Source organism: Nicotiana sylvestris, chromosome 6, assembly GCF_000393655.2.
Source record: "Nicotiana sylvestris chromosome 6, ASM39365v2, whole genome shotgun sequence".
NCBI classification, from domain to species: domain Eukaryota; kingdom Viridiplantae; phylum Streptophyta; class Magnoliopsida; order Solanales; family Solanaceae; genus Nicotiana; species Nicotiana sylvestris.
In genome coordinates, this window is record NC_091062.1 from 129,949,630 (window position 1) to 130,021,718 (window position 72,089).

The 72,089-nt window shown below is 40.1% G+C and overlaps 2 protein-coding genes across 2 annotated transcripts; both read left to right on the forward strand.

The window, feature by feature from the left end:
- The first annotated feature begins 17,336 nt into the window (after positions 1-17,336).
- LOC138871279 (uncharacterized) lies at positions 17,337-17,966 on the forward strand. The gene has a single exon (XM_070149154.1). It carries the CDS (start codon positions 17,337-17,339, stop codon positions 17,964-17,966), a length of 630 nt encoding a protein of 209 aa, XP_070005255.1.
- A 10,957-nt stretch (positions 17,967-28,923) lies between these two features.
- Positions 28,924-30,132, forward strand: LOC138871280 (uncharacterized). Its single transcript, XM_070149155.1, has 2 exons — positions 28,924-29,667; positions 30,073-30,132. Exons 1-2 carry the CDS (start codon positions 28,924-28,926, stop codon positions 30,130-30,132), a joined length of 804 nt encoding a protein of 267 aa, XP_070005256.1.
- The last annotated feature ends 41,957 nt before the right edge of the window (positions 30,133-72,089 follow it).

Here is a 72,089-nt window from a genome sequence, read left to right on the forward strand (position 1 = left end):
TATTTCGGGGAAGGTCTGGTAGGAATAGCCTCAGAATGGTACATGGACCAGGACATATCCCGATGGCATATATGGGATGATCTCGGCAGAGATTTTGTGAGACAATTCCAGTATAACATCGACATTGCACCAGACCGAAATTCTCTGTCAAACTTGAAGAAGAAACCTTCAGAAAGCTTCAGAGAATATGCTATTAAGTGGCGCGAGCAGGCGTCGAGGGTGAAGCCTCCCATGGACGAGATAGAAATGGTCACTACTTTTCTCCAGGATCAAGAGTCCGACTATTTCCAAAACATGATGTCAGCCATGGGAAAGCCTTTCGCAGAAGCGATTAAGATTGGGGAGATGGTGGAGAATGGTCTGAAAATGGGTAGAATTTTGAGTCAGGCAGCAATAAGGGCAACCTCCCAAGCCGTCCAAAGAGGGTCCGGAGGAATGGCAAGAGGAAAGAAAAAGGAAGAAATGGCCATGGCAGCATCAGAAGCAAGGGAATATCGTAATCCCAGGCCCCGTTTTCCAGAAAGGACCCCACAACACTACTACCCCCACCTAAATGTGGCATATGCTCCACAACCCTACATGGTCATGAACACCCAGCCTTATGTCCATCCACCGCAGCAAGCCAATCGAGGCCAAGCTCCACCTCCCAGAAATCAGCCTCCCTACCGCAACCAATATAACCCACAGCCTCCTCAAAATAACTTCCGCCATTAGGAACCACCTAGAAGGCGAACTTTCACACCCATCGGTGAACCATACTCTACTTTGTTCCCGAAGATAGTCCAGTTGGGTTTCCTACAGCCGGTCCCTCAGACAAGGAACAATCCGGCATCACCTTCTTACAAAGCCGGTGTTAGGTGCGCCTATCATTCAGGAGCAGAAGGGCACGATACCAACGACTGCTGGGCTTTGAGAAGGGTGGTCGAGAATTTAATAGAGCAGGGGAAAATAGTGCTAAGGGACGAGGAGGTCCCAAACGTGACTAATAATCCATTGCCAGCTCACAATAACGGGCCGCTGATTGGAATGATTTGCGAAGACAAAGAATTTGACCCTGCTTTGAAACCTATAATCGCCATCGTCGACGCAGGGAAAAAGCCTGAAACAGCCCAGAAGCTAGAAAAAGGGGAAAAGAAGGTCAGTACTGTGAAGTGCGAGCCTGAAAAGAAGGTGGAGAAAAAGATGGTGCCTGTGAAGAATGGAGTTCTTCACGTCCCGCGAGGTCAAGCAGAGAAGCCGCAGAGTTTCGAAGGCAAAAGGGCAAGGCCAATGAACGTACCAAAAGGGGCCTATGTGGTCCGGGGGACGATTCAACCACCTCGGCTGAATGAGCCAGTGGTTATCGGACGTGTGCCACAGAAGCCGATGACCAACCCGTCCACATTGCCATGGAATTATCAGAGAACGTTGGTCACGTACAAAGGTAGAGAAGTCACGGGAGAACTTCCGGAAAATACTTTCATTGGAAGATATTCAAACACTCAAGAGCTAAACAACGCCACACGGAGACGCTTCCCACCGAAGAAGCTATAAGCGTTGAAGAGGCGGAAGTTTTCTTCCAACAAATGAAAATGCCAAACTACGAAGTGGTAGATCAACTACGCAAGTGCCCTGAGCAAGTATCCATGCTATCTCTGCTGATGAGGTCAACCGAGCATCAAAAGATCTTACTCAAGACCCTGAACGAAGCATACGTACCAGTTGAAACTTCAGCTGAGCAACTGGAACGGATGACGGAGAGGTTCTTCGCCGTTAACCAGGTCTCTTTCAGCAAGAACGACTTACCCCCAGAGGGAGCGGCGCACAAAAAAGCCTTGCATCTAACAGTTAAATGCGAAGACTACTACGTCAAACGGGTAATGTTGGATGGAGGTTCAGGTGTTGACATTTGTCCGCTCTCCACGCTACAGAGAATGGAAATTGGGACCGGAAGAATCCGCCCCAATAATGTCTGCGTAAGGGCTTTTGACGGCGTCAAGAGAGACACCCTTGGGGAAATAGATTTGATGTTGACCATAGGGCCAGTGGAGTTTGAAATAACTTTCCAAGTGCTTGACATGGATACGTCCTACAATTTTCTCCTCGGCAGACCTTGGATTCATGCGGCAGGGGCTGTACCTTCCACTCTTCATCAAATGGTGAAGTTTGTGTATGAAAACCGGGAAATTGTGGTCCACGGAGAAGACGAACAGTCTATTTATCGGGACCCATCCATCCCATATCTTGAACCAAGGGAAGGGAGCGAGCACACGGTCTATCAGGCTTTCGAAGTTGTGTTAGCAGAGCAGTATGAAGAGGGAAGACCTTGCCCCCAACCTTTCTTGTCTAACGCCTCGATCACGGTAGCTAAAGAGATGATCCGGCACGGATTCAGGCCAGGGAAAGGGCTCGGACGAACATTGCAAGGAATAACGGAACCCATCACCTTGCCTTCCGCCAAGAAACCTTTTGGGATAGGTTTTCAACCCACTCCAGAAGATGAGAAATGGGCAAAGAAGAGGAAGAATGGGGGGTGGAAACTGCCTCGGCCACTGCCGGATTTATATGAAACTTTCGTCGGACCAAAATACACTGAAGAAGAAGACGATGAGGTTTTCACGACTGAGGAAATCGAGGAGATATGTGGGGCAATGAGAGAAATGCTTTACGAGGCTCACATGGTTCAACCAGGAGAAGGCACCAGCACCGCCGAAATGCTATATATGGGGCCAAACGCCAAACTCCGAAACTGGGAGGCCACGCCATTCCCGACTAGGCAGAAGTCCGGGTAGACCTGTCCTGCCACCTTTCCTGCATCACGAGTTATCTCCAGGATATAACTTGGATGTTTTCTTCCCTTCAATTGTTGTTTTGAATTCCTGAGTTGTAAACATTGTTGTCTTCTAAATTCCAAGAAAAATAAAAAAAATCATCATCATTGTTTTCTCATTTTTTCCTTTGTTCTGATTTTTGTTATTTTTCCTTTATCTTTTCTTTCAGTTATAATAATGCGGCTTTAAATATGACATGCTTGCGGACTTCACGCCCAGATCACAACGAGCTATTTAATTGTGAAATAATGAACCCAGAACCAGAATATGATGAAGAAGAGGCTTTTAGGGAAATAAACCGAGAATTGGAACACTTTGAGAATAAACCTAAGCCAAATCTGAATGACACCGAACCGGTTAATTTAGGAACTCCTGAAGAAATCCGAGAGACCAAAATAAGCATTCACACGGACGAGAAAACGCGAGACGCGATAATTCAACTCCTTTTTGAATTTAAAGATGTGTTTGCTTGGTCGTACGATGACATGCCAGGACTAGGTGTTGATCTAGTGGTTCATAAATTGCCAATTCACCCTGATTGTCCTCCAGTTCAACAAAAGCAAAGAAAGTTCAAAATTGAGGTCAGTGACAAAATTAAAGAGGAGATCACCAAGCAGCTGAAAACAGGAGTGATTCAGGTAGTCCAGTATACAACATAGTTGGCGAACGTAGTTCCAGTACCGAAAAAAGATGGGAAGACTCGGGTATGTGTGGATTATCGAGATCTGAATAGGGCGAGTCCCAAAGACAATTTCCCATTGCCCAACATCCACATCCTTGTTGATAACTGCGCCAAACATGAGATACAATCTTTCGTAGATTGCTACGCTGGGTATCATCAGGTATTGATGGATGAAGAAGACGCCGAGAATACGGCCTTCACTACACCTTGGGGCACTTACTGTTATCGGGTTATGCCATTTGGTCTGAAGAATGCCGGGGAAACTTACATGAGGGCCATGACTGCCATTTTTCATGACATGATGCATCAAGAAATAGAGGTGTATGTGGACGACGTAATAGTCAAGTCCAGGATGCAGGATAATCACATCCAAGATTTGAGAAAGTTCTTCTAGAGACTGAGGAAGTACGACTTGAAGCTGAACCCAGCCAAATGTGTTTTCCGAGTCCCATCGGGCAAGCTTTTGGGCTTCATAGTGAGAAGGAGAGGTATCGAATTAGATCCAACAAAGATTAAATCTATCAGAGATCTACCTCCCCCGAGAACGAAGAAAGACGTGATGAGTTTGTTGGGCAGGCTAAACTATATCAGTCGATTCATTGCCCAGCTAACTAGCACGTGTGAGCCCATATTTAAGCTATCGAGGAAGGATGCGGCGATCAAGTGGACAGATGAGTGTCAAGAAGCTTTCGACAAAATCAAAGAATATCTTTCAAATCCCCCAGTTTTGGGCCCGCCAGAGATACCCATGTTCTTGTATCTGACAGTTTTGGAAAATTCTTTCCTCGGGCAACATGACATAACCGGAAAGAAGGAGCAGGCGATCTACTACTTCAGCAAGAAATTCACCGGCTACGAGGCCAAGTATACTCTGCTAGAAAGAACGTGTTGCGCTCTGACGTGGGTTGCTCAAAAGCTGAGACATTATCTCCAAGCCCACACTACTTTCCTCATAAGCAGGCTGGATCCTTTGAAGTATATATTTCAGAAACCAATGCCTACTGGAAGACTGGCCAAGTGGCAAATCTTGCTTACTGAATTCGACATAGTCTATGTCACCCGCACGGCAATGAAAGCCCAAGCATTAGCCGATCATTTGGCTGAAAACCCGGTCGATGATGAATACCAACCATTGAGCACTTATTTTCCGGACGAAGAAATAAACACCGTAGAAGTGGTCTCGAAAAACGCCCCTGTTTGGAAGATGTTTATTGATGGGGCTGTAAACGCCAAAGGTGTAGGAATCGGGGCAATTTTGATTTCGCCCTCCAGTCAGCATTATCCTGCCACAGCTAGACTGCGTTTCTTTTGCACGAACAATACAGCTGAGTATGAAGCCTGCATCATGGGCATGCATATGGCGATCGATCAGGATGTCGAAGACTTACTGATTATGTGAGATTCTGACCTGATTATCTGGCAAGCCCAAGGTGAATGGGAAACTTGGGATGTCAAGATTATCCCTTACCGGCAGCACGTGGAGGATCTCGGCAAGCGTTTTAAATCAATAGAGTTCAGGTATATCCCGCGGTGTCACAATGAACTAGCGGATGCACTTGCTACCTTGGCTTCAATGCTACCTTACCCAGGCAACGCCCACGTCGATCCCTTGGAAATCCAAATCAGGGAAAGACACGGCTACTGCAACGCAATCGAGACAGGATCGAGTACACAACCATGGTACCATGATATCAAGAGGTTCTTGAAGACACAAGAATATCCCGAACATGCTACTGGAGATCAAAAGAGAACCATTAGGCGGCATGCAAGTGGTTTCTTTTTGAGCGGCGAATTGTTGTATAAAAGGACCCCGGACCTCAATCTACTAAGATGTGTTGACACCGAGGAGGCAAGAAGGATCATGCACGAAGTACACGCAGGAGTGTGCAAACCTCACATGAACGGGTATGTTTTAGCAAAGAAAATCCTTTGAGCAGGTTATTATTGGATGACCATGGAAAAGGACTGCTTTAGCTTCGTTCGGAAGTGTCATCAGTGTCAGGTGCACGGTGATTTGATTCATGCACCTCCCACAGAATTGCATCCCATGTCTGCACCTTGGCCGTTTGTTGCTTGGGGCATGGACGTCATTGGTCCGATCGAGCCGAAGGCCTCAAATGGACATAGATTTATACTGGTTGCCATCGACTACTTCACAAAATGGGTAGAGGTTGTCACTCTCAAGTCGGTCACTAAAAAAGCTGTAGTGGATTTTGTACATTCAAATCTTATCTGCCGTTTCGGCATTCCTGCAACTATCATCATAGATAACGCAGCGAACTTGAATAGTCACTTGATGGGAGATGTATGCGAGCGGTTCAAAATAACGCATAGGAATTCCACTCCTTACCGGCCCAAGGCCAATGGCGCTGTAGAAGCAGCAAACAAGAACATCAAGAAGATTTTGAGGAAGACAATCCAGAGTTCCCGACAGTGGCATGAGCAGTTACCGTTTGCATTGTTGGGATATCGCACTACGGTACGCACGTCAGTAGGGGCAACCTCTTATCTTTTGGTTTATGGGACCGAGGCTGTGATACCAGCAGAGGTAGAAATTCCTTTGCTTCGAACCATTGTCGAAGCAGAAATCGAAGACAGCGAGTGGGTTAGACTCGATTAGAGCAGTTGACTTTGATTGACGAGAAACGAATGGATGCGGTTTGTCACAGGCAGTTGTACCAACGAAGAATGGCTCGTGCTTACAATAAGAAATTCCGACCCAGGAATTTCGAAGTGGGTCAACTGGTACTGAGGCGCATTCTGCCACATCACCAGGAAGCGAAAGGGAAATTTGCTCCAAACTGGAAAGGCCCATACATCATCAGGAAGATATTGCCGAGAGGAGCATTGTACCTAGGTGATATTGAAGGAAATGATCCCGAAACAGCGGTGAATGCGGATGCAGTCAAAAGATACTATGTCTGAATTATACTCCAGTGGTCCTGACACATTTGAAATGATGAAGGTTTTATTCCCACTACCCCAAACACTATCAAATCTCTCTACAAGCCTTTGAGTCGGTTACATTTTTTTGGTTACCAATCAAAAAAAAAGAAAAAAAAAGAGAAACAAAACAAACAAAACAAAACATTGATCGAGGCCTGAACTACGTCTGACTTGATTCCGAAAGGATACGTAGGCAGCCTCTCTCTGAGGTTCAGTCACACCAACAATAAAATCCCATTTACCCTGAAATTGAAGCCGGGGCACACCAAATGGTTTAGAATTTGTAGTATCATCTACCATTCTTTACCAAGCATGAGCCTTTCGGATCAATTACCAAAGGTAGGGGGAGCCAAGAGATATCACGATTGGAGGCCGGTACATTCTAAATTGAGAGAAGTAAAATGAGAGAGTCTTGTCGGTGAAAACCTTCGGGCACCGCAAGGCGACGGGAGTAGAGAAACCAAATGAGAGAGCTTATTTAGTAAAAACTCGCAAAGAGTGCTATCAAACGACGACAGGAAGAGAAATGAGAGAGGTCGACTAGCGAAAACCCGCAAAGGGCGCTGTCGGCTGAAAGGATGGATCCACCCCAGGAAGTCTCGGCAAAGTTCCACCGGTTTTGGAAACATAGGTCCATTGTGGTTCATGAGAAAATGCAAGTTCATTGAAGGTCAGGCGTCCAGTCCAAAAAGCATGTCATGTCCATTTAAAGTCAGCATGTTCCCTTCAGATAAGTCTCTCTTGTCCCGAAAGGGACACTTCCCTTCTAAAATTTGTTTGCTACTTTCTTTGTTTTACTTTTCTTCGAATCCCCTTCATTTTTAACCCTAAGTTCCAGATATACCGGAAAGGATAGGTGGCAGGATTGGCTTCACGGATTTCCGTTTCGCAAGGCAAAATGCCTCGCTTCGTTGGTACATTCGTCCAAACCTGATGGATCATGATGTTGACTGCATTCTAAGTAAAGTCACGAAACAAAAAACAAAAAAAACAAAAAAAAGTACCCACAGGTTTTCCCTTTGTACAAATCCCCACAAAGCCTCCTTTTGTAAAAATTCCCCAAAGAGTCTGCCCCGGCAAAATCCCCACAGGGTTTCCCTTTGTACAAATCCCTACAGGGCTTCGCTTTGTAAAATTCCCCAGTGAGTCTGCCCCAACAAATCCCCAGCAAGTCCGCTTTGTGAAATTCCCCAGTGAGCCTGCCCTAACAAATCCCCGGCCAGTCCGATTTGTAAAAAATCCCCATAGAGCCACCTTCAGACAAATCCCCATAGAGTTTCCCCTTGTGCAAATTCCCACAGAGTCTCCCCAATAAAATCCCCATTGAAAATCCCCAAGCAAAACGGGATGGAAAAACCAAAGCCTCACAAGGCAAATCATCACGGAATCTGGAAATGCAAGTCTGAGCAGTCTAAAAGGGTTTCGCCATTTGAATCCAATCAATGGCAGAATTTCTCAACAGAAATAAGGACGCAACAAAGCAACTGGAACAATCAAGGTCACCGAACCAGCCGCCATTTCCGAGCTAACAATTGTTCTTTGTTTGAAAGGTTGAAACAGGTATGATCCAAGACAACCGTGCAAGAAGCAGGTGTCACCCAAAGAAGAAAGTACATGAGTGCAAGAAACAGTTCGGCAATAAGGAATCCACTCGAAAGGGAAGTTTCCACGAAATTCTCTTTTACATTTTACTAAAACAAGAAAATTCAAAAAAAGGGGGCCAGTTAGTATCCCTGAACTTTTTCCATTTAGTCAGCATTAGGGCTCCAACCCTGAACTGAACTTTTTCCATTTAGTCAGCATTAGGGCTCCAACTCTGAACTGAACTTTGTCCGTTAGTCAGCATCAGGGCTCCAACCCTGAACTGAACTTTTTTCATTTGGCCAGCATTAGGGCTCCAACCCTGAACTGAGCATTGTTTGTTAGTCAGCATTAGGGCTCCAACCCTGAACTGAACTTTGTTCATTTAGTCAGCATTAGGGCTCCAACCCTGAACTGAACTTTTCCCATTTAGCCAGCATTAGGGCTCCAACCTTGAACTGAGCATTGTCCGATAGTCAGCATTAGGGCTCTAACCCTGAACTGAACTTTTTTCACTTAGCCAGCATTAGGGACCCAACCCTGAATTGAGCATTGTCTGATAGTCAGCATTAGGGCTCCAACCCTGAACTAAACTTTTCCCATTTAGCCAGCGTTAAGGCTCAAACCCTGAACTGAGCATTGTCTGATAGTCAGCATTAGGGCCCCAACCCTGAACTGAGCATTGTCTGATAGTCAGCATTAGGGTTCTAACCCTGAACTGAACTTTTCCCATTTAGCCAGCGTTAGGGCTCAAACCCTGAACTGAGCATTGTCCGATAGTCAGCAGTAGGGCTCCAACCCTGAACTGAACTTTTTTTCATTTAGCCAGCATTAGGGCCCCAACCCTGAACTGAGCATTGTCTGATAGTCAGCATTAGGGCTCCAACCCTGAACTGAACTTTTTTCATTTAGCCAGCATTAGGGCCCCAACCCTGAACTGAGCATTGTCTGATAGTCAGCATTAGGGCTTCGACCCTGAACTGAACTTTTTCCATTTAGCCGGCATTAGGGCTCCAACCCTGAACTGAGCATTGTCTGATAGTCAGCATTAGGGCTCCAACCCTGAACTGAGCATTGTCTGATAGTCAGCATTAGGGCTCCAACCCTGAACTGAACTTTTTCCATTTAGCCAGCATTAGGGCTCCAACCCTGAACTGAGAATTATCTGATAGTCAGCATTAGGGCCCCAACCCTGAACTGAATTTTTTCCATTTAGCCAGCATTAGGGCTCCAACCCTGAACTGAGCATTGTCTGTTAGTTAGCATTAGGGCTCCAACCCTGAACTGAACTTTTTCCATTTAGCCAGCATTAGGGCTCCAACCCTGAACTGAGCATTTTTACCTTTGTGGCAATATTAGGGATCCAACCCCAAGGTTGGCATTTTGTAGACTAAAATTTTCCGACTCCTTCATCAATTCTATAAACTTCCCGGCAATTAACTCACGAAATTTTCCTAGTGAAAACTGGGGCAGAAAATTTAGTTCGTCTGTTTTTCCCTGCAGGTATGACCTCGAGACGCACGGATCGAGACGACCCATGAGATGAGTCTCAACCCAGAATAAAGAAAAGAAGAAAAGACAAAAAGAAGATGTTACGAGATATTTGGAAAAACGAAGGGCGGATCGCTCCAAGATTTGATCAAGGTCCCGAGTTCTACCAATCCCGTCTCACTCAGTATCGCAGAAATAAACAGGCGCCTACGGCTTGCAAGCATCAAGATTCGGATCGAAGTCTACAAGTAGAATCAGCTAAGACCCAAGATCAAGTTGCAAAAGAATCATAGATAGGAATCTTGTAACTAGCGGTTGACAGGCATACGTAGTTAGTTCAGTTTCAATTTTCCTTTGGTTGTAATAAGGGAGTCGGTAAGCAGCAGCGGCAACAGCAACAGCAGTAACAGCAAGCATTGCAATCCCATGGTAGTCCCGGCTACCAAAGTTTTCCCAAACTACATTGACTTGATTCCTGTTTAGCCCAGGATATGTAGGAAATCTTCGAAGCAAAGATTCGGTCAAATCTTTCAAAATGTGCTTCACACGGAGTATTCCAATAGGCAAAAATCGCTCATATCCGCTCACTTTATCTTTGCACGAAAACTCTTCGTGTTTCCGAACAAAGAGGGGCAGCTGTGAGCACGTGATTTTTGTTTTACGCGACAATCACTCCAAAAGAAACAAAAATAATAGCAATTGGTCTTGCTTTACAATTTTTGGATTTTACGTGGCATTTTTGTTAGTTATTTGTGATCTTGTCCATTTTTATTTTTTATCAAAAAAAAAATACAAAATACAAAAAATGTGTCGTGTGTAGTTTGAACCATAATCCGGTTATTAAAAGGAAAATCACAAAATATGCATCGTTTGTCCTATTTGTTGCCTTAGTGTGATTTTACCTATTTTAAATATTTTAATATGTGTGTAATAATTGTATTAAGTATTAATTAATGGGTTTTAATTTTGTTTAATTAGGTTTTGTGTTTTAAAATGAGAAATAAAAGAAAAGAGTGCAAAATTGGTCTGAAATTAGGATTGGGCTTGCTTCCCATTTAAAAATCTGAGGCCCAATAAAAAAGCAGCCCAAGACAACAGGTCCAACAGACCCATCCCCAGGCGTCCAAAACGACGTAGTTTGACACCAAAACTACGTCGTTCCAAGGCCAATCCATCTCGGCCATCAAACAAAATTGATCTAACGGTCCAGATCTTTCACCCATAACCCCATTACCCGACCCGTTCAACCCCAGACTTACCCGACCCCAATACTAAACCAAACGACACCATTTGGATTAACCTTTGGATCCAGGCCATTGATCTCGAGTGATCTAACGGCCAAGACCCAACCATCCATCCCGTATAAAAGCCTTCATATCGTACCCTGCCCCCCCTATCCAAGCACCCCTCCCTTGAGTCATCTCCTTCACCAAACTCCAAACCCCACGAAACCCAAACGCCGCCCCCTTTCCCTTCACATTAAACCCGGCGGCAAGCACGCCGGTGACCACCACCTTAACACCCTAGATGCACCTCACCACCTTGAATCCAAATCCACCAACCACTTAGTTCGAATCAGTCCCTAGGTTCTCGAATCTTCATTTGAAGATTCGAGCAGAACTTCGATCTACACCGATCTACCCCATATTCACACTAGACAATCCACTGACCTCCCTTATGACCAAACCAAGCTTGGTTTGGTCCGAATCTACCCACAAATCCCAAAACCCCAAATCTGAAAATTGAACCCTAGAACACAAGAACTTATGGAGTCTGTTTGGATTTAAACGAAAGTTTGGGGTCTAGTAGATCCCAATCAAAGTGTTCTCGTTCGAGAACACCTTGATCTTGTCCGACCTCAAATTGGAAAATCAAGCTCGGGCCTAGTTCATCCATGTTAAAACATTTTCTGATTTGTTCACTACTTCCCTTTTGTTATCTATTTAGTTTAGATTAATTTATCAGCATGTTTATTTAGTTTGTTTGTCTATTTTTGATTTTTTTTGTTGTCAGTCTGTTTCCCCATCTCTATCAAGACCCTTTATTTGGTCGTTTGTTTATTCTGCTATGTTGAATTCATATAGTAGTATACATATTTTAATGTGATTAACGTCGTCAAATCAATAATGTCTGTTTCCCTGTATCGTGCAAAATGGTCAAGAACAGTCTATGCCCTATTTGTGTTTGTTTGATCGATTGTTTGTTCCATGTTGTGATTAGTTTAGTCGATTCGATACGTGTCATCGATTAGTTTCAGCTGTTGAATGGTGACAACTTGATTCATTTTTGTTTTGTTTCCTGCCGAGACTTTGTTTGAATCCAACCAGGAATTGGTTATAGTTTGGTAGTTGTTTAATTTGAATCAGAAACATTTATGAGTTAGGTTATAGTTTCAGTTCAGTATTGAGTTTTGAATTGATAGCATGTGTATTCTTGGGCAGCATGTGCACTATAGTTCTTTAATAATTAGAGCAAATGGGACAGCATGTGTTGTCAGGCCATGTTCAGGCTGCCCATACCTTTGTTTTAGTTTAATAAGATGATCAAAAGGGCTGTCAGGGGAATATCATGGGAGGGGATTTACTTTTTAAGGGTTTGAGTGGAAAAACAGCAAAAAAAAGGGGATCTGAATGGTTTTACAGACTGTAAATGGCCTGATACTAGGCTATAAATAGGGGGGAGCTTCCATTAGTTAGGGGGCAGAAATAGAGAAGCATATATACAGGAGTCTGACAGAGAGAACACAGACAGAGATAAAATTAGAAACTATCTTTCCATTGTTGTCTTGATTTCACTTGTTTCAACCTGCTTATTCAACACTGATTTTTCCAAATCCCAAACTGAGTTTACTGGTTGTTTATTTCATTGGTTTGTTCCTGGATTTGGCTTGTCTGGAGTTCTGATTCTACTCCACTGCTTGCTGCTGTCATTTTGCTATTTTTTCCATCGGCTATAGTTGCATCTTGCACTGGAACTTGTTCTGCTGTTACTTGTTTGTTACTGCTGCTGTTCGTTTGCCACTGTTACTCAACTTACCTCTCTTCTTCTTCAATTGTAAGCACTTCCAGGTACATACTTCTGAAACCATGTGTTGTTGAAAGCTTGAAGTTTGAAGTAGAAATAAAGAAATGAACATCGTTTGCTTCACAGTACTTGTGTTCAAAGTATAGCAATAGGTTGAATGATAGTTAGCTTGTATTTGTTTAAGCTCATTCCAACTGCATTTGTTCTGTATGAATTAATACATATCCTAATTGAGATGGACTATTAGATAGTATGATTAGATCAGACGTACCTCCATGTGTATAACATTTAGCCTGGATTTAGTGATGACAGTATAACATAGAATCATGGCAAGTATCTGTATGTATTCCTGTCTGGACCTTTGAATTGTCAAACCTGTTATATCCGGTCCAATTTGATTTCAAGATAAATGTATCCCAAACAAATTCTCATACGGTGTTACGTTAACGGGTTAGCCATGTATGCCGACTCTCTTGTTAGATTCCTTGCTTCGACATAGGCTTGATAATAACTGATATTGGCATCGGCCCACCATTTAGAAAAAGTGGCTATTAATAGGTTCAGCAAGTTCTTACCTATTTTTAAGCACGAAATAACGCAACAATTTTGAGAAACACTATTTTAATAGGCACGAGCTGGGTAAGATGGTCCGGCGCTTAGATCAAATAAACTCCCAAATGAGCACTAATAATTAAGGTTAATCTCAGCACTAATAGTCGCGGACGATTATTCGTTTGTTCACATAATTATGAGGAGTTAATTTAGCTATAGGATAATCAATCATGTTCGGATATATTATTTCATCGTTCTCGATTTTGTTTATAATTTCTAGTAATGTTCCTTTCAGTAAATGTGCGTCTCAATCTAGCATTTAATATGGTATGCCTCTTTCAAGCTTGTAACGAGTTAGGATTTTCTCTCATTTATTTCAGAAAACAAAAAATAGAAATGTAGTCATGCTAAGGTTATCCTTTTAAAAATAATGAGACGAGCCTCGCCAAATGAAAGACACAAACTGCGGGGCCCTAATAAGTGTATATATATTGAATATTTAGAATTTGGGATGGACTGTTTAGTTAATCGCACTGCCTTCCCTAAATATAATAACGCGTTAGACTCTTTAGGTGTGACTTAATTAAATTACATTCTTAAATTCGGGTGCGCATTTATTTGACCCAAATCCAAATCTCAACGGAGTCGAAATGTGTTAACAACTACGGGTGCATTGATTGTGACGTGGTTTGAGATGTATTTTCACGACGTTGCAATTCTATAAAAACAAATGATAATGATAAAAGCGGTTTAAACTTAATAAAAGCACATAAGTCACAACATGTATTTAAATCAGATATGTAGCCATTATAACAATTTAAGCGACCGTGCTAGAACCACGGGATTCGAGGGTGCCTAACACCTTCCCTCGGGTCAACAGAATTCCTTACTTAGAATTTCTGGTTCGCAGACTTTATTTGGAAAAGTCGAATATTTTCCTCGATTCGGGATTCAAGATAAACCGGTGACTTGGGACACCAAAAGCCAAACCTTTCCCAAGTGGCGACTCTGAATTAAATAAATAATCTCATTTCGAATATTGTCACTTAAATTGGAAAAACTCCCTCGCGCATTAACCCTTCGGGGCCGGGCGCGCAAAAAGGAGGTGTGACAATCATAATTCTTTCCACAAACTTTATACAACAGTTGAAAATCTTCACCAAGGCATGAATAATACAACGAAATCATGAAAATCACAATTTAAGACTCACGGTCATGCTTGACACCAACGTATAGATACTCGTCACCATGTCTATATGTCGTACTCAATAAGAAGCAAATAGAAAAAAGGACACAACTCCTAATCCCTCAAGCTAAGGTTAGACCAAACACTTACCTCAATGCCTCGAACACAACTCAAGTTTCAATTATAGCTTTACCCCTTGATTCCACCGCCAATTCACTCGTATCTAGCCACAAGTTACTTAATTACATCAATAAACGCTAAATGAATCAATTTGAATGCATGAAAATAAGTGTTTCAAAGTTTTACCCAAAAAAGTCAAAATCGCCCATGGGCCCACGTGGTCAAAACCCGATCCTCATTCCCCCACGAACTCAAATATATAATTTATTTTTTAAATCGGACCTCAAATCGAGGTCCAAATCTCCAATTTGGAAAACCTAGGTCCTACCCAAAACACCCAATTTTCCCCATGAAAATCATTGATTTGAAGTTGAAATCATGTTAAAAGATGCTAATGATTGAAGAAAACTAGTTAAAAATGACTTACAATTGATTTGGAGAAGAACGGTTGTTGGAAAAATCGCCTCTTATGTTTTTGGGGTTTTGAAAAATGAAAAATGAATGAAAATCCCATCTATTTATACCCCTCTCAGACCCTCGTGCGGACCGCACAAAATGGACTGCGGCCGTACAGGCCTTCCTGAGGTTACTGCGGTCCAGTGCCCTGTGCGGACCGCACAAAGTCGACTGCGGCTGCACCGCAGCACCCTGTACGGACCGGACAAAGTCGACTGCAGCCGCACAGCCTCCACCGCGCACCACACAAGGTCGACCGCGGACTGCACTGGTGGGTTCGGAGACCTGCAACTTCTAGTTTTAAGCCTAAAACATCCCGAAACCTACCCGAAACTCACCCAAGCCCTCGGAACTCCCAACAAAGCATAGGTACTAACTCAACAACATCATACGAACTTATCCGTGCGATCAAATTGCCAAAATAACCTCAAAAATAATAAATCAAACCTCAAAATCAAGAATTTTTCTCAAACTTCTTCCAGTATCAAATTTAGCAATTCAAGTCCGAATCACGTCAAACGACGTCCGTTTTTAACCAACTTTTACAGGAAGGACTTAAACCATATATAAGACCTGTACCGGGCACCGGAACTAAAATACGGACCCGATACCATCGCTTTCTAATCATATTTAATTTCAAATTTCCTTAAACATTTTCAGAAAACAATTTTACTTAAAAATTCATTTCTCGGGATTGGGAGCTCGGAATTCGATTCTGGGCATACGCCCAAGTGTCATATTTTTCTACGGACCCTCCGGGGCTGTCAAATTACGGGTCCGGGTAAGTTTACCCAAAATGTTGACCAAAGTCAAATTTACTCATTTTAACATCAAATTTTATCATTTTTCACAGAATTTCAGATTTAAGCTTTCCGGCTACGCACCCGTACTGCGCACTCATATCGAGGTAACTCTAAATGAGGTTTTCAAGGCCTTGAAGACATAGAATTTAATTAAAATCAAGTGATGACCCTTTGGGTCGTCACAATATAGTAGCTATGTAAGTCTTTTGCTTTATTATCAATACTAGTCTTAGGGTACGCGCTTCGCGCGTGTACCTATATCGATGAATTTATAAATTTGAAAAATTACATCAATATTATTAGTACCTTTAAATTATATAGTAAATTTGTTTTAAAAAAAAGTTAAAATTCTTGAAAATGATGAATGTTGATTAGCTAGTTCAATAAAAGAAGAAATCATGTAGCACAAAAGTTCTTTAATGCCTTATTATGATTTGTGAAATTTTTGTTAGAAAATCTTGTGAAACTTGTTATTTAGTTTCTTTTGTCAAACCCTACTTCAACAGAGAACAAAATCTTATAATTTTAAATATTTTTACTTAATCATTTTGACTTGCGCTTAATATAACATACTTTATCTTAGGTAAAAATAATTTTACAAAAATTTAATGGATAATTCTAAAATCCAAAAAGCTACTACTACTACTACTAATTAGTTTGGTGAATATGAAAGTTGATACGGGTATTCATGTCTCTAAATATCAAAAGCACTTATCTTTTAGAGAAACAATCTCTAAAAGCTACTGCTTTTGCTTAAAAGTCAAAAATATTTTATCCTACTGCTTAAAAATACATATTTGTGACCGGACTTGGCAAAATACCTTCATTTTTTATTAAAATAATAACTTTTCGTAAAAATTAAATAAGCATTTTTTTATCTTTCAAAAGCTTGGCCAAACATGTTATTAGTAACATCTTTATATTGTGTTGGAATCTGAATACCTCTACCCATCTACCTTCCATTGTAAACTTTTTCTCAAAGGCGATCGACATTTCGCTAAGAGTCATCGTGCTTTTAATATAATATATATTACGTTTAACTCAGGGATTTCAAATAACCCTCACTTCGTAATGCCATTATTTGATTTCCTAAAATTTACCTACATTCTTGATTTCTTTGTAATAATTTTTTGACCTATTTATTGTTAATATACAAATTATAACTAGACATATTTAACCATACTAATTAATATACTCATTTGTTTTTTAGAATAGTTAATTCTTCATTGTAGCATTTGTAAAAAATCTACTGTCCTAAGAGACGTAATTTTTATTAAATTTTAAAGTATACAGTCCTATCAAAGCGTTAAAATTTTCCTCTTAAATTATATTAGTTAGTTTTATCAATATGTAAGTAAGAAAATAGTTGAAAACGCGAATTTCATTACACCTTCCAACCCAAACCACCTGATATTGATCATGACATTTCCATACAACCTACCCTACAAAATAAACAATCCTTAAAGGACATGTTAATAGCATCTAGTCCAATGATGTTTGACTCTACTCTAAATCAAAAAAAAATTGGAGTTAATAGAGAATTCCCATATAGAGGGGGTAGGGCAGAACATTCAGAATCCTCCATTGCATGAGGCATCAAAGTTATTTCTTTATCAGATGAAGACATACAAAGAATTTACGAGCCCTGAAAGAATGCTATCATAGTGAAGTTAGTGGAAAAACGCATGTTACACCACTACTTTAAAAAGGAAATCCAGGATTTATGGAAGCCAACGGAGGATTTCCAAATGATTGATCTAGGAGAAGATTACTACATAATAAAGTTCAAAAATAAAGACAACATGGAGAAGGCTATTCAACAAGGACCTTGGTTCATTAATGGTAATTTCCTCTCCATCACTGAATGGAAACCAAATTTTGTAGCTTCAAAAGAGAGACTAACAACAACGGCAGTATGGGTTAGACTCCCACAACTGCCTACGGAATTTAATGATGGCAAAATACTTGAAAAAATTGGCAATGCAATTGGTCGCTTATTAAAGATTGATGTTTGTATTTCAACCACATTAAGGGGCCGATATGCAAGACTTTGTGTTGAACTCCCTCTAGAAATTCCAGTCCAGCCATTTCTATACATTGGACAACATAAACAACACATTCACTATGAAGGAGATAACTTCCTATGCACAAACTGTGGCAGGCTAGGCCACATAACAAAACAATGTTCTTTTATTAAATTGGATGCTAAGGTTAGTAAGGAAACAATCAAGGAGCAAGCAACAATCTCAATGCTGGAAAATCAGCAAGAGGAGTGGAAGACGGTTTCCTTTAACAAAGAAGGAAACAAGTCTTGAGAAGTAATCAACAAGATACCATCAAGCCGGTCAAAAACAACAATGGTCCAAATATCCCCGTTAAGATGTTCAATGCAAGCACTGGTAAGTACCTAGGTACTAAGTATTTACAATACAAATCAAAGGATCCGAAGGAATCCATTACTCCAATGGACATAAAGGAAGTAAAAAATCCTACTACAATAGCTAAGGCAAAGAATCTGGCCACCGTAGCTAAACCAAAAACCTCCTTACTAATAAAAAATAATTTTACTCTCTTAGATAATGAGCACATGATTTTAGATGAAACCACCCAAGGGAATAAATTATTTTTTAATAATCCTAATAATAGCCATGCAAATGAACAAATGTCCACCCCAAATGAGAATTTTGATATATTAGAAAATAACATGTCTATCCCTAAAAAATTAAAAATGAATCCATGCAAGAAAACTGGGTAAACGACAAATCTACCCCTACTACTAATACCAACTCTACTGCCCTTTCTACAAATGAAAGAAAACAAAATAGTAATTATTCTAGCTTAACCAAAAATCTGGACAACAATCTTTAATTAGGATTTGATAATCCTTCCTTCCCTGAGCATGTAGCCAAATGGCAAAAAAGGATAGCCATGTCTTACATTTGTACCACAGCCATAGCCACGCAATGGATACATCCATGGAAGAGAAGCCTATAAACAATGGTATTGGGCAACTAAAAGCCATGCAATTGGCATCCCAAATCATTGCCCTCACACGCTACCCCTAGCCCTTCTTCCACGCATGACTTGGAGACCTTAAGTATTCCTATCTCTATTCAAAATGCCCAGACATCCCTTGACCATAAGGAGACGACCCAGACTTATACAGATTCTAAGGCAACACAGAGCAATTGCCATGGAGAATCTACCTGTAACACCCCGTAAATTCGGCTCAGGTATGAATGAATTAAAGGAGTAGTAAGGTTATATTTTGGGCATGTAAAGTTTCATTGGTATGACTATGGTTGAAAATAGTTATTTCAAAATAAAGATGGAAAGCGAGGTGCATAAGATTTGACAAAATCAACTAAGTTTGTAGAAGGTTCGTATTCCAGCAGGTTTTAGTGGAAATGAGTAAGGCATTTGGGAAAACTCAAAGTATGAAATTGTAGTCCTTTGAAATAGATTTTTAACGATATATTATGGAGCATGAACTAATCATTGTGCAAAAAGTTATATGCGTTTTACAGAACAGTATACGATATGCGCGCCGGTATCGCGGCCATGCTAATTTTGAGGTAGTGTTACTGCCGTTTAGCGCGGTCAGTAGCACGGGCAGGACTCCAGATGCGCGGGCTCGCTAGTAGGGGGTCGTTTTAAAGCTATATTTCGTCCCCCACAACCCTAAAACATAAAAACTTGCTCTAGAAAGGAGAACTCTCAAAAACCTAACTCCCTAAGGGTCCTTCCACCACCCAAGGTAAGTTCTAATGGTGATTCTAAGTTAATTTCAATATCCCAATATCTTATTAACATGGGTAAACCCTCCATATCATTATATATTCATTTGGGGCATCATTGTTGAGAGAAGAAACCCTAGAACTCGAATTCAAGAAGATTGAACGTCACAAAGGTAATGTCTTCACCCTCTAATTGATTCTAGCATTGGATTAATGATTATTCACTCAAGTTCATGAGATATGAGTTGATGGGTTTGATAGAAAAGCATGAACAATTATAGGTTTGGCTTGTTGATTGTTGATTATTGGTTAAGGGTGTTGTTTACCTTATGGGTGATAAAGAATAATGTTGATTATAACTATTTGAGAGTTTAGAATTTATCTAGGAGCAAGAGAATGGGTTATTGTGTGTATAGACACCATTAATAAGGAGTATGAAGCTTTACGCCACCAAGTGTTTGAGAAAATGCCTAAGTGACCAAAACATGAGTATTATTATTGCTAATACGGAATCTCTTTGACTTTTATTGATATAGATTCAAGTTTAAGGGGTTGGCGAATGTTTTATTATGCTCAAGAGAAGGAAGTTAAGGTATATGAGGCTAACTCTCTATGTTTGGGAATGTTAATGATTCTCCCTACACTACGTTTCTTTTACGACGTATCAATTGCCTTAGAAATATAGTTAAGCCTAGTTCCTTGAATAGTTGTAGAACTTCTATTCTCTAGCTTCATAACTCATTCATGACTTTCATTCTGAACATTGTGAGCTCAGTTCGTATTCAATATAGACTTGGGTTTGATGTCCCTAAGTCTAAATATAGCTTACTCAGCATGTCATAAATAGTTGAAGTTTCAGTGTTCATAATCAGTTCATGAATACATGTCTCATTCTAGTCTTATTCAGTATTCCAGTATTATGTAACTCAATATGATTCAATATTCCAGTATTATGTAACTCAGTGTGATCTTGTATTCCCGTATCATGTAACTCAACGTGATTCAGTAATTCATTATTATATTGCAGTATGATTCTCAATTCCTAATTTTAAATCCCTGAATGTCGAACACCTGTATTTGGGCCTGAGGCCGCAGTTAATGCTTTATGCATCTTTGGGCCTGAGGCCTCAGTTAATGCTTTATGCATCTTTGGGTCTGAGGCCGCAGTTAATGCTTTATTCATCTTTGGGTCTGAGGCTACAGTTAATGCTTTATGCATATTTGGGCCTGAGGCCACAGTTTACGCTTTATGCATTTTGGACCTGAGGTCACAGTTATGTATATGTATACTTGGGCCCGAGGCCGCAGTTTGTGCACAAATATATATATTGGGCCTGAGGCCGCAGTTTAATATTCAGATAAACAGGTTGTTCATCATTCAGAAGAGGAGTATTCATATCCTTACTTCCTTTCAGTTCAATTATTAGTTACCGTTCAGTTATCAGCTATTATATCAGTTACCAGTTATCAGTTATCAGTTCAATTACCAGTTATCAGTTCAGTTATCAGTTATCAGTTCAATTACCAGTTATCTGTTCAGTTATCAGTTATCAGTTCAATTACTAGTTATCAGTTCAAGTTATCAGTTATCAGTTATCAGTTATCATTTCAGTTTCAGTTTGAATAGTTATCATTTATAAATTCTCAGTTATCAGCTTAGTTTCAGTTTCAGCATTTATAATTCTTTCTTTTAGTTTCTTTACATACCAGTACAATTCAAATGTGCTGACGTCCCTTTTGACCGGGGCCTGCATCTCACAATGCAGGTAATAATTTACAGGTTGATGATTTCGAGCGCTAGGATTCTTGTACCAGCTATTTGGTGATCTCAGTTCTTCCGGGGCATTATCATTACCTTACAGTATTTAGTAGTTTTTTTGACAGTCAATGTTTTCAGTACTTCATTAGAGGCTTCATAGACTAGAGTAACAGTTAGACGGAGTCTCAGACTTTTCATGTTAAGCGATGTTGGCTGCAAATATATTTCAGAATTGTATTAGCATTTTCACACTTTGATTTATATCATCCAGACTTTCAGTATATCAGCATGTGTTAGTTAATCTTCCGCATTTAGTATGTTATGATATCACATATTGATTCAGCCAGCTAGTTGGTTCGCTCGATCACATGTAGTCAGGCACCAAGTGTCGTATTATGTCCAGGCCCAGGTTCGGGGCGTGACAAAGCTTGGTATCAGAGCACTAGGCTCAAGAGTCATAGGGAGTCTATGAAGCCGTGTCCAGTGGAGTTTGATTTATATGTGTGTGTCGGCCACTCATATAAACTTTTAACTACCAAGCCATCTAGGATTGTCTCATCTCTTTCTACTCTAGATCGTGCCATGAAGCTTAGAACAATAGTTAACCTTCTCTTCCTATCGAATTCCAAACGTATTGGATGCCCTAGCAACGCGCAAGAGAAACCTAAGGTCCTAAAGAGGATAATTGCCCATTGGGGTATAATTATAGAGTACAGGTTGGTAAATATGAGACTTGAGAGGATGTTAAAAGTGGTATGCAATGGATAGTAGTGAAAATTAGAGCATAACCTTATTAGAAAGTACTAAAGCAGGTATCATGTCTTATGGTTATCAGTTTACCTCAGTTTTCAGTTATACAGTCTTTCAGTTAGCAAGCTTATGGTTATTCAGTATGCCAGTATTCAGTTATATGGTTACCCAATTATCCATTTTTAGTGTATAAAAATTTCTGGTGACTTGTGAGTATACAGTGATGCATATGGGTTCTCAAGGAAAATGTAAGTAACAATGATTATAGCGAAATCTTCACATGTTTTAGGGATTAAGACCCAAGACTCATCAGATGGTGCATGAAGAGATTTATCAGATGTGTGTGGTAGTGTATCTGTATGTCAGACCCTACAGTGTAGCAGGTTATGAATTTGACCGCAAATGGCCTAGAATTGGTCGTTATAGTTTTGGAAAAAATAGGGGAGACTAAGGGAAAAATACCTAGGAGTCAGAAACGTATGTTATTACCAAAGATGTGATTTCGTACAATTCATGCGAATGACAAGAAGATATGATGTATGAAATGAGAACCAAGAGCAACCAATATTGAATTTCAGGGAATGATTTTAAGTTGTTTAGAATTATTTAAATCAAAACTAGAAGTACCACGCTAGTAAGCTACTATAAGAAGCAGCTATTGACATAAGATAAAGATATGGCAGTTCTCCCTTAGGTTATGTGACTAAGTGATTACCGCGGATGTTTATAGTATGATATGATTTTGTATTATATAGAAAGTTTGGGGTTAGATATTCTATTTTTGTTTAAGATAGATGAATTTCCCTAAGTGTGATCCATGTACATAGTTCAAAAAAATGATAGTGTGTGGCAAAAGAATATGGTCAGATGATGAGGAAAGTTAGGGTAACCTTATACTTCATTTTAGTTATTCAAAGAAAGAGAAGAAAATATGATGCTAGCAGGTGGTTAGTAAAAGGATATTAAGTAAGTTTTGAGTAGATACAGTGAATTAGCAATTTCAGCTGAGCTAGTAGAGGTAAGATTTGATCCACTTAGCCAGGTTATCTCTACTAAGTGGATGGCAGTTTGAAAATACCAAATGCATGTGTCAGAGCCCAAAGAGTTTAAGTTAAACCCGAAGTACAGTGGCAGTGGAAAAAAATCAGCTAGCAGTGAGAGAGCATACTAAAGAAGAATAGCCTTTAGGAATTATCGAAATGTGATTTCTCCAGGATTGACAGTGTGGGCAGAGTTAAATCATTACGATTATGTAGGATAGTTATGAAGACATAAGCTTTCCATTTATGTAAATAATTTAATTTTTCCTAGTATGAAAGATTTCTCAGAGGTAAGTTGGGAGATGAGTCGTCATTAACGTAAAGTGCAAAGAGTTGAAAAGAAAGTTTTTAGCATCTCGAAAAAATAGGAAGGATCCGCAAGTATAAGACCTTTGGTCTAAGGGGTGGTGTGAAATTTTTTGTAAGTCCAGTTAGTGATTTGAAACCCAAATAGTCAGCATGGGATATGAAAAAGAAAATTAGTTCGGTAATAAGGGAAAATTGTATAATTACCACAGGGATTATGTATAGCATGTGTAAGAAACACAAAGTGAGTAGAATGATCACCGAGCTTAGTTATTGATGATAAAGTGATCAAACAAAAGCTATAAAATCATGCCTATTAATATGTTATGAGGGTAGAGCCATTGCACGAGACTCTAATTGTGGAGTACAAGTCAAAGACTTAGATCGCAACAATGCTATAAGTGTTTTTCAGGAAGTGCTTAGAATGATAATCAAGTATGGGAAGTGTAGCTCATGATTGAGACAGACAAGAGAACTATGGTAAAATAAGTTCACCGTTTAGCCAAGCAAAGAGTTTGGCTTTTGGATTCTGAAGATGGTGGAATTATTGTCCAGAACAGAATTTGTTCTTCCTTAGTAGCCGAAGAGAATGAGAAACATTGTGATGATCCCTACGTGTTGCAGTTGAAAGAGGGGATTCACAAGTATAAGACGATGGCTTTTGAATAAGGGGGAGATGATGGTACTTTGAGGTACCAAGACAGATTGTGTATTTCAGACATAGATGGACTTAAAAGGGGAAGATTATATTAGAAGCCCATAATTCCTGGTATTCTTTCCATCTAGGTTCCCCAAATATGCATCATGACCAAGGAGATTTATTGGTTGAACGACATGAAAAAGAATGTCGCAGACTTTGTGGCCAATTGTCCGAATTGCTAGAAAGTGAAAGTCAAGCAGTAGAAAGTCTAGTGTTTTCATCCCAGGATACATATACTTTTGAGTGGAGATGGTAAATATGGAAATTTATAACGGGATTATCTTGCTCATTTTAAAAGCATGATTTGATTGGATGATCGTAAATCGACTTACCAAGTTAGCACGCTTCTTGCCAGTAAAAAACTACAGATTCAGTAGAAGATTATACTGAGTTGTACATTCAGGAAATCGTCTGATGTAGAAAGTCTAGTGTTTTCATCCCAAGATACATATACTTTTGAGTGGAGATGGTAAATATGGAAATTTATAACGGGATTATCTTGCTCATTTTAAAAGCATGATTTGATTGGATGATCGTAAATCGACTTACCAAGTTAGCACTCTTCTTGCCAATAAAAAACTACAGATTCAGTAGAAGATTATACTGAGTTGTACATTCAGGAAATCGTCTGATATATGGGACTTCGTTGTCTGTCATTTCGGATTGTGGTGCTCAGTTTAAAATGAACTTTTAGAAGTCATTTCAGAAAGGATTAGGCACAAGTTTTTCATCCTCAGAAAGATGGCCAGGCAGAGTGCATTATTCAAACAATTGAGGATATGTCCTTGATGTTAAAGTAATTGGGATAATCACATACCTCTCATTGACCTTACTAATAATAACACCTACCATTCTAGTATCAAGATAGCACTATGAGAGACTCTGTATGGGCGAAGGTGTAGATCGCCAATTGGTTGGTTCAAAGTTGGTGAAGAGGAAATGTTAGGACCAAATTTAGTCTATCAGGCAATGGAGAAAGTTAAGCTGATTCAAGAGCGTTTGAAGAAAACTCAGAGCCACCAAAAGTCCTATTCGAGTGTGCGACATAGAGACCTAGAGTTTCAAGTTGATGATTGGGTGTTTCTGAAAGTTTCATTTATGAAAAGCATTATGAAATTTAGGAAGAAGGAGAAGCATAGTCTCTGCTATAGTGGGCCATATAGATTCTTGCGAAGGATCGGTCAATTAGCTTATGAGTTGGAGTTGCCACCATAATTAGTGGTGGTACAACTAGTATTTCACGTGTCATGTTATAACATTCAAGTTTCCAATACTCAGATACTCATGTCAGTTCATTACTCAGACACTCATGTCAGTTCAGTACTCAGATATTCATGTCAGTTCAGTACTCAGATACTCATGTCAGCTTAATACTCAGCTACTCATGTTAGTCCAATACTTAGACATTCATGCCAGCTTAGTACTCAGATTACTCAAATATTCGTGCCAGTTCAATATTCATATATCCATGTTAGTTCAGTATTCACGTATCTATGGCAGACCAATATTTAGTCAATGCAGTAGTCATTCAGTTTAGTATTGCAACAATTCAGTAATCAGGTATTCATTAAGTTTAGTATACAAGTGTTAATGAAAGTTCATGTTTCCACCAGACCCGTTTAAGGTCCGGAGTTAGCAGAAGTTACAGTCAGGAAAATCATTCGAGGACGAATGATCACAAGGGGGAGATAATGCAACACCCCGTAAATTCAGCTCATGTATGAATGAGTTAAAGGAGTTATATTTTGGGCATGTAAAGTCCCATCGGAATGATTATGGGTGAAAATAGTTATTTCAAAATCAAGATGGAAAGTGAGGTGCATAAGATTTGACAAAATCAGTTAAGTTTGCAGAAGGTTAGTATTCCAGCAGGTTTTGGGAAAACACAAAGGATCAAAGTTGTATGACATTGAAATATCTTTCCAATGATATATTATGAAGTCCGAACGGATCTATGTGCAACAGGTTATGCGCATTTTACAGAACAGTATGCGATATGCGCGCTGGTAGCGCGGCCCCGCTAATTTTGAGGCAGTGTTACTGCCGCTTAGCGTGGTCAGTAGCGCGGGCAGGCCTCCAAATGCGCGGGCGCGCTAGTGGGGGGTTGTTTTAAAGCTATATTTCGTCCCCCACAACCCCAAAACATAAAAACTTTCTATAGAAAGGAGAACTCTCAAAAACATAACTCCCTAAGGGTCCTTCCACCACCCATGGTAAGTTCTAATGGTGATTCTCAGTTTCAATATCCCAATATCTTATTAACATGGGTAAACCCTCCATATCATTAGATATTCGTTTGGGGCATCATTGTTGAGAGAAGAAACCCTAGAACTCGAATTCAAGAAGATTGAACGTCAAAAAGTTAATGTCTTCACCCTCTAATTGATTCTAGCATTGGATTAATGATAATTGACTCAAGTTCATGAGATATGAGTTGATGGGTTTGATAGAAAAGCATGAACAATTATATATTTGGCTTGTTAATTGTTGATTATTGGTTAAGGGTGTTGTTTACCTTATGGGAGATAAAGAATAATGTTGATTATAACTATTTGAGACTTTAGAATGTATCTAGGAGCAAAAGAATGGGTTATTGGGTGTAGAGACACCATTAATAAGGATTATGAAGCTTTATGCCACCATGTGTTTGAAAAAATGCCCAAGTGACCAAAACATGAGTATTATTGCTAATACGGAATCCCTTTGACTTGTATTGATATAGATTGAAGTTGAAGGGGTTGGCGAATGTTGTATTATGCTCAAGAGTAGGAAGTTAAGGTATGTGAGGCTAACTCTCTATGCTTGGGAATGTTAATGATTCTCCTTACACTACGTTTCTTTAACAACGTATCAATTGCCTCATAAATATAGTTAAGCCTAGTTCCTTGAATAGATGCAGAACTTCTATTCTCTAGCTTCATAACTCTTTCATGACTTTCATTCTGAACGTTGTGAGCTCAGTTCATATTCAATATAGACTTGGGTTTGATGTCCCTAAGTCTAAACATAGCTTACTCAGTATGTCATAAATAGTTGAAGTTTCAATGTTCATAATCAGTTCAAGAATACATGTCTCATTCTAGTCTTATTCAGTATTCTAGTATTATGTAACTTAGTATGATTCAATATTCCAGTATTATGTAACTTAGTGTGATCTAGTATTCTAGTATCATGTAACTCAGCGTGATTCAGTATTTCACTATTATGTATTGCAGTATGATTCTCAATTCCTAATTTTAAATCCCTAAATGTCGAACACCTGTATTTGGGCCTGAGGCCGCAGTTAATGCTTTATGGATCTTTATGCCTGAGGCCGCAGTTAATGCTTTATGCATCTTTTGGCCTGAGGCCGCAGTTAATGCTTTATGCATCTTTGGGCCTGAGGCCGCAATTATGTTTTATGCATTTTGAACCTGAGGTCACAGTTATGTATACGTATACTTAGGCCCGAGGCCGCAGTTTGTGCACATATATATATTGGGCCTGAGGCTTCAGTTTAATATTTAGATAAATAGGTTTTTCATCATTTAGAAGAAGGAGTATTCATATCCTTACTTCCTTTCAGTTCAATAATTAGTTACCATTCAGTTATCAGCTATTATATCAGTTACCAGTTATTAGTTATCAGTTCAATTACCAGTTATCAGTTCAGTTATCAGTTATCAGTTCAATTATCAGTTATCAGTTCAGTTATCAGTTATCAGTTATCAGTTCAATTTCCAGTTATAGTTCAAGTTATCATTTCACTTTCAGTTTGAATAGTTATCAATTATAAATTCTCAGTTATCAGCTTAGTTTCAGTTTCAGCATTTATAATTCTTTCTTTCAGTTGCTTTACATACCAGTACAATTCAAATGTATTAAAGTCCTTTTTGCCCGGGGCCTGCATCTCACAATGCAGGTAATGATTTACAGGTTGATGATTCTGAGCGCTAGGATTCTCGTACCAGCTTTTTGGTGATCCCAGTTCTTCAGGGGCATCATCATTACCTTACGGTCTTTAGTAGTTTTTTTGATAGTCGGTATTTTCAGTACTTCATTAAAGGCTTCATAGACTAGAGTAAAAGTTAGACAGAGTCTCAGACTTTTCATGTTAAGCCATGTTGGTTGCAAATATGTTTCAGAATTGTATTAGCATTTTCACACTTTGATTTATATCATCCAGACTTTCAGTATATCAGCATGTGTTAGTTTATCTTCCGCATGTAGTATGTTATGATATCACATGTTGATTCAGCCAGCTAGTTGGTTCGCTCGGTCACATGTAGTCAGGCATCGAGTGTCGTGTTATGTCCAGGCCTAGGTTCGGGGCGTGACACTACCACCCTTTCCTCCCAGATAGAAAATTCACAGATAATATACATCCAACCCCCACAAGCACAGGACTACCAACATGTGTCATGGATGGAAAGGGGATTAATGGGCCATGAAGTATCGTTCAACCTCCAAATCAATGGTCAGGACTCAATTGTCATACTACACAACATGCAGTACTTAGCTCAACTAGTAGCGGAAGGCATGAGGTTACCCATGAACAACTACCTCAATCAAGTATGGCTAAACAACATCCTACAACCCCTATCTCCCTCCGTAAACCCTCAACTAGTGCATGCTATGAGAAACCATTGAAATTTACCACCCCATTTCAACCCCATTTACCCACAGAATGCTCTCCTAAATATGCCATTATTTCCCCCAGAAATACTAACTCAACTCAATCTCATATTCATGCCATAGGAGAACCCTCCAATAGTTCAGGAACCCCACATTCCTCAACCACCCCAGCAATCCCCATCACCACCTCATCAACCTGCTCAAAACCAAGAAACAGAGATGGAAGAGGAAGAGGAACCACTCAATATAATTTTAGAATGAGTCCTAGAGTTCTCAAACCTAGATGGGGTAAAAGTATTTCTTTTTACGGAGAAGCAAGTGAAGAGGCATGTACTCAACTGCCCTCTAACATTATACAAATGCTCGATGGACATCAAGCCACCTCAGGATCCAACGGTGGGGAACAAGGCAATGATATTAGTGCCAGCATTGAGAAGGAACCCAATACTGGGGGCAGTGAGGGAAAACGGGGAGCCACAAAATCAAAAACTTAATGTCTCTATGAATCGACCAACAAATATCATCATTTGGAATATAAGGGGAGGTAATAATGAAAACTTTAGAAGAATTTTCAGGGAAATGGTCGACGCACATAGACCATGCATGTTGGCTTTACTAGAAACTATAATGGGAAGCCATGTTGAACTACTTAATGACTTTGGATTTATGGAGATAATAGAGGTACTAGCTGATGGCCAAGCAGGAGGAATTGTGATATTGTATAACCACGAGGTGGTGACTATCCAAAACTTTATCCATAGAAATCAAGAAATCCATGCAACGATTGAGGTACTTCCTATTCGTAAACTATGGCTTTTTAGCACAATATATGCTAGTACTGATATCTGTAATAGGAATACTATGTGGGAAAATCTAAAAAATATTAGTAGAAATCATATAGGCCCTTGGATGGTGGGAGGGGATTTCAATGATATTTTTAGTGCCAATGATAAGTTTGGAGGCAGACCTCTCAATGATTCTAGAGCCAAATTCCTATGGTCTAAACTTAATAGTTGTAAACTCATTGATCTTGGATTCAAGGAATGCAAATATATTTGGTCTAGCCATAGGCATAAAAATAAGGGTCTAATAATGGAAAGGTTGGATAAGGTATTTAGGAATGATGAATGGATAGATTTATTCCCTAAAAGTTCAATAATTCACCTACCTAAAACTTACTCGGATCATAACCCTATCCTAATTGAACAAATACCTAGAATTAGAACCCTCCATAAACAAACCTTTAGACTAGAAACTGTCACGACTCCAAACCGGACCCGGTCATGATGGCGCCTCTCGTGATGACAAGGCCAGCCGACACAAGTCCCAAATTCATTTTTAACAATTTACTAAGTCAATTTAAGTCTTTTATAAGAATAAATTCCCAACATGTATAAATTTAGCGGAATAGAACAAGTGTGAAAATAGATACAGCCCGACATCGGGGTGTCACAAGTCACGGGCATCCACTAAGGTATAAATACAACGAAAAGTCTAAAGATGTACTTAATACAGTCTAAAGAAATCAAGAGAGAGAAAAGCAGTGTTGTGAACGCCGGGCAGCTGCCTTACTAAACTTTGATGACTCTGCCTCTGAGCAACCAATACCCGCTATCGGGTTCAGAAATACCTGAATCTGCACACAAGGTGCAGGGAGTAATGTGAGTACTCCGACTAAGTGAGTAATAATAATAAATGAAGACTGAGCAATAAGAAATCATGTAAGGCACATAAACAGACTATAAAGAAGTAGTACTAAGCCAGTAAAACAACAATGAAACCGTGAAAACATGTAACGTCACCTTAGTTCAATTTAAGCTTCTTTAAAACGCCTTTTTAATAGTTAAGCAAGTAAATGACAGGCAACTAGAAAAGATAAACACATAAAGAACTGCCCCTCGGGCACAATATCAACAGAATCAGCCCCTCGGGCACAATACCAACAGAATCAGCCCCTCGGTCAAAACACATGGAACAATACTAGCCCCTCGGGTTATATCTCATATCACAATAGGTACCCGCGCTCACTGGGGGTGTGTAGACTCCTGGAGGGGCCCCTTACAACCCAAGCGCAATATCAAGCAATCTCGTGGCATCATCAATAGGCTCTCGGCCTCATATCAACAAGCCACCTCGTGGCGTACAAATCTCAGGCCTTCGGCCTCATAATCACAATCCGTGTTTACTCACAACATAGGACCTTGGCCTTACTCAGTCAGAATCTCATAAGCCACTCAGGCAATAGTAAAACATGATGCTCAGCCCAAAATATCATTTAAAATATCTTTTTAAGTGTTAAAGCAGAATAAGCATAGCTGAGTTGTGAAAACAGTAGAATATAGCATGACTGAGTACAAGTATAAAGTCAAAACAGTGAGGTAATATCAGTAAAAATCCCCTAAGGGTTCAAATAGTTGGCACGAGTCCTAAATATGGCATTCAACCCAAAACATGATGATAACAAATAGTTTTCAATCAAATATGCGGTAAAACCGTCATTTGGGATGGACTAAGTCACAATCCCCAACGGTGCACGACCCCACGCTCGTCGTCTAGCGTGTATGTCACCTCAATATAGCATAACGATGTGTAATCTGGGGTTTCATACCCTCAGGACAACATTTACAATCATTACTCACCTCGATCCGGTCCAAACTCTAGCCCGCGATGCCTTTGCCCTTACGAATCGACCTCTGGATGCTCCAAATCTAGCCACAATCAGTACATAACCATTAAAATATTCTAAGGAAACAAAGCCCACTCGAAAATATCCAATTTACATCAAAAACCCCGAAATTGCTCAAACTCGGCTCCCGGACCCACGTCTCGGAATCCAATAAAAATTACATCAGTAGAATCCTCATCCTCTCACGAGTATACCCATATTAAATTCATCAAAATCTGACCTAAATTGCTCATTAAAATCCCCAAAAAAATTCTCAAACTTTTCTTCCATTTTTCCGCCATTTCCACTCTAATTTCTCAAATTAAATAATGAAGTTCCAGACTAAATCATGGAATTAAACCAAATATTAGTGAAGAATACTTATCCCAATTGCTCCACTGAAAATACCCTCAAATTTCACCTTCTCCCGAGCTCTGCAATGGTATTTTATGATATTGGACTTAAATCCTCGATTATAAAATATAAACTGTCTGCCCAGATATTTCTTCATCGCGAACGCAGCATATCCCTCGCATTCGCGAAGCAAACCGCTTCATAGAACGAAATTCCTTCTACGCGAATGCGATGCACAACACTCTCAACACTTCGCGATCGCGACCCCTACTACGCGAACACGTAGAACAATTGCATTAGGGGCCCAGCTACTCCTCTTCCTCTATGCGAACGCGACATAAGCCCCGCGAATGTGGAGAATCACAACATCACAACGTCGCGAACATGACACACAAAACGCGAACACGAAGACAAAACTCGCCGCCTCAGAGGACACCCTTCGTGAATGCGAGTCCCTGACCATGAACGCGAAGAACAATTCGTCTGCAACAAAAACCAGCAAAAACTGCCAAGTCCAAAGTCCAAAATTGATCCGTTTAACCACCCGAAACTCACCTGAGGCCCTCGGGACCTCAACCAAACATGCCAACATATCCCATAACATCATTCAAACCTATTCCAAACTTCGGAATGCTCAAAACAACATCAAAACACCAAAATTACATCGGATTCAAGCCTAAGAATTCCAAGAACTTCCAAATTCCGCTTTCGATCAAAAAGTCTACCAAACCTCGCCCGAATAACCTGAAATTTGCACACACATCACAAATGACACAACGGACCTACTCCAACTTTCGGAATTCCATTTCGACCCCTATATCAAAATCTCACCTATCTACCAGAAAACGCCAAAATCTCAGTTTCGCCATTTCAAGCATAAACCTTCCGCGGGCCTCTAAAACAAATTCCGATCAAGCTCCTAAGTCCCAAATCACCTAACGGAGCTAACCAAATCATAAAAATTCTGATCCAAGATCATATACCAACAAGTCAAATCTTGGTCAAACATTTCAAATTTTAAGCTTCCAACTGAGAATTGTTTCTTCAAAATTCATTCTGGTTACCCCGAAACCAAAACCAACGTTTTACATGAGTCATAATATATCACACAGGGCTAGTCATGCCCAAGAACTGACGAGCAAGTGCAAAAGCTCAAAACGACCGGTCGGGTCATTACATTCTCCCCCACTTAAACATACGTTCGTCCTCGAACGTGCCTAGAGTTGTTCCAAAAGCCAACAAATTTCTGAATAACCTTACCATGCAGATACCTGGGGGTGATCCCACATCACCCTATCTAATATCGGTCTGATACCATAATGTAACTGAAAATTCACAATCCAGCCTAGCCCATAAACCTTAGGACCATATTTCCACTTCTAAAATCATCCACATGATGAGAATTTCACATCTCTACTCTGAATAAGCCCGAACAAGCTGTAATAACTTCAGGTGCAATTCTGATATACCACATAACTCATACACTTGTAGTGATAACTTCTAATCACAGCAGTTACACACAACTACCGAATAGTGATAGTAAACCTCTTACCAACTAAAGTATCATTCCAACACCTTCATATACTGCCAATGATAAATGAAACACTTAGAAAGACAATAGCCACTCCTCAGATCATCTATTCATGAAGCTATTCCTCCTTTGGCTAAGACCGTAGCAAATTCCTGAGCCGAACATCGATATTATCCTTCCAATACGCTAAAACCAAATCTGTTTGTTTTCATTATAGATCCCGACGATCTCATCTAATCCGACACAACTACTCTGGTGACATGACAAATCAATCCAAAGCTAAAGCCACAACTCGTGCAACCTGCGCACCAATAAGCAACAATTCGAACATACTCAAATCATGAAAATAACTCAAATGAGAGAGTTGTACTGCAAGCTCACCAGTACCACCACAACACAATACTCGGAACCCATCACACATCATAGAAACAGAACACACGAATCTATCCCGCAGGATCATACCTTCATATAGCTTCGCTGCAACGCGCGACCCTATCCAAACATTGTCCTCATGAAACACCTCCAGTCACTCTGCTCAAAATCGACAACCACGTGCAATTTGATGTCTAGAATAAACGCAAATCATCATAACCATGGCGAAGAAATTGACATAACATTATTCAAACCCAAAAGGGCAGAACCGATACGCCATCCACCGAGCAATACCCAATGCTCTCCCCGCTCGAATTCCACTGAGAGACCTCAATAAAACCGCACCATGTGTGCCTATAACCAACAAATCATAATGCCTCACAACACAAAAAAGTAATTCACAACTCACCTCAGAACACTAATAGCTCACTAACAACCGAATCGACACATCCCTCACCAAAAGCAACTCGAAGTCAACCAAGCCGTCTCGATGCAGAACACACATACACATAAGCCTACCAATGAACCCCTTATCAAAGAGTTCCTGAAGCTGCTCCTTCAACTCCTCTAACTCCGTCGGTGCCATACGATACGGTGCCCATTACCAATTCAATACCGAAATCAACAACCCTATCCGGCGACATGCCCGGTAGTAGGAAACACATCTAGAAAAGTCCCTCATCACTAGAACTGAATCAATAGTAGGAGTCTCTGCACTGACATCCATCACGAAGGCCAAATAAGAAAGACAACCCTTCCCAACCATCTGTTGGGTCTTCAAAAATAACACCACCCTACTGGGAACATAATCCGTCGAACCTCGCCACTCAATCTATGGCATCCCCGGCATAGCCAATATCGCTGCCTTAGTGCAATAGCCCAGAATAACATGATACGGAGACAACCAGTCTATACCCAATATTATATCAAAATCTAACATACCAAGCAGCAAAAGGTCCACTCGAGTTTCCAAACTCTGATAATCACTAAACAGTGCCGATACACGCGACCCACAACCACAACATAACCTGCATATGAGAACTCCCAGTCTCCAACTCCATATAGCACACGAATCTTTATATCTGATCCCAATTCCGCCGTCCGAATATAAAACACACCTCTAATACCCAATTATTCCATGAGAGGTACTCTTATAATTCTTCTGTGCCACTAAGCAAACTCGAATATCCGCGGTAAATCTAACAAGAGAGTGCCGCAATACTACCGAAGTACCATTAACTTAACCACATTGCCTTTTTCCGAAACGTATACTCTCGTCAAGCCACACCAATTAACAATACCATTTCCTTAATCATCTGAATCTGCCCAAGAATTTGTGACCTTCCTTTCCAAACTAAACTGTGACCTTACCCATGCTAATCTCGATCCTACACCACATACCGCATATACTATACCCTCCTAAGATAATCATGAGAACTTCATATCCCTTCTGAGCCACAAACATCTACGTACTAAACTAGCCAAGAACTTCCCATTGATCTCATCTAGAATAAAATCACTATATATACCATGCTCCCCACGCCAGTAGAAAATATACACCTCCAATCCGTGGTAGAAATCATCAAGAACTCTCCGAGTTCCCTTTGCACAAACCAAACCTGTCAGGACTGAATCCTTCTAACTCAACCAAGCCATGCAAGTCATCAGAACCTAAGAGCATTACCACGAAGCACCTGCAGAAACTCATTACCTGGTAAGAATCCAAAGAACTGACCACATCTTTACCATGTTGATCTGGCCTACTACCAAGCTATCTCATCTATCTAAGTTCCGTCTGATCTACCTTCAGCTTGATACTTCTTCTTGCTATAACACCACAATTCCTCAACCCAGACTTACCACATGATACCGAAGAATAAAACCACACCGTCTAAGGCTCATAAGCCGCTGAATACTCTCTTAAACGTCCTTAAAAGCACCACAGTCGAAATACTTTACTCTGAAGAGACTTCCTGCGAATCTAAATCTGTTACCTTCACCTTCCTGATGTGGATAAATAGAATCCCATAGTTGATATAGAAATGCCACAAATCTTGACACCCTCCAATGCAAACCTCAGTTTCTAGCAAAAAATACAACTTGAAAAATTTCCCATTATCACATGTAAAATCTTGAAAACATTAGAACCATTCTCGAGAGTCATTCACTCTACTCAAACTGCAATTAGCCTGATCAAACGAACTGAATAACTTGTGCCTCATTAGCACTCCGACACAGCAGAGTGTAACATTATCTTAATGAAACCAAGCAACTTCCTATTCTATACACAGCACACCCTTTACCCATAGCCACTCAAGACATTTTGTGATTCTCGTACAACTATGAATCATAATATAACCTTTGTAAAAAATTTCCTTTACTCGACCCATCCTCGGTCTCAATCTCCGTAAGCCATAACTGATTCACCCGTATGCCTCAAACTGGAACCAACATAGCACATAAATGTGAACATGTGATTTTTGTCCTATATGAATTACTCCTATAAAATCCAAGAAAATAGATTTTTTCCTATTATTTGCCATTTTATAGGATTTTTGTAGGATTTTATTAATTGTTTGCATTTTTTGTGCACGTTTAATTTTCATTAAAAATCATGAAAAATGTCAAAAATACAATGCATTGTATTTAGGTTTTGTTTTTCTATTTTTAGGATTAATTAGTTAATTATTTATTTTATTAAAGTTTAAAATAAAAAATGGCTCATTTTACATTTTTTACCTTTTAATTTTTAGATTATTGATTTTTTCTCTTTAAATTTAGTATCAAGTAATTTTTATAATTATTATAAATAGATAATTAGATAAATTTTACAAATAAATATAATTTAGGACTTAGTTTAGAGTTTATTTAAATAAACTAGTTTTTAAAAAATTAAAAAAAAAAGTTTTTGGCCGAATTGGGCCATTTCTTCCTAAACTAGCCCAATCCTAATTTAACCCAAGACACCCCAAGCCCAAAAACCTTAATCTTATCCCAACCCATCTTCCCCCCTTTTAATCTTGGCCATTGATCTCCAACAAGATCCAACAGTTCAGAACTCACCTTCCTTTTAATATAAAAGTGTCCTAAAACCTTCCCAGCTCCCTCATTTCCAAACTCCCCATTCTCTCCCATCTCTCTCCCAAACCCAAAACCCTAGTCGTCCCCCTTCTCTCCCTTCTCCGCCGCCGCCACCCTTCTCCACCAGCGGCGCCGCCCGCCGAAAATCTCCACCGGTGGCGGCCGACCTCCAAAAATCTTCAAAATAACTTTAATCTTCTCCTCTTCTTCTCCTCTACCTCACCCCACAACCTAAATCCATAAAAAACCAACCCCCCTAAAACCAAAAAATGGCCGAAACTCTCGCACCACCACTACTCCGCCGCCAGAAATAGCCCAAGGCGGCGGTGGAACTCCAAAACCCCTCAAACTCACACCATACACTTCTCTCATCCTCCTAAACCTCATCCTACCAACTAAATCCCCAAAAACCCAACCAAAATCCGTAGATCTTGGATCTAAAAAGGCTAAAACCCTAGATCTACCCCTTTTCCATTTTTCTAGCCGTTAAAAAATCCTCTGGTCAAGATCTTCCATCATGGATCTTAGATCCAAGACGGGAGTCTTGGCTTGAGGGTTTTTTCACGATTAGACCCTTTTAATTTTGTAATTTATTTACGCATTTGTTATTCATTTCCGTCATTTACGCATTTTTTTATCTCCGTTAATTTCCTCATTTTTCTGTTATTTCTTCTCTCATTTTATTCTATTTTATTTATTTATTTGCGTATTCTATTTTTTATTTATTTATTTCTATTATTTAGTTTAATGCATTTTTGTATTTATTTTTTTAATTATCATGTTTAGTTATTTCCGTTATAATTAATTAATTATTTAAAATCAGATTTAATTAAAATATATATAAAGTTAGTATAATCATATTATGTTAGTTTTATATTATTATGTAGTTGTTATTTCATTTATTAATTAATTAATTAGACGGATTAATCAAAAATAAAAAAAAACAGTGCTTCATTTCTTCCTCAATGTTTCATTTTTGTTATTTTTATTAATTTTTTGGGCCTGGCTAAATGGACAGGCCCATGGCTTTGTTATTATTTATTTATTTATTTATTTTGTGTTAAAATTGGGCCTGGCTAAATGGACAGGCCCATAGCTTTGTTAAAGTTTAAGAGCCCAAGCTCTTTAGGCCAAGAGTCATCTGACTCAGGCCCGAAACCAATCCGGTTTTGAGGTAATTCCAAGACCCTTAAGGGTCAATTTTGGAAAATTAAATTGTAAAAAATCATTCAGAAAGTGCTAAAACTTTCAAGAATAGGGACAACTGTCCCAATGCTGAGTAAGGAAAAGGATAAGATCCAAAAAATATCAAGAAATAGGACACTTGTCAATTTTCTGAGATAAGGAAGGTGCCAAAAATTGGACAGCTCTCCATTTATGTAAAGAAGATGCCATTTTCCCTAATTTATAGGGAATTCTGACAGATTCTTTAGACAAAAATTCTAATACCTTTTCACCTCCTCATTCTATAAATACACTCTTTATTTTCATTATACACAGGGCTAGATATGAATTTTAGACCTAAAAATACACTGATTCTGCACTACTTTGGAGTCTCTTTCTTTCACTATTAGCAAAGAACTTCTACTGGTTGTTCACACTATCTTCTGGATTTCTGGATTTTTGGGAGCTGATTTCGGTTTTCCGTTTGGGTTTGCTGTTGTTTCTCACTCAACTTTTCTGAGACCTATTTTATTTCTGTTTGTTTTCTTGTTGTTGTTGTCACGCCCTCTTTTTCTCGCGAAATCGGGTTTATGACATTGACAACTCTTTTAACGGTTATTAAAAGAGAAGAGTCGCCACCTAATGATTAAAGTGCATTAGGACACTAAGAAGAGTTTGATTTAGAAAACCAGAGATTGGGTAAGGGCTTGAAATTATCCCGAAGGGAAGGTGTTAGGCACCCCTCAAGATCCACTAGTGTGGTTCCCGGCCATAGTATAATTGTGACTTTAAGTAAGCAAGTAAGAGTTTCAAATATGAGGGGGTTTTCACATAATGGTTGCAAATAGATAAAATTAAAAGAAGTGAAAGGCAAGCTAAAATTTTAAAAAAACGGTTTGAAATTCTGAAAGGTAAACAACGAAATAAACAAGTAAAGGGAAGGGGGTCCTAGGTTTATAAATAATACGGATCACCCCACACAATGTCCGATAATTACTCCTTGATGAGGGGTTACACGTGACATTATCGCGTGGTTATCATATCCATATCTATCCTTTCCCACCCTGTTAAGGTATTAAAGCGCGGAATAGTCTCATTTACTTATTGCATGCTATTACCCGCCCGAATCCTATCAGCCCCGGAGGTACTTAGGACTACTCATCCTATAATGGAGGAAAAGTTGGCTTATTTGTTGTTTTAAAGGTAAAAATACTAGGGCGACAAACAAAAACACGTATAACAAGTATGGGGAGACACATAAACAAATAAGGCCCAAACAGACCTCCTTAAATCAAAGAAAGCATATGATTTAGCATGTCTTGCACGTACTGATTAAGGTCTGATTAAACTAAAAAGGGTGAGGCAGACTGATTTATTACATATTTCAGACCTGCCTGTTGGTTGTAATTAACAAAATCTGATTCAGTTTACAAGTTTACCTTATGGCTTGCCTAAGTGTTAGACGAAACCTATAGGCATGATATCTACTGGTTTCCAAATAGAAGTATGCTGATTTTAGGAAAAGAAATTGTCAGTTATTCAGGAAAGGCGAGTTTAAGTTCTGCAGACGTTAGGCATTATTGATACTGATTTCAGACTTATAAGAAAGTGAAACGATTCAGATTCAATTAATAGTTCCTATAGGCATGCTTTCTAGGCGTTGTTAATTTTAAACATTTTTTACAGACGTAGCAAGAGTGCAGAAATCCTATAGCCATGGTATCTAAATGTTGTTAGTTATTTAAACCCTATAAACAAGTTTTCCTAGTGACATATGCATATGCAGGATTTGGATTTCTAGCATGGTATCTATATGACATAGTGCAGAAACCTACAGGCAGGATATCTATACGAATGCAGAAATGAAAAAAAAACTATGAGCAGGATATTTATATGAATGTAGAAGTGCAGAAGTTATAGGCAGGATATCTATACGAATGTAGAAATGCACAAAACCCTATGAGCAGGATATCTACCCCTTGCATGCATGGTTACCCCTCCCTTTTCACTAATCACCCCAAAAGTTTATTACAAAGTTATTACAGTCCAAAAGTAAAGTAAATGAAATACATCAAAAATTGAAAATTACAACCAAGGAGAGCCTGATTCAGACTTCCTATCTGAAGCATGAAGTAAACCAACTCCAAAGATCAGGATCCAAAGCCTTTCTCTCATTTGAATGTGTCAGAGTTCCCTAAGAGCCTCAAGTGAACTCCGGGCAGTGCTCACACCCAAATGCATTATAGGATTAAGACATAGTGTAGTGCGGAAGGGCCAACCCTCAAGTGTCCAAGTTCAGAGGGAACTCAAGGTCCCAAGGCAAGGCTCACAGGAGGGGGGCAGAACATAGAAGCTAAGAGTGAGTGCAAGTGCAGAGTTCTGAGAAGGGGAAAGGGGAAGAGGTAAAGAATCAAGGACAGGCTAGTGGGCATACCTAGCAACCGGAAATGTTGGCACACCCTATAGGCCTGTTAGAACACATTGTTTTAAATGTTAGGATCCCCTAAGGGATCAAGTTCAAACCATGAACAATAACTTGCATATTGCCATGTTTTAAACTATAACTCAAAGCACATAAAGGGAAATAGGGACAGGGATTCACAGCAGAAACATGCAAACGAAATTAACATGCTAGTTAAATATTTAATTCTGCAGCAGTATAAAGTAGGCATGGATATAGAAAGCTGTAATTAAACACAATAAGGGCAATGCTGAAACATAAATTAGGACAAACGAATCTCAAAGAAAACAAGTACAAAAAGCAGTAATCTTGTAAAAGCCAAAGTGCAAACAGGAAGTCAGAATACTAAAGTGTGAGTTCAAAAGAGATTGTGAAACTGTGAAGTCTGAAGTGTAAAAGTGTTGAGTTGAAAGTGTGTCCTCTGGTGCGAAAGGGGTCGTGCCCTTTTATAGTGTAGAAGGCAAGCAGAAATAAGGTAAGAGAATAGTTTGAAAATCGATTGTCAATCAATTACACAAGTTTTCCCTTTAATTAAGGGATTCAGATTACAAATGGGTATAAACCCATTAATGAAAGCAATTAATCAAATACTTTGTGCAAAGTAGTATAATAGGGGTAAATACAAAAAGGTCTATTTAAGGACAAGGTCTTGACAGTACACGGTTTGTGCAAATAAGGCAAGGGAATCAGTTAACAACTAAGAAATTAGAAGCCCAAAGATTTGTAGGAATGAAGCCAGTCAGAAAAGGTGAAGAAAGGTTTTACTTAATTAAAATCAGCAACAATCAATTAGACCTATTAAAAGGAATTCTGAATCAATCACAAGTTGGAAAACCCTTTTGAATAAAGATTCATCACATATAAAAGCAAACAGACACATTAAACATGAGAGAAACTTATCATGTCAATCAGTAGAAGAGTCTAGTGTAGAAGAATATAAAAAAAACTCAGAATTGTGTACAAACAAAGAATTTCAAACTTAGTTCATAGACTCAGAGATTAGTCTGAAAGAGTAAAAGGTTCTCAAACAGAACCCCAGTTCAATCACATGACCAAACCTCGGCAGAACCCCCATATTCTAGGGTTTCCACCTCAAGTCAAGTACAGAGATGAGGAAGCAAGTAGTCAAAACAGGCTCAGAGATTTCTTTCAAAAACTCATGAGAAAACAAGCAACTTCAGTAGAAAGTTCAAATCAAATAGAGTGAAGAAATTCGAAGCATAATGAGAGTAGAAGAAACAGTAGAGGAAAGCATGCTTAAACGGGTCTTTTAGAAGAAAGTTAAAACAAGGTTCAGTAGAAGGAAAACAAAGAGACTTAAGAACTTAGTAGAGAAATAAAGTAGAAGAACACAAGAACACCCAAAAAGTATAGCAAAAGAACATATAGGAAAACACAGTGAGATAAACATGTGAGAGCATGGTATAGAAACACAGTAGGAAAACGAAAGACAGAAAGCACAGAAGAAAATGTGTAGTAAAACCGAAACATATGAGCACAGTAGAGACAAATACACACAACGAAAAGCAAAAGAAAAGTCAGAGAAACATTTTAAGCATTTCAGAAAACCCTAAATCGAAAAAGAAGCGATTTCGGAAGTAATTTTTGAAATAAAGTTGGGGAAATCATTTGAAAACTCAAATAGATCATAGATACATAACAGATCTAAAAAGATCGGAGAAAACCTCAAAGAGTTAGGGTTTCAGAAGAGCTTTAGAAATGATAAAGGCTTGGAAAAGGTCTGATCTGAGTCGGAGAAGTCAGAACCAGGCTCAAAACACCATTGTACGCCGGAGCAAGGTCGAAGATGGTCGTAGAACCTTGGATCGGCGAAGATCTGAGTGGAAAACTTTGAGGTCAGACCTCGAACGTCCAAGTACCAAGCGTATAAGAGCAAGGAGGGGTGAGTGTAGGGCTTCCATGGCCTGAGAAGCCATGGATTCCGGTGGTTTTGAGGTTGAAGACAGTAGGAGGCAATTAGGGTTTTGAGAACATTCGAGAGAGTTTGAGGGAGTGGAGAGTTTAGAGGTGGCTGATAGAACAGAAATGAGGGGATTAGGTAGTTGTTTTGATTTAAAAAGGCAAGAATGGGTAGGGATGTTGATCTCAGAGGTTAACGGTCAGGATAAGAGGGGGTCTGGGTCGGGTAGATTTTAGTTGGGTCAGGGGAGGGTTAAATTGAATTGGGCTGGTCCATTTAAAAAATGAAATTGGGGTTTAATTGGGGGCTGATTTTAGGCCAAAATTGAAATAGTTAGGGCTAGATTTTAAATAGCCACTTTTTCGCTTTTTATTTTATAAACAATAGTAAAATGATTTCTAAAAATAGATTAAAGGTACTAAATTAATTAATAATATATAAATATTAAATTAAAAATACTGGAATCAATTTCATAATTATAAAATGCTATTAAATCTTAAAATAGGCTAAAATTGCAATTATATGCAATTTTGCTTTAAAAATACTAAATAAATTTGTAAAAATGCGTAAAAATTATATTAGCTATATTTTGGTATAAATGTAAGAATAAAATAAGTTATTCACCAAAATGATAATTTTGGGAATAATTATTAGTTTTTTGTATTGTTAAAATAGGGCAATAAATTGATTTAAAAATCTTTTAAAAATTAGAAAAAATACTAAAACATTTGGACATACTTATATATGCATATATATTATATTTTGAAAGTATTTTTCATATTTAAATACATATGGAAAAATTGGGTATCAACAGCTGCCCCTCTTTACCTGGGAAGGATGAAAGAGTTATCGGGTAAAGATATGATGGCCAATTAGACCGAACGAAACGGTTTGAAAAATTTGACCGTGCCCTGGTTCCTAAGCTGCCTACATATCCATGGTCTTACAGGAATCAAGCCATATGTAGTTTAGGATCTGTCGGTGAGGTATGCCGATGGAGGTTTTTCAAGAACGGACGCAATGGGATGAGCGGTTAAGGTCTAATAGGGCTTGCAGAAATTGGAGCGGGACTGCTCCTGCTGACATGGCTGTTTCTCTCCGGTTTACCTGCAAATAAGCAATACAAGTGTATATTGTTCGGAAATTTAAACATGATGCAAATTCTTGGCGGACCATGAATGTTGTCTTTGGACGGTTAGGATGATGTCCTCAGACCATGACGTCCTAGGCCATGAAGCATATGATAAGGGATTCACAGGACATGAAATGATGCCCTCGGTCTATGAGAATGATGCCTCCGAACTATGACGCCTTTGAATAATGATATGCAAAAGATAAAAGGGGTCCTCAGGCCATGGCATGGCGTTCTCGGGCTATGAAAATGGTGCCTCTGAACAATGACGCCTTTGGATAGAATGGAGATCTTTCAACCCATGAGATGCAGAGGGTGGCGATCTTTCAGCCGATGCAAGATGTAAATGAAGTGGCGATCTTTCAGCCGATGCAGGATGTAAATGAAGTGGCAATCTTCCAGCCGATGCAAGATGTAAATAAAGTGGCGATATTTCAGTCATGCAAGATGTAAATAAAGTAGCGATATTTCAGCCCATGAGATGCAAAAGGTGGCGATCTTTCAGCCAATGAGATGCAAAAGGTGGCGATCTTTCAGCCGATGCAAAATGTAAAAGTGGCAATCTTTCAGCCATGCAAATGTAAATAAAGTGGCGAGCTTTTAGCCATGCAGATATAAATAAGGTGGCGATCTTTCAGCCAATAAGATGCAGAAGGTGGCGATCTTTCAGCCGATGCAAAATGTAAAAGTGGCGATCTTTCAGCCATGCAAATGTAAATAAGGTGGCGATCTTTCAGCCAATGCAAATGTACAGGTGGCGATCTTTCAGCCATGTAGATGTGGAGGTGGCGATCTTTCAGCCATGCAGATGGAGGTAGAGCTTAACCTCAGAAGGCAGAATGGTAGCCTTGTGCAATGCAGAAAATGCAGATAGAGACAGAGCTGTCTCGGAAGGCAGAATGGTAACCTTATGCAATGCAGAAATGCAAATGGAGACAGTTCTTAGTCTCGACAGTAGAATGGTAGCCTTATGCAATGCAGAAATGCAGATGGAGACAGTGCTTAGTCTCAGAAGGCAGAATGGTAGCCTTATGCAATGCAGAAATGCAGATGGAGATAGTGCTTAGTCTCGGAAGGCAGAATGGTAGCCTTATGCAATGTAGAAATGCAGATGGAGACAGGGTTTAGTCTCGGAAGGAAGAATGGTAGCCTTATGCAACGCGAAAAATAAAAGGCGAATAGTAATAAAATTTCTTAGCTGATAGCTGATTGCGATATCGTGGCTACTGGGGATGTGGTGTGCGGTGAATAGGTGTGACGGTTCTGAGAGTCGTATTTCTGAGCAATGTGAGTGTATAATATATTTGGTGATTTTGCGACCTGGGTGCTTGCATCTAAAGAAAATTGTGAGTTTTGTAAAGGGGAAAGGTTAGTTCGTACCCCGCTGACTTTACTTGACCTGCTCGGCTTTGTTTCGGTGATACTGTGCGTATCTTTGGGGTAGCGTTGCTAAACAAAGAAATTTTGGTAACAGGCATGCATGATTTAGTAAAAATATAACATAAATACATAATTGAGAATAGTTTTATTTAGATTAACCGACGACTGCGACATGGTTCAAGACATTGCAACCTCTCTTACTCTAGAATTTTGAGGGTCCTCCTCAAAATTCCGCCCCAGTTTACTGGGCTGCTGCTTCTGACGGCTGCTTGGGGTAAATGGCTGAAATCGACTTCGAAATTTTGAGGGTCCTTCTCAAAATTCTGCCCCAGTTTCCAATTGCGAGGGAAAATGAAAATTTTATTGAATTGTGACCGAACACATAGGGCTGCCTACGTATCCCCTCTTAAACGGGAATCAGGTCAAGCGTAGTTCAAAATATATCATATAAGGAAAGCATAAAGATTACACATAGTATCACTTGACTGCGTCTGAATTGATCGGCTTTGGCCAGACTTCTCTGTCCATTTCTGCGAGTATGAGGGCTCATCATGTTAGAACCCGGTGAACCATGTACGAACCCTACCAGTTGGGAGAGAATTTAACTTTGGCTTAATCTTGATGTGGAAAGATTTTCTTTAATACCAGCTGCCCCGGTGTAAACTGTCTCGGCTTGACTCTTTTGTTGAAGGCTCTGGACATTCTGTTCTAATAGAGCTGACTGTGGCAAACTGTATTCATTCTCTTTCCGTCTATAAGAGATAGTTGCTCGTAAAGACTCTTCACCCACTCTGCGTCGTCGAGCTCTGCTTCCTGTATGATCCTTAAGGAAGGAATTTCTACCTCAGCGGGAATGACTGCCTCTGTATTGTAAACCAGCATATAGGAGGTTGCTCCTGTCAATGTGCGGACTATGGTGCGGTATCCCAATAAAGCAAATGGTAGCTTCTTGTGCCACTGCTTATGCTTCTCTATCATTTTCCTTAGTATCTTCTTGATATTCTTGTTAGCGGCCTCTACGGCTCCGTTCATCTGAGGTCTGTAAGCTGTAGAATTCTTATGTTTGATCTTGAAGGTTTCACACATGGATTTCATCAAATCACTGTTGATCTTGGAGCCATTGTTAGTAAAGATTGACTCTGGACTTCCGAACCGACACATGGTACGGTCGCGGATGAAATCTGCCACGACTTTCTTAGTTACTGCCATGTAAGATGATGTTTCAACCCATCTGGTGAAATAATCAATTTCTACTAGGATAAACCTGTGTCAGTTTGATGTGGCGGGTTCGATTGGTCCGATAATATCCATTCCCCAGGCGGCGAATGGCCACGACGAGCTTGTTGCATTAAGCTCATTTGGAGGCACCTTTAACATGTCTGCATGTATCTTGCAGCGGTGGCACTTTCGGACGTATTGGATGTAATCCGTCTCCATATCTGGAGTATCTTCTTTGCTAAAACAAAGCCATTCATATGTGGACCGCAGGTCCCAGCGTGGATTTCTTTTAGCATTTTAGATGCTTCTTTTACATTGACACATCTTAGAAATCCTAAATCAGGAGTCGTCTTGTACAGGATTCCTCCGCTGTGAAAGAAATTGTTGGACAACTCCGAAGTGTGCGTTTCTGAGTAGGATTTGCAAGTTCTAGTTATTCTCCTTTTGTCAAATATTCCTTGATATAAGGAAACCAAGGCTTTTTGTCTGCTTCTTCCTCAACATGAGCACAATAAGCTGGCTGGTCATGGATTTTTACCGGAATGGGATCAACAAAGTTCTTATTTGGATGTTGTATCATGGATGATAGGGTAGCCAATGCATCAGCAAACTCATTCTGGACTCTAGGAACATGCTGTAACTCTGTCTTTGTGAACCTCTTTCTCAACTCCTGTACGTAATGCAGATAAGGGAGTATCTTGGAGTTCTTGTTTGCCCATTCTTCTCGGACCTAATGTATAAGCAGGTCCGAATCCCCAATTACTAGCAACTCTTGGATGTTCATGTCAATGGCCATCTTGAGCCCTAAGATGCAGGCTTCGTACTCGGCCATATTGTTGGTGCATGGAAACCTGAGCTTGGCAAATACCGGATAATGCTGACTGGTTTCTGATACTAGAACTGCTCCTATGCCAACTCCTTTGAAATTTGTTGCTCTATCAAAAAACATTCTCCAACCGTCATAGGATTCTGCAATGTCTTCTCCTATGAATTATACCTCTTCATCAGGAAAATATGTTTTCAGGGGTTCGTATTCTCCATCCACGGGATTTTCAGCAAGGTGATCTGTTAGTGCCTGTCCTTTGATTACTTTCTGAGTCACGTAGACAATGTCAAATTCACTCAACAGTATCTACCACTTGGCCAGCTTGCCAGTGGGCATGGGCTTCTGAAAGATGTACTTCAAAGGATCCATCTTTGATATGAGATATGTAGTATAGACATAGAAATAGTGCCTCATCTTCTAAGCTACCCAAGTCAAAGCACAACAGGTGCACTCTAATAGTGAATACTATGCCTTATACGAGGTGAACTTCTTACTGAGGTAATAGATGGCCTGCTCCTTCCTCTTTGTTTCATCATGCTGCCCCAGAACACAACCGAACGATCCATCCAATACTGCGAGGTAGAGTAATAAAGGTCTACCTGGCTCAGGTGGAACTAGGACTGGTGGTGTTGATAGGTATTCCTTGATTCTGTCGAAAGCTTTTTGGCAATCATCAGTCCATTTGGAAGCGATTTCCTTCTTCAACATCTTAAAGATTGGCTCACAGATAACTGTAGATTGTGCTATGAATCGGCTGATGTAGTTAAGTCTCCCCAAGAAACTCATCACGTCCTTCTTGTTCTTTGGCGGTGGCAGTTCTTGAATAGCTTTGACCTTTGATGGATCCAGTTCTATGCCTCGGTGACTCAGAATAAACCGAAGTAGCTTTCCAGCAAGAACCCCGATTGCACATTTTGCGGGATTCAGTTTTAGAATGTACCTTCGCAGTCTATTGAAGAATTTCCTCAAATCTCCCATGTGATCAGCGGCTCTCTTGGACTTGATAATAACATCATCTACGTACACCTCTATATCCTTGTGTATCATATCATGGAAGATAGTAGTCATGGCATTCATGTAGGTGGACCATGCATTCTTCAACCCGAATGGCATCATCTTGTAGCAATACATTCCCCATGGCGTAATGAAGGCCATTTTCTTAGCATCTTCTTCATCCATCTAGATCTGATGATACCCAGCGAAACAATCTACAAATGATTTCAACTCATGTTTTGCGCAATTGTCAATCAGGATGTGTATGTTCAGTAAAGGGAAATCGTCCTTTGGACTGGCCCGGTTGAGATCCCCGTAGTCGACACAGACTCTAAACTTCCCGTCCTTCTTCGGTACTGGGACAATGTTGGCTAACCATGTTGGATATTCTACTACCCTGAGAACCTTAGCTTTGACCTGCTTAGTGACTTCTTCCTTGATTTTCAATCTCATGTTAGGCTTGAACTTTCTAAGCTTTTGCTTTACCGGCGGACATGACGGATCGGTTGGCAACTTGTGGGCCACAATAGATGTACTCAAACCAGTCATGTCGTCGTACGCCCAGGCGAATATGTCCTCATATTCCTTTAGAAAATCCGTATACTCTTCCTTTTCTGACGGTGACAAATGAACACTGATGCGCGTTTCTTTGACATTTTCTACATCTCCCAGGTTAACAACCTCAGTCTTGTCCAGGTTGGACTTAGGTCTATTCTCAAAATTCTCAACTTCTTTAACAATCTCCTCCGGTATATCAGAGAAAATAATAAGAGTAAAATTTTAAAGAAACTAAAATGCTTTGATAAATTCCATAACTATTTTGAATGTTTGAAGGTCTTATTTGTGAAAAATTTAAAGTGCGAAAGGAAAGTCAACTAGTAAAACTAAAAGATAATGCATGATGCATTGTTCAGCCTTGCTACCCCGAAGCTTTCCGGGCACTGGTAGTTCTGATGGTCTACTTATTGAGGCATGCTCCTCGGCTTACAGGATGTATGGAACGGCCTTCCTCCCCCTCCTCCTCGAGAACAACACAATAATCCATGTCATTGTCCGCTAATAACAAGTTTTCCATAGCTGCTAGTTCTTCCTCTTCTTCTGACCCATAGATAATAGCGACCAGCTGGAAAGTCTGCTCCAAATGTAGTATTGGCTGCTCCAGTGGGTAGTATGGGCCGCGCCATGGTGGCGACCAGTTGTTGAATTCCTCCCAAGTATACTTGTATCCCAGACCAAAAATGGTGCCATAATTCTTCAGTTTGATAGGCTTGGCGATTCCTTGGAGGTTCTTGCCAAGTCCCTTGCCAGGTTGATATCTGCTCTAGTTCAATATGCTTTCAATTTTGTTGTCCCACAATTTGTCTTTGTCAATAGCATTGACTCGCTCGATGTGGTGATAGGTTTCCCCGCCTATCTTTCTCCTTCCTTCGATCACTGGGATGGTTTGGCAACTGTATATGGGATTGCTACTGTCACCGTGAATGATCACCTCTTGGTGGTTCCATGAAAATTTCACCACCTGATGTAATGTTGATGCTACGGCCCCAGCGGCATGAATCCACGGCCGTCCCAATAGTAGATTGTAAGATGTCGGCACATCTATTACTTGGAAATCGACAACGAACCAAGTAGGCCCCATTTGTAAGCACAAATTGATTTCCCCAATGGTCGATCTTTGGGAACCGTCGAAAGCTTTGACGTTGATGGCCCCGTCCTTGATCTCATGAAGACCATTTCCCAATGTTCTGAGTGTTACCAAGGGACAAATATTGAGCCTGGACCCTCCATCAATTAGGACCCTACTGATAAAATAATCTTCGCATTGCACGGTGATGTGCAATGCTTTGTTGTGACTCAACCCTTCTGGTGGCAGCTCATCTTCATGAAAAGTGATCTTGTGACTTTCCAATACCTACCCTACTATTTTTGCCAATTCTCCTCCGGTGATGTTGCTTGTTACATATGCCTCGCTCAGCACCTTCAACAAGGCATTCTTATGTACGTCGAAACTTTGCAGCAAAGCTAGGATAGAAATCTATGTTGGTGTTTTGTTCAGCTGATCAATGACTGAGTATTCCTTAGCTTGTATCTTTCTCTAGATATCGTCGGGCCTGGTTTCAGTGATGGTCGGCTGACCAGAGGCCTGCTTACTCGACTCATTTAAATGCTTCAGAGTATAAACCCTGCTGGTTCTTGTCATACCCTATGCCGCAACGGCTTCCACGAACTTGACCTTCCCTTTTCTTCTCGCCTTGGCTGTGTAATCCCAAGGTATGGCATTTGTTTGGAACGGTGTTACGGCCGACATTGCTACAGGAATGGGCACCTTCACTCCGAATAGAGCATGTATTTTGGAGGGTAAAACTGCAACTTCAAATGGTGCGGGTGCGTTTGCTGGAGACCCAAACTCAACCTCTATTGGTGTTGGCCTCTTTGCAGGGGGTGGTGCTTCAAACTCAAGTGGTTCAGATATGTTTACCTCGGCATCCCCAGAAGGCTGAGTCTGGACTACAATCGGATTAAGGGTGACTATTGGCTTTTTTGGTTCGTCACCTTCTGTGATTAAACTGATCGATCCTTTGGGATCCAAATCATCCTCTATTTCAATCATGTGAACACCTCCGCCCTTATGGTTCGGCAAAGTGTTGTTGCGGACATTTGGAGTAGGCTCCTTTGCCACAATGATCTTGTTATCAATCAAAGTCTGGACCTTGTCTTTCAGAGAGCGGCATTCATCAATGGTATGCCCTTTCATGCCGGAATGGTAAGCATAGGATTTATTCGGATTAACCTACTGAGAAGGGATTTCAGGGGTTATAGCAGGGATAGGGGTGATATAACTGGCAGCTTTGAGCCTTTCATACAGTCGGTTAATCGATTCAGCAATGGTGGTATACTGTTTGGGGGGTCTGCGATCGAAATTTGGTCGAGGTCTAGGAAAGTTTTGACGTGCGGGAGGTGATTGATAGTGGGATGGCTGAGCATTGCATGCTTTGTAGACATGTGCGGGTTAGGAATATCTAGATGAGGTAGGTTGATATGTAGGAGGGGGAGGTGATTGATAAGTGGGTGGTGGGGTTTGGTAAGAAGGTGAGGGTGCTTGGTAATTTGGAGTAGGTTGATATGTGAGTGGAGGCATTGGGTAGGTTTGGTATTTGACAGGGGATTTGGTTCTCTGTGCAACCATTACGGCACCTACATCCCTTTTCTTGGATGTACCACCAGACTGTAGAGCCTTATTGGTAGCTTGCAAGGCTTCCAAGTTCGTAACCATACCACTTTTGATAACTTCCTCGATCCCAGTTTGATGATGTCAGAAAATTTATGATTATCGATCAGCATCAGTCTTTCATTGTATTGCGGGTCCTAAGCCCGGATGAAAAATTTGTTCATTTGTTCTTCCTCTAGAGCAGGCCTGACTTTAGCAGCTTCTGACCTCCAGCGAGTGGCATACTCGCGGAATGTTTTCGTGGGCTTCTTCTTTAGGTTCTGAATGTAGAACACATCCGGTGCATTTTCGGTGTTGAACCTGAATCTGTCCATGGAGTCAGATGCCATACTCGCCCAGTTCAACCATTTCTTTGGGTCTTCGCTAATGTACCAAAACAGAGCATCTCCTTTCAGACTTCTCATGAAAAGTTTCATTCGAATCCTTTTGTCCTTCCCTACTCCGACCAGCTTGTCGCAGTATGTTCTTAGGTGAACTCTCGGATCCCCTGTACCATCAAACATCTCGAACTTAGGAGGTTTGTACCCCTCGGGCAGTTCGACATCTGGTTGTATGCAAAGGTCTTCGTAGTTCAACACTTCAATCCCCTTACTTCCTTCGACACCCTGAATTCGACTAGTCAACTTCTTGAGTTCTGCAGCCAGGTTCTTGATGAGAGAGTCTTTGCCATCAGACTCGGGTGTACTTGAAATGGGTTGAGTGGAGTGTGACATAGTCTCCACATAGATGGGGGTGTTATGAGTGTGGAAATGGTCATTTGTGGAGTTCAGAGGTTCTGGGATGAGCAGTGGAGCATTGTTGGAAGTATGGCACGTGTTGCAGTGATGGTGAGGAGCAGGATGGTTTTGTGGTTTCGGGATGCTTTGTGGAGGTGTGGGGTTCTGAGCGTTAGGAAAATTGACATCTGGAGTGGTGAGGGAAAATGATAGCTCGCCAAGTTCTGGACCTGATCAAGTTCCTCCTGAAATTTCAATAGTTTTTGCTCGAGTTGAGACGCACTTTCTTTGGAGACCTGAGTACCCTGAGTGATTTCTACCCGTTCAACTGAGTTTTTCTTTCTGATGTTGCTCAAATCTTCCATCTTTCCCTTGTTCCTGCTTTTGATAGGACTAGGAGGAAGAGTGGGTGGACGGTCCTTGGATCTTGTGGAGTAGGATGATGATGCCAGAGTGAACGAACTAACCTTTGGGGAGGGGAATAAAAATAAAATGTAAAGACAAAAAGGTGACAAGTTAGTGAGGATTATGAAAAGGAATATTGCGATATTTATACACATAATGCAAGAATGTAAATCACGTCCTAATTTAGGAGCCTCGTTGTGCCCGAGGGCCTAGCGACAAATTGATTTGGAGAACTTAGAATGCTAAATGCCTCATTTTATTGATAAAAAGTAGACGAATCCCAAATCGACACTAAATAACAGGAAATAAAATATCACTAGTGGCCATGGGCCTTATTACATTTTATAAAGCGAAAAGTAAATTCCTATCTATTTGGTCCCAGAAGGACCTTCCTCAGGTTGAATTCTCTCGTTGATCAGATCCTCTAGTTTGCGTAGATTCATCAGTAAAAATGCCTTAGGTGTTCTCCTTCATTTCCCTCAGCGTTCTGGCAGTCGGTGACTCTCTTCCTCACTTTTCCTTCCAATTCTAGCAGACTGTATTCCAGATATTCCAACTTTTCGCTAGCTTTGGCGGCCCTTCTTTCCACTCATTGATTTGGTCATTTGATGGAAGATTCCTCCACCAGTCTAGCAAGAGTGGGGGTGTGCTAATCATACCAAAACTGGGGACCCCATGCCTCATTTTCTACAAAATAAAAGGGTTAAGACCATACCCCTACCGGACTCGACTATTTAATATCAACAATTAGCATAAAAGCATTTAGTTCTCCAAATAAATGCACAAAATATGATAGTGTCTGTTTGGGTTTTTGGGAAATCCAGTGGACTTTGGATAAGGCTATCTTAAAAAGTCATTATACGGACAATATAACTGACTCGACTAGGTTTGACCATGATGCATGCACAGTTAAATAGATTAAAGGTTTCTATGGGGTATTAGACTGGTACCCTTGAGCAGACAACTCAAGACGGAAAGGCACGGAACCATCGACTACACCGTTGATCGACTGGTTTTACCGTAAATATGCCTTTGCCAGATTTAAAGGTGATAATATCAGAAGAGCGCAACCACTCATTCATAGCAACGGCACGAGTGGAATATGATGTTGAATATGCAGTTACAATAATCAAACAAGTTGTCACGTATTTGCACGTTCATAAAGTAATAATTACAACAATTCCTCATAATTTACAATAGTATTAAAGGAAAGTGGTAAAGGAAAGCGTTAAAAGAAAAGAGAGAAACAAAGAGCCAAGTCAGTTTCATAGTAGAAGAAAGAATTAAATGCTTAAAGGCATTAAAAGAAGACACGAAAGAAACGTAAGGTCACAAATAGCATGAAATGGTAAAAGCCTACAGTATCCCCAGCAGAGTCATCATGCTGTCACGCCCTTTTCTCGCAAAATCGGGTTTATGACATTGACAATTCTTTTAACGGTTATTAAAAGAGAAAAGTCGCCACCTAATGATTAAAGTGCATTAGGACACTAAGAAGAGTTTGATTTAGAAAACCAGAGATTGGGTAAGGGCTTTAAATTATCCTGAAGGGAAGGTGTTAGGCACCCCTCAAGATCCACTAGTATGGTTCCCGGCCATACTATAATCGTGACTTTAAGTAAGCAAGTAAGAGTTTCAAATATGAGGGGGTTTTCATATAATGGTTGCAAATAGATCAAATTAAAAGAAGCGAAAGGCAAGGTGAAATTGAGAAAAACGGTTTGAAATTCTGAAAGGTAAACAACGAAATAAACAAGTAAAGGGAAGGGGGTCCTAGGTTTATAAATAATATGGATCACCCCACACAATGTCTAGTAATCGCTCTTTGATGAGGGGTTACATGTGACATTATCGCGTGGTCATCATATCCATATCTACCCTTTCCCACCCCGTTAAGGTATTAAAACGCGGAATAGTTTCGTTTACTTATTGCATGCTATTACTCGCCCCAATCCTATCAGCCCCGGAGGTACTTGGGACTACTAATCCTATAATGGAGGAAAAGTTGGCTTATTTGTTGTTTTAAAGGTAAAAATACCAAGGCGACAAACAAAAACACGTATAACAAGTATGGGGAGACACATAAACAAATAAGGCCCAAACAAATCTCCTTAAATCAAAGAAAGCATATGGTTTAGCATGTCTTGCACGTACTGATTAAGGTTTGATTAAACTTAAAAGGGTTAGGCAGACTGATTTATTACATATTTCAAATAAGAAATCCGAATCAGGCATGCCTGCTAGTTGTAATTAACGAAATCTGATTCAGTTTACAAGTTTACCTTATGGCTTGCCTAAGTGTTAGACAAAACCTATAGGCATGATATCTACTGGTTTCCCAAAAGAAGTATGCTAATTTTAGGAAAAGAAATTGTCAGTTAATCAGGAAAGGCGAGTTTAAGTTCTACAGACATTAGGCATTATTGATACTGATTTCAGACTTATAAGAAAGTGAAACGATTCAGATTTGGTTAATAGTTCCTATAGGCATGCTTTCTAGGCATTGTTGATTTTAAACATTTTTTACAGACGTAGCAAGAGTGCAGAAATCCTATAGGCATGGTATCTAAATGTTGTTAGTTATTTAAACCCTATAAACAGGTTTGCCTAGTGATAGATGCATATGCAGGATTTGGATTTCTAGCATGGTATCTATATGAGATAGTGCAGAAACCTATAGGCAAAATATCTATACGAATGCAGAAATGCCAAAAAAAACTATGAGCAGGATATTTATATGAATGCAGGAGTGCAGGAGCTATAGGCAGGATATCTATACGAATGTAGAAATGGAGAAAACCCTATGAGCAGGATATCTACCCCTTGCATGCATGGTTACCCCTCCCTTTTCACTAATCACCCCAAAAGTTTATTACAAAGTTATTTCAGTCCAAAAGTAAAATAAAGGAAATACATCAGAAATTGAAAATTACAACCAAGGAGAGCCTGATTCAGACTTCCTGTCTGAAGCATGAAGAAAACCAACTCCAAAGATTAGGATCCAAAGCCTTTCTCTCATTTGGATGTGTCAGAGTTCCCTAAGAGCCTCAAGTGGACTCCGGGCAGTGCTCACACCCAAATGAATTACAGGATTAAGACATAGTGCAATGCGGAAGGGCCAACCCTCAAGTGTCCAAGTTTAGAGGGAACTCAAGGTCCCAAGGCAAGGCTCACAGGAGGGGGGCAGAACTTAGAAGCTAAGAGTGAGTGCAAGTGCAGAATTCTGAGAAGGGGAAAGGGGAAGTGGTAAAGAAGCAAGGACAGGCTAGTGGGCATACCCAGCAATGGGAAATGCTGGCACACCCCATAAGCCTGTTAGAACACATTGTTTTAGAGGTTAGGATCCCCTAAGGGATCAAGTTCAAACCATGAACAATAACTTGCATATTTCCATGTTTTAAACTATAACTCAAAGCACATAAAGGGAAATAGGGACAAGGATTCACAGCAGAAACAAGCAAAAGATATTAACATGCTAGTTAAATATTTAATTCTACAGCAGTATAAAGTAGATATGGATATAGAAAGCTGTAAGTAAACACATTGAGGGAGACGCTAAAACTTAAATTAGGCCATACTAGTCTCAAAGAAAACAAGTAGAAAAAGCAGTAGTCTTGTAATAGCCAAAGTGCAAACAGGAAGTCAGAATACTAAAGTGTGAGTTCAGAAGAGATTGTGAAACTGTGAAGCCTGAAGTGTAAAAGTGTTGAGTTGAAAGTGTGTCCTCTGGTGAGAAAGGGGTCGTGCCCTTTTATTATGTAGAAGGCAAGCAGAAATAAGGTAAGAGAATAGTTTGAAAATCGATTGTCAATCAATTACACAAGTTTTCCCTTTAATTAAGGGGTTCAGATTACAACGGGTATAAACCCATTAAGGAAAAAAATTAAACAAACACTTTGTGCAAAGTAGTATAATAGGGATAAATACATAAAGGTCTATTTAAGGACAAGGTCTTGACAGTACACGGTTTGTGCAAATAAGGCAAGAGAATTGGTTAACAGCCAAGAAATCAAAAGTCCAAAGATTTGTAGGAATGAACCCAGTCAGAAAAGGTGAAGAAAGATTTTACTTAAGTAAAATCAGCAACAATCTATTAGACCTATTAAAGGAATTCTAAATCAATCACAAGTTGGAAAACTCTTTTGAAGAAAGATTCATCACATATAAAAGCAAACAAACACATTAAACATGAGAGAAACTTATCATGCCAATCAGTAGAAGAGTCTAGTGTAGAAGAATTTAAAAAAAAACTCAGAATTGTGTGCAAACAAAGAAGTTCAAACATAGTTCATAGACTCATATATTAGTCTGAAAGAGTCAAGGGTTCTCAAATAGAACCCTAGTTCAATCACATGACCAAACCTCGGCAGAACCCCCAAATTCTTGGGTTTCCACCTCAAATCAAGTACAGAGATGAGGAAGAAAGTAGTTAAAACAGGCTCAGAGATTTCTTTCAGAAACTTATGAGAAAACAAGCAACTTCAGTAGAAAGTTCAAAGCAAACAGAGTGAAGAAATTAGAAGCATAATGAGAGTAGAAGAAACAGTAGAGGAAAACATGCTTAAACGGGTCTTTTAGAAGAAACTTAAAACAAGGTTCAGTAGAAGGCAAACAAAGAGACTTAAGAACATAGTAGAGAAATACAGTAGAAGAACACAAGAACACCTGAAAAGTATAGCAAAAGAACATATAGGAAAACACAGTGAGATAAACATGTGTGAGCATGGTATAGAAACACAGTAGGAAAATGATAGACAGAAAACACAGAAGAACATGTGTGGTAAAAAGGAAACATATAAGCACAGTAGAGACAAATACACACAAAGAAAAGGAAAAGAAAAGTCAGAGAAACATTTTAAGCATTTCAGAAAACCCTAAATCAAAAAGGAAGCGATTTCGGAAGTAATTTTTGAAAGAAAGTTGGGGAAATCGTTTGAAAACTCAAATAGAGCATAGATACATAACAGATCTAAAAAGATCGAAGAAACCTCGAAGAGTTAGGGTTTCATAAGAGCCCTAGAAATGAGAAAGGCTTGGAAAAGGTCCGATCTGAGTCGGAGAAGTCAGAACCAGGCTCAAAACACCATTGTACGCCGGAGCAAGCCCGGAGATGGCCGTAGAACCTTGGATCGGCGAAGATCTAAGAGGAAACCTTTGAGGTCAGACCTCGAACCTCCAAGTATCAGGCGTATAAGATCAAAGAGGGGTGAGTGTAGGGCTTCCATGGCTTGAGAAGCCATGGATTCCGGTGGTTTTGAGGTTGAAGACGGTAGGAGGCGATTAGGTTTTGAGAACATTCGAGAGAGTTTGAGGGAGTGGAGCGTTTAGAGGCATCTGATAGAAGAGAAATGAGGGGATTAGGGTAGTCATTTGGATTAAAAAAGGCAAGAATGGGTAGGGGCCGTTGATCTCAGAGATCAACGGCCAGGATAAGAGGGGGTCTGGGTCGGGTAGATTTTAGTTGGGTCAGGGGCGGGCTAAATTGAATTGGGCTGGTCCGTTTAAACAATGAAATTGGGGTTTAATTGGGGGCTGATTTTAGGCCTAAATTGAAATAGTTAGGGCTAGATTTTAAATAGCCACTTTTTCCCTTTTTATTTTATAAAAAATAGTAAAATGATTTCTAAAAATAGATTAAAGGTACTAAATTAATTATTAATATATAAATATTAAACTAAAAATACTAGAATCAATTTCATAATTATAAAATGCTATTAAATCTTAAAATAGGCTAAAATTGCAATTATATGCAATTTATCTTTAAAAATACTAAATAAATTTGTAAAAATGTCTAAAAATTACCTTAGATATATTTTGGTATAAATGTGAGAATAAAATAAGTTATTCACCAAAATGATAATTTTGGAAATAATTATTAGTTTTTTGTATTGTTAAAATAGGGGAATAAATTGATTTAAAAATCTTTTAAAAATTAGAAAAAATACTAAAATATTTGGACATACTTATATATGCATATATATGCTATTTTGAAAGTATTTTGCATATTAAAATATATAGGAAAAAATTGGGTATTAACAGTTGTCAAGGTACTCTTCTTAACAAAAAGTGTAAAGTTTCATTCTATTGCTGAATCATGATAGGAATTTGTTGATAAATATGCAATTAGTTGGAATATTGCATGAACCATGTTAGTTTGAAGCTTGTTTGTTTGTTATGTTGTAAATTTGGTTACAATATTTTAGGCAAATGTATTAGTTTAAAAGTGTTCTGAAAATTACAGAATCTGCTTAAAGGTTCATACATTAATAAAATTTGTATGTTCATATGTAGTAGTATCAAATAAATCATTTTCCAGAATTTCTATTAGACTAGCATAAGCAGTTTGGTTATTCAGTTAGCAAAAAATGTAATAATTTTACTGCATTTCCTTGTGTTTAAACCAGCTTAATAGATTAGCAATTTACCACATTATTTTTAATAGTTAAATAATGTTGGATTATTATTAGCTTGAAGTCATAAAAATCATATTTTTACAAAGTGACTAATTGATAACCTTAATACATTTTCAGACCCAAAATCAATTGGGTTTATGAATTTGTGTTTTGATTTTTACTAAAACAATGAGTTGATCAATAGCATTTACACTTCAAGATTTTTGAAATACAAATAAGCTTAAAACCAACATTCCGAAAGTAAAGACTTAGGCAAATTAGTAGGAAGATTGTCTAAAATTTAACAAATTTTGATTTATTCAAAAACTCCTTTTTATTTTTCTGTTTTAAAAGATAAAAAAAATATAGGTAAAATTTTGCATATTGTCATTACTAATGTTAATTTTCAAATTCCTTCAAATATGTGTTGGGCTAGAGTTCACTTGGACTTATTATTAAATATATTTATTTGTCCACAAATGGATATTGGGCCAGAGTTACTTAGTAGGCCCAAATCTTCTTGAATCCATTATGTTTAAATTGATTGAATGTTTAGTAATTTATTTGGGCTAGATTCATCTGAATTAAAGCGTGATTAATTATGGATACATTCGCATGACATGATTTTTGATGCACCAAAGGAAAAGATTATACGTACGCATAACTCAATTCTTTAATTACGAATAATCAAGCAATTAAAAGCAATAAAAAGATAAAATGCACATAGGTCCTAAAAATGAGCAGTTAAACAATTTAAGCCAAGTAATAATCACTAAGCGACCGTTCTAGAACCACGGAACCCACGAATGTCTAACACCTTATCCCGTGTTAACAGAATTCCTTATCTAGAATTTCTGGTTCGTAGACTTTAAAAAAATAAAAAAAATTCTTGATTTGGGATTTTAAAATAAACCGGTGACTTGGGACACTAAATAAACTATTCCAAGTGGCGACTATGATAAATTAAATAATCCCATTTTGATTAATGTCACTTTAATTGAAAAAACTCCCATATACCCTCGGGTGTGTAAAAAGGAGGTGTGACAGCTCTAGCGACTCCGCTGGGGAATAAGAACCCAGAACTTCCGATTCAGGGTTCAAGAATTCGAGTTTGTTAATGTGATTTTTATTTGGCTTTATTATTGATATTATTGTATTTCTGGACTTAATATGATATTTACAACTTTGATGTTACTTGAACTGTTTAAGTGTCTTCTGACGCCTCCCTTCTGAGTCTTCTAAAAAAGGATGGTCATGTTCGCGTAGCTCACTTTTTTGTTAGAGTTATGCCAAATAGAACGGGGATGGGCAAGCAACAAGGCCGGGCAGACTTTCGTGCTCCCGGTACGTTGTCCCCTCCTCGACTCGAGTTTGTCCACTCGGGTAAGCTAGGTTTAGAACACAACCCCAGGTTTAAATTTAGAATAACATAACCTCATGCCGGATCCCTAGTAGGAACGTTTATTTTCATCACGAGCATTTGACTTTGGGGACTCAACATAGGGGTTGGGTCCGTCTAGGACAGGTGTACCCAAAATAACAGACCATCCTGATGCATCCTACGTGCTATATGAATATTTATTTGTTTCGGCTTGCATGTTGACCAGCTAGGAAAAGAAAATCAAGAGAAAAACAAAGAGTGAGGTAGGATAGAGAACTTACACAGTTCTAAAAATCCCGATATTTGGAAATGTCTCGAAACCCTAAAAAAAATAAAAAAAGGGAAAAAAAGGAAAATGTATTTCAAAAAAAAAGTGAGTCAATATCATGCTTTTTCCCAATTATGTCAAAATTGACCGAACTACGCAGGTCTAATTCTCACCGGATGTGTGATACGTAGGTAAACCTCATCGGTTCAAGCCCCAGTTTTTAAAAATCCAAAAAATATTTTCCATTAGTTCCTTCTTTAGAAATCTTTCCTTATAAAATTCAAAAAAAAGAAATTTTTAAACTCAAAAAAAACAAGTAGTTTCCTTCTTTCTGAAGTCTTTCATAAGGAAAAGGAAATAAAATAAAAAATATTTTGGACTTTTAAGAAAATATTTCAAAAGAGGGACTTTTAAGAAAATATTTTGGATTTAAGAAAAATCCAAAAAATATTTTCTAGAGCACCTCCAATATTATTCTCTACAGCACCAGTTTGCACCAGAACACAACCAACTTTATCACGACTGTATGTTGAGCCTCCAATGTTCACCTTTCAGGGTCCACAGCTTTAATCAGAAATAGCATATGCGACCCCGTACTCTTTCACTCATCCTCCGCAATATGATTTCTCAGTGGAGCAAGAAAAGGTTGTTAAAAGTCCTGAGCAAGAGGAAATGGCTCGGAAGATGAAGAGCCTGGAACAAAGCCTGAAAAACAAGCAAGGTCTGAGTGGCCAGAAGAGTGTCTCATTGTGACAACCCGGCCAGTCATCTTAAGAATTAATGCACTGATCCCCTATTAACTACTTTCCCCAAGTTTATTTCTGCTAATGTGATTTGCCGAGATGTTTGATTTTGAGTTTCGGGGAGTTTTGGGACACCTAGTCCCTAAATGAGAGCTTAAGTGTTGGAAAGTTGACCGTAGTTAGAACAATGAGAAGACAGCCTCTGAATGGAAATCTGATGGTTCTGTTAGCTCCGTTGGGTGATTTTGGGGTTTGGAGCGTGTTCGGATTGTGTTTTGGAGGTCCGTAGCTAATTTAGGCTTGAAACGCCGAAGGTTGAATTTTTGAAGTTTCCGGTTTGATAGTGAGATTTTGATCCGAGGGTCAGAATGGAATTTCGAGAGTTTCAGTAGTTCCGTTGTGTCATTTGGGATGTGTGTGCAAAATTTCATGTCATTCGGAGGTGGTTTGGTTGGGTTTTTTTATCAAAAGCGTAATTCATAAGATTTTGGAAAACTTAGGCTTGAATCTGCTGTGTTTTGGTTGATTTGATGTCGTTTGAGGTGTTTTGAAGATTGTTACAAGTTTTAATAAGGTTTTAGGATATGTTGATGCCTTTGGTTGAGGTCCCGGGGGCCTCGGGTGTGTTTCGGATGCTCAACGGATCATTTTTAGTTGTTAAAAAGATGCAGAATTGCAGGTTCAGCTGTTGCAGATATTTACTCTTCGCGTTCGCGAGTGGACCCTCGCGTTCGCGAAGAGTCAGTGGATTTTAGTGAAATTTTAGCCTTCGCGTTCACGAAGGGATGGAAACTTGTGAACCGTGTTCGCGATTAGGCTTCGCGTTCGCGTAGGAGGAAAATTGGCCCAATAGAATTTACTCATCGCGTTCGCGAAGGCTTGTCTGGGTAAATCATCGCGTTCGCGAGGGCCTTGTCACGTTCGCGTAAGACGACTTTTGGTCAACGTCATTTTTGTGTTTCGCGAACGCGAGGCCTTAACCGCGTTCGTGAAGAAGCAATTAAATGCTTGGGCAGAATGTTTTAAAAGGGTTATTTCGCGAATTTTAGCATAGTTTCCTCCATTGTTAGGCGATTTTGAAGCTTTTTTAAGAGGGTTGAAGAGGGGTTCAAGGGGAATCACTTGGAGGTAACATTTTTTACTTCATAACTTGTTTTATGTGATTAAGGACCTTATTAGTGGCGAAAAATTTGGGAAAAATGGGTAATTAGGGCTTGAGTTTAAGAGACCTTTAAATGAGGATTTGAGGGGTCATTTGGACTCCGATTTCAGTGTTCTTGTAATGTATAGACTCGTGAGAGTACGAGGTTTCTGAAATTGTAAATTTCACCCGATTTGGCGACATGGGCCTGAGGGGCATTTTGGTCATTTTACATAATTTCGCGTATTAGATTAGAATTTAATTGTAGAATCAGTTACATGAAGTATTATTTATATTATGCAATTGAATTGAATAGATTTGGGCCATTTGGAGTCGAGTACTCGTGGCAAAAACGTGGTGTTGGGTTGATTTTGTGACGGTTCGAGGTAAGTGGCTTGTCTAACCTTGTGTGGAGGACCTTCCCCTTAGGATATGATATATTTGATAATTGAAATGCGTTGTACGTGAGGTGACGAGCGCGTACTTGAGCTAATTGCTGAAAATTCGGTTTTTCCTTAAGTATTTCAATTGAGTTCTTTTTCCTGTTTTATTCTACTTGTGAATTTAGCTTGTTGCTAGTTTAGAAAAGCATGTTTAGTTGACTTAATTGCCTATTTGCTTAAACTGCCTTAATTGCATTACGTGAAGTATGTTAGGCTATGATTAACTATTTAATTGGTACGAAATTTAGCCCAATTGGGTATTCTTGTGTTGCTACTGTGTGTTTTACTTTGGGACTACGGGACGGCATCCTGGGAGATCCCCTGTACGTATTTATAAATCTGGACTGAGGTGCGGGATACCAAGAGATCCCTGGCACGTATATTGAGGATACCAAGAGATCCTCGGGATACCAAAAGATCCCTAGCATATATTGAGGATACCAAGAGATCCTTGGGATACCGAGGGATACCAAGAGATCCTTGGGGTACCAAGAGATCCCTAGCATATATTGAGGATACCAAGAGATCCTCGGGATACCAAGAGATCCTTAGCACATATTGAGGATACCAAGAGATCTTCGGGATACCAAGAGTTCCCCGGTTATCATCCTTGTTATGAGTGGTACTTCCTTGTGGTTTGACTTCATCTTTGTTTCCGTTATTGTACTCTTATTATCCTGTGTATATTCTTACTGTAGATTTTTAATTGCACTGCTTATCTTATCCTTTCATCTTTATATTTATTTAATCTTAGTAGGGCCCTGACCTTCCTTGTCACTACCCAACCGAGGTTAGGCTTGGCACTTATAGAGTACCGTTGTGGTGTACTTATGCCTCTTCTGCGCATGTTTTTCATGTGCAGATCCAGGTACTTCTACTCAAGCCTATCATCCTTGAGGAGGCGACTACTCTAGAGACTTCGAGGTACATCTGCCGCGTTCGCAGACCGAGAAGTCACTTTCTATTCCTGCTTTTAGTATTATAGCCCTTCTATATTTTTCTGTTCTTATTAGACAATCTAGAGTTAGAGCCATGTAGTATTGATCTTAACTTGTGATTCGTGGGTTTCCGGGTCTTGGATTTAGATATTGGTTTTGAGATCTATATGAATATGGTGTATGTCGAGTGGCACGTTTAACACTATTATTGCCTTATTTCTATTTTTATATTGTTTTACTTCCGCAAGTTTTGGTTATCTTCCGCAAGTTTAGGTTACCTAGTCGTAGAGACTATGTGCCGTCACGATGGTTCACGGAGGCCGAATCGGGGTCGTGACAAGTTGGTATTAGAGATCTAGGTTCATTGGAGTCATGGATCACAAGCCGGTTTATTAGAGTCTCGTTGATCGATACGGAGACGTCTATACTTATCTACGAGAGGCTATGTAACCGTTAGGAAAAAAATTTCACTTCATTTGATTTCCTTGTCGTGCGATATTTTGACCTCACCACTCTAAACTTCTGTCTTCTATTCTCTCATAGATGGTGAGGACATGTGCTACTCGAGATGATCAGGCACCCGCACCCCCCTATTGTAGCCGTCAGAGGACGGGGCTGGGTAGAGGCGAGGACGCGCACGTGGTGCAACCAGAGCACTTGCACGAGCTGCCGCCGAGGTACCACCAATGGATCCAGTCGGAGTCCAGGCACCTGGTACGTCTACTGCTACTATCGCTCTAGCTCTTCAGGAGACTTTGGCACAATTCATGAGCATGTAAACCACTCTGGCTCAGGTAGGGTTGATTCCCCTTGTTGCAGCTACATCTCAGGCCAGGGGAGGAGCACAGACTCTCGCCGCTCGCACTCCTGATCAGCGAGTGCATGTTGAGCAGGTCCCTGAGATTATTCATGTACCGCCTGCAGTGCCAGCTCAGCCCGAGGACAGGGCAGCTGCTTTCGAGGATAAGCAGTTGAGGCTTGAGAGGTTCAAGAAGTACAAGCCTCCTATATTTAGTGGTCTAGCATCGGAGGATGCTCTGGTATTTCTTGATGAGTGTTACCGCATTCTATGTACCATGGGTATCTCAGGATTGACCGGGGTTTCTTTCACTACCTTCCAACTTCGAGGAGCCGCCTATGAGTGGTGGCGCACCTATGAGTTAGACAGACCAAATGAGGCTGCTTCACTGACTTGGACTCAGTTTTCAGATCTGTTCCTGAGAGAGTATATCCCTCAGAGCCTCAGGGATGCATGGCGCATCGAGTTTGAGCATTTGCACCAGGGTGACTATTTCAGAGTATGTTGTCTGTTACACCAGTTTGGCTAGGCATGCACCAGCCTTGGTTTCTACTATTCGTGAGAGAGTTCGCCGGTTTATTGAGGGGATTATTCCCAGCATCAGATCTAGCATGGATCATGAGTTGGAGATGGATATTTCTTATCAGCAGGTGGTGAGCATTGCTAGAAGGATTGAGGGTATGCATGCTAGGGAGAAAGATGAGAGGGAGGCCAGAGGTCTCGAGAGTCGGGCCATTATTTTGGTGCCTGTACCCCAGCTGTAGGTCATCATAGTAGGGGTTATATGAATCGCCTTGTTCATTCAGCTCTTCCAGCAGCCAGTAGTGCTCCAGCTCCTCTTAGACCTCAGGAGCCTTATTATGCACCACCAGTATCTAGTGCACCTCCTGCGCGGGGTGTTTCCAGTGGTAAGTCTAGCAAACTTGGCCCTAGCCAGTCACAGCCACCACGTCTTCCCAGAGCTTGTTTTGAGTGTGGTGACACATGCCACGTGGTGAGGGATTGCCCTAAACTTGGGAGGAGTGCACCTCCACAGATTTCTCAGCCACAGCATGCCCCGCAGAGTTCTCAGGCTATGGTTACAGCTCCAGTTGCTACCCCACCTGCTCAGCCAGCTAGAGATGGAGGTCGGTGAGGTAGAGGTCACCCTAGAAGGGGAGTCTAGGCCAGATACTATGCCCTTTTTGCCCATTCCGAGGTTGTTTCCTCCGATTCTGTCATCATAGGTATTATATTGGTTTGCCACAGAGATGCATCGGTTCTATTCGATCCAGGCTCTACTTACTCTTATGTTTCTTCTTATTTTGATCCGCATTTGGGTGTACCTCGGGATTCTTTGAGTTCCCTGTTTATGTTTCTACTCCTGTGGGAGATTCTCTTGTTGTGAACCGCGTTTATCGGTCGTGTTTGGTTGCTCTTAGTGGTTTCACTACTAAAAAATCATATTTTAGCGACAGACAAAATCTGTAGCTAGACAGAAAAATCCGACGCTAATCTCATTTAGTGATAGATTAGCGATGAATTATCAAAAAATTCTACTAGTTACGAGCATTTTAGCGATAGATTAGCGACGACATTCGTAGCTAATTCAAGATTTTTTGTAGTGTTTTGAGACCAGAGCTGATCTGTTATTACTCAGCATGGTTGATTTTGATATTATCTTGGGCATGGACTGGTTGTCGCCCCATTATGCTATTCTTGATTGTCACGTCAAAACCGTGATGATGGCTATGCCAGCTGTACCACGTGTTGAGTGGAGAGGTACTTTAGATTTCACTCCCAGTAGAGTTATTTCTTTTCTTAAAGCATAGCATATGGTTGAGAAGGGGTGTGACATGTATTTAGCTTATATGAGAGATGTCAGTATTGATACCCCTTTAGTTGATTCAGTTCCAGTAGTACGGGATTTTCCCGATGTATTTCCAGCTGATCTTTCAGGCATGCCGCCTGATAGAGATATTGATTTTGGCATTAATCTGTTGCCGGAAACTCAACCCATTTTTATTCCTCTGTATTAGTTACAAGAATTGCTTGATAAGGGTTTTATTCGGCCTAGTGTATTACCTTGGGATGCTCCTATCTTGTTTGTGAAGAAAGAGGATGGTTCTATGTGTATGCGTATTGATTATCGCCAGTTGAACAAGGTTACAGTGAAGAAGCATTATCATTTGCCTCGTATTGATGATATGTTTGACCAGCTTCAGGGCACACGGGTGTTTTCTAAGATTGATTTCCGCTCAGGTTACTATCAGTTGAAAATTTGGGAGCCATATATCCCGAAGACTACTTTCAGGACTCGATATGGTCATTACGAGTTCCTTGTTATGTCATTTGGACTGACCAATTCCCTAGCAGCCTTTATGCATTTGATGCACAGTGTGTTCCGGCCATATCTTGACTCGTTCGTCATTGTCTTTATTGATGATATTCTAGTGTATTCCCGGAATCGGGAAGATCATGAGCAGCACCTGAGGACTACGCTTCAGACTTTGAGAGAGCAGAAGTTATATGCTAAATTCTCGAAATGTGAGTTTTGGTTGGATTTAGTGGCATTCCTAGGCCACGTGGTATCGATTGAGGGTATTCGGGCGGATTCGAAGAAAATAGAGGCCATGTAGAGTTGGCCCAGACCATCCTCAGCTATAGAAATCCGCAGTTTCCTTGGTTTGGCGGGCTACTACCGTCGTTTTGTGGAGAGGTTATCATCGATTGCAGCCCTTATGACCAGGTTCACCCAAAAGGGTGCTCCGTTTTAGTGGATGGAAGAGTGTGAGACGAGCTTTCAGAAGCTCAAGACAGCTTTGACCATAGCCCCAATTTTGATACTACCTACAGGTTTGGGGTCTTATACGATCTATTGTGATGCCTCAAGGGTTGGCCTCGTAGCGGTGTTAATGCAGGACGGTAGGATGATTGCCTAAGCGTCCAGACAGTTAAAGATACATGAGAAGAACTACCCTGTTCACGACCTTGAGTTAGCTACAATTGTTCACGCCCTAAAGATTTGGCGCTATTATTTATACGGGGTTCCCTGTGAGATTTATACTAACTATCAGAGCTTGCAGCATTTGTTCAAGCAAAAGGATCTAAATTTGCGCCAGAGGAGGTGGTTAGAGTTGCTGAAGGACTATGATATCACTATTTTGTATCACCGGGAAGGGCCAATATGGTGGCTAATGCTTTGAGTCGCCAGGCAGAGAGTTTGGGGAGTTTGTCTTATTTACCAGCATCAGAAAGGCATACAGCGATAGATATTCAGGCCTTAGCCAGTCAGTTTGTGAGATTGGATCTTTTGGAGCCCAGTCGGGTTCTAGCTTGCATGGTTTCTCGGTCGTCCTTATTTTATCGTATCAGGGAGCAGCAGTATGATGACCCTCATTTGCTTGTCCTCAAGGACAAGGTTCAGCACGGTGACGCCAGAGATGTGACTATTGGTGATGATGGGGTATTGAGGATGCAGGGTCGGATATGTGTACCCAATGTTGATGGGCTTCGGGAGTTGATTCTGGAGGAGGCTCATAGCTCGCGGCATTCCATTCATCCGGGTGCCGCGAATATGTATTAGTAATTGAGACAACACTATTGGTAGAGGCGGATGAAGAAAGATATAGTTGGATTCGTAGCTCGGTGCCTTAACTGTCAGCAGGTGAAATATGAGCACCAGAGACCGGGTGGGTTGCTTCAGCAGATAGAGATTCCAAAGTGGAAGTGGGAGCGGATCACCATGGACTTTTTAGTTGGTCTCCCACGGATGTTGAGGAAGTTTGATGTTATTTGGGTGATTGTGAATTGGTTGACCAAGTCCGCTCACTTTATTCCTGTGTGTACTACTTATTCCTCGGAGCGGCTGGTGAAGATCTATATCCGAGAAATTGTTCGTCTGCATGGTATTCCAGTTTCCATCATTTCAAATAGAGATACCCAGTTCACATCACGGTTCTGGAGAGCCGTTCAGCGTGAGTTAGGTACTCGGGTAGAGTTAAGTACATCATTTTCACCCTCAGACGGACGGACAGTCCAAGCGTACTATTTAGATTCTCGAGGATATGCTTCGTACGTGTGCGATTGAGTTTGGAGGGTCTTGGGATCAGTTCTTGCCATTGGCGGAGTTTTCTTACAACAACAACTATCAGTCCAACATTCAAATGGCATCGTATAAGGCTTTATATGGTAGGCGGTGCAGATCTCCGATGGGTTGGTTTGAGCCGGGTGAGGCCAGACTATTGGGCACAGACTTGGTTCAAGATGCTTTGGAGAAGGTTAAGGTGATTCAGGATAGACTCCATACATCCCAGTCCAGACAGAAGAGTTACGCGGACCGGAAGGTTCGAGATGTTTCCTATATGGTTGGAGAGCGAGTTCTGCTTCAGGTTTCGCCTATGAAGGGCGTTATGAGATTTGGGAAGAAAGGGAAGTTGAGACCGAGTTTTATTGGCCCTTTTGAGATACTGAGATGTATTGGGGAGGTTGCTTATGAACTTGCCTTACCTCCCAGCTTGGCAGGAGTTCACCCGGTATTTCATGTTTCGATGCTCCGGCGGTATCATGGCGATCCGTCGCACGTGTTGGATTTTAATTCAGTCCAGTTGGACAAGGATCTATCTTATGTTGAGGAGCCATTGGCAATATTGGACAGACAGGTTAGAAAGCTGAGGTCAAAGAACATTGCATCAGTGAAGGTTCAATGGCGGGGTCAGCCGATCAAGGAGGCAACCTGGGGGATCGAGCAGGATATGCGCAGCCGTTACCATCATCTTTTCACTACTTCAGGTATGTCTTTATGCTCATTCGAGGACAAATGAATGTTTAAGTGTAGGAGGATGTGACAACCCAGCCGGTCGTCTTAAGAATTAACGTCTCGATCCCCTATTAACTGCTTTCCCCAAGTTTATTTCTGCTAATGTGATTTGTCGGGATGTTCGGTTTTGAGTTTCGGGCAGTTTTGGGACACTTAGTCCCTAAATAAGAGCTTAAGTGTTGGAAAGTTGAACGTAGTCGGAACAGTGTGAAGATGACCTCGGAATGAAAATCTGATGGTTCTATTAGCTCCGTTGGGTGATTTAGTGGTTAGGAGCGTGTTCGAATTGTGTTTTGGAGGTCCGTAACTAATTTAGGCTTGAAATGCCGAAGGTTGAATTTTTGAAGTTTCCGGTTTGATAGCAAGATTTTGATACGAGGGTCGGAATGGAATTCCAAGAGTTGCAGTAGTTCTGTTGTGTCATTTGGGATGTGTGTGCAAAATTTTAGGTCATTCGGAGGTGGTTTGGTTGGGTTTTTGATCAAAAGCGTAATTCGGAAGATGTTGAAAAACTTAGGCTTGAATCTGCTATGTTTTAGTTGATTTGATGTCGTTTGAGGTGTTTTGAAGATTGGTACAAGTTTGAATAAGGTTTTAGGATATGTTGATGCCTTTGGTTGAGGTCCTGGGGGCCTCGGATGTGTTTCGGATGCTCAACGGATCATTTTTAGTTGTTAAAAAGTTGCAGAATTGCAGGTTCAGCTGTTGCAGAGATTTACTCTTCGCGTTCGCGAGTGGACCCTCGCATTCACGAAGAGTCAGTGGAGGTTAGTGAAATTTTAGCCTTCGCGTTCGCGAGGAAGGCTCCGCGTTCGCAAAGGGCTGGAAACTTTTGAACCACGTTCGCGAAGAAGGAATTAAATGTCTGGGCAAAATGTTTTAAAAGGGTTATTTCGCAAATTTTCGACTAGTTTCCTCCATTGTTAGGCGATTTTGATGCTTTTTGAAGAGGGTTGAAGAGGGGTTCAAGCGGAATCACTTGGAGGCAACATTTTTGACTTCATAACTCATTTTTATGTGATTAAGAACCTAATTAGTGGTGAAAAATTTGGGAAAAATGAGTAATTAGGGCTTGAGTTTAAGAGACCTTTAAATGAGGATTTGAGGGGTTATTTGGACTCCGATTTTAGTGTTCTTATTATATATAGACTCGTGAGAGTACGAGGTTTCTGAAAATGTAAATTTCACCTGATTCCGCGATGTGGGTCGGAGGGGCATTTTGGTCATTTTACATAATTTTGCGAATTAGCTTAGAATTTAATTGTAGAATCAGTTACTTGATGTATTATTTACATTATGCAATTGAATTGAATGGATTTAGGCCATTTGGAGTCGAGTACTCGTGGCAAAAACGTGGTGTTGGGTTGATTTTGAGTCGGTTCGAGGTAAGTGGCTTGTCTAACCTTGTGCGGGGGACCTTCCCCTTAGGATATGATATATTTGATAATTGAAATGCCTTGTACGTGACGTGACGAATGTGTACTTGAACTAATTGTTGAAAATTTAGTTTTTTCTTAAGTATTTCAGTTGAGTTCTTTTTCCTGTTTTATTCTACTTGTGAATTTAGCCTGTTGCTAGTTTAGAAAAGCATGTTTAGTTGACTTAATTGCCTATTTGCTTAAACTTCCTTAATTGCATTACGTGAAGTATGTTAGGCTATGATTAATTGTTTACTTGGTATGAAATTTAGCCTAATTGGGTATTCTTGTGTTGCTGCTGTGTGTTTTACTTTGGGACTATGGGACGGCATCCCGGAGATTCCCTGTATGTATTTATGATCTTGACTGAGGTGCGTGATACCAAGAGATCCCTGGCACATATATTGATGATACCAAGAGATCATCGGGATACCAAGAGATCCCTAGCATATATTGAGGTTACCAAGAGATCCTCGGGATACCAAGAGATCCCCGATTATATTGAGGATACCAAGAGATCCTCGGGATACCAAGAGATCCCTAGCATATATTGAGGATACCAAGAGATCCTCAGGATACCAAGAGATCCCTAGCATATATTGAGGATACCAAGAGATCCTCGGGATACCAAGAGATCCCCGATTATCATCCTTGTTATGAGTGGTACTTCCTTATGGTTTGCCTTCATCTCTGTTTCCGTTATTATACTCTTATTATCCTGTGTATATTCTTACTGTAGATTTTCAATTGCACTGCTTCTCTTATCCTGTCAAATTTATATTTATTTAATCTCAGTAGGGCCCTGACCTTCCTCGTCACTACCCAACCGAGGTTAGGCTTGGCACTTACTGAGTATCGCTATGGTGTACTCATGCCTCATCTGCACATGTTTTTCATGTGCAGATCCAGGTACTTCTACTTAGGCCTATCATCCTTAAGGAGGCGATTGCTCTAGAGACTTCGAGGTACATCTGCCGCGTCCGTAGACCGAGAAGTCCCTTTCTATTCCTGCTTTTAGTATTTTAGCCCTTCTGTATTTTTCTGTTCTTATTAGACATTCCGGAGTTAGAGCCATGTAGTATTGATCTTAGCTTGTGATTCGTGGGTTTTCGGGTCTTAGATTTAGATATTGGTTTTGAGATCTATATGAATATGGTGTACGCCGAGCGGCACATTTAACACTGTTATTGCCTTATTTCTGTTTTTAAATTATTTTACTTCCGCAAGTTTTGGTTATCTTTCGTAAGTTTTGGTTATCTTTCGCAAGTTTAGACTTACCTAGTCATAGAGACTAGGTACCGTCACGATGGTTCACGGAGGGCGAACCGGGTTCATGACACTCATACTCTGACCTCTGTATGTTTCCCCATGTCCACTTGCCTGTTGGTTTCAAGATGCCAAAATGTGAAAAGTACAATGGGCACGAAGACTCGGTCGCTCATCTGAAATGATACTGTAACCAATTGAGGGGTGCTGGTGGAAAAGAGGAGTTGCTAAAAGCCTATTTTGGCGAAAGCCTCACTGGAATCGCTTCTGAGTGGTATATAGATCAAGAAATTACCCATTGGCACATGTGGGATGATATGGCCCGAGATTTTGTTCGCCAGTTCCAGTATAATGTGGATATCGCTCTCGACAGAAACTCTTTGTCCAATTTGAAAAAGAAATTCATGGAAAGCTTCCGCAAATATAGTGTCAAATGGCGTGAGCAAGCTGCTAGGGTAAAGCCTCCAATGGACGAAACTGAAATGGTCATGGTTTTT

What these genes read in the sequence shown, in the direction of transcription:
- LOC138871280 (XM_070149155.1), top strand. Translation starts at nt 28,924, where the DNA reads ATGGACATCAAGCCACCTCAGGATCCAACGGTGGGGAACAAGGCAATG. An exon ending in TAATGGAAAGGTTGGATAAG is followed by an intron (nt 29,668 to 30,072) that starts GTATTTAGGAAT and finishes TACTTAATACAG; the next exon opens with TCTAAAGAAATCAAGAGAGA.
- LOC138871279 (XM_070149154.1), top strand. Translation starts at nt 17,337, where the DNA reads ATGTTACACCACTACTTTAAAAAGGAAATCCAGGATTTATGGAAGCCA.